This window comes from Pseudochaenichthys georgianus, unplaced genomic scaffold, assembly GCF_902827115.2.
Source record: "Pseudochaenichthys georgianus unplaced genomic scaffold, fPseGeo1.2 scaffold_167_arrow_ctg1, whole genome shotgun sequence".
NCBI classification, from domain to species: domain Eukaryota; kingdom Metazoa; phylum Chordata; class Actinopteri; order Perciformes; family Channichthyidae; genus Pseudochaenichthys; species Pseudochaenichthys georgianus.
This window is the reverse complement of record NW_027262480.1, coordinates 1,311,004-1,371,003: the sequence shown is the minus strand read 5'-3', so window position 1 is coordinate 1,371,003 and position 60,000 is coordinate 1,311,004. Positions and strand designations below refer to the sequence as shown.

At 41.5% G+C, this 60,000-nt stretch overlaps 2 protein-coding genes across 2 annotated transcripts; both read right to left on the bottom strand.

Moving 5' to 3' along the window:
* Nucleotides 1-26,626: 26,626 nt before the first annotated feature.
* On the bottom strand, nt 26,627-31,529 carry gtf2a2 (general transcription factor IIA, 2). Its single transcript, XM_034077509.1, is given in 8 exon segments — nt 26,627-26,891; nt 27,517-27,674; nt 28,675-28,766; nt 28,769-28,778; nt 29,703-29,744; nt 29,746-29,763; nt 30,977-31,025; nt 31,480-31,529. Coding segments are annotated over 8 exon segments (420 nt in total). The 3' UTR covers nt 26,627-26,890.
* A 5,396-nt stretch (nt 31,530-36,925) lies between these two features.
* znf395a (zinc finger protein 395a) lies at nt 36,926-53,897 on the bottom strand. The gene is given in 14 exon segments (XM_034077521.2): nt 36,926-38,008; nt 38,823-38,887; nt 39,901-39,960; nt 40,277-40,336; nt 41,352-41,411; nt 41,766-41,892; nt 41,894-41,974; nt 42,968-42,999; nt 43,001-43,069; nt 44,337-44,533; nt 45,751-45,848; nt 50,381-50,523; nt 50,641-50,789; nt 53,766-53,897. Coding segments are annotated over 13 exon segments (1,245 nt in total). The 5' UTR covers nt 50,782-50,789; nt 53,766-53,897; the 3' UTR covers nt 36,926-37,896.
* Nucleotides 53,898-60,000: the final 6,103 nt, after the last annotated feature.

Here is a 60,000-nt window from a genome sequence, read left to right as displayed (position 1 = left end):
CTGTCTATGTTTTTAAGACGACCCCACCTATAAACTGATAGTTATGTTTTACATGTTGACATACTAGATCAGGGGTGTCAAACTCAAGGCCCGGGGGCCACATTCGGCCCGCGACTTCATTTTATGTGGCCCCACAAGAGCTTGCAAAGAATATAATATGTTTATTATACGGTTACATTCTACAGAAGCACGTTGCCCAAAAACTACATGTCCCACAATGCATCTCAAATATGACTTTTTTCTCAGAATTTGCCTTTTTTTCTTCAAAATATGCATTTTTTCATAGAATTCCTTTTTCTCAGAATTAGATTTTTATTTCAAAATGTCACTTCTATTTCTTTCTTCTCCAGAATTTGGCTTTTCTTTTTAAATCATTTTGGGACATACGCACTGCAGAGACTTGCAATTATTTGCCTTAGACTTTCAGACGTAGTTAATTATGAAGTTATTACCCTATCCGATGATAATCCAATGCAGAGGCAATGATGTAATATAATACATTATTTTATATATATGATATATTTATATATGTATTTTTATATAGTCTTAAAGTTACAACCGGCCCTTTGAGTGCAACCATAATGCTGATGTGGCCCGCGAAGAAATTGAGTTTGACACCCCTGTACTAGATTTTGGACCCAATATCGCAAAAAATGTAAAAACAGATTTTGAAAATGATATTATTTGTACTATGGACAACACGAACATGAAAGCTGGACATATGCCTGGATGTCACGAAGTGAATGTACAAGTTAGCCTGAGGTAACATGAACCTACACACCACTAACGAGTGAAAAGGACCATTAGGAAAGATTCACAGAGATGCAAAATGATAAGAGACGACCTCAATGACCACAACGACGTTATACCCGAAAGAAACTGGACACAAAATAACTTAAATATCAATATTCAGCAAAAAGAATCATGATTTTGGTTTTTGTCATAATCACACAGACAAGGAAAAACAGACTGAACACAACTCGTAGAAAATGGATGCAACTGTCAGAAAATGACCTTAAAGAAGAAATGACTAGAAAGAGACTTGAGATGCTAGAGAGCAACAATCACAACATGCCCCAAAGAGGGAGAAGGAATGGTGAGGAAATATAAAAGCACTTCCAAATGATCCCAAAATGACACAAAACAAAAAGCCTATTAAGGCAGTGTGCGAAATGAAATGCAAAACTAAATCAAAGAGAGACAAAGCTACTTCAAGTAGAACATGGTGGCAAATGATCACAAAGAAACCACACATGATGCAAAACCCTGACCAAGAAGAGTCCCTACAAACACTTGGCACACTAGGACTACAAATAGATGCAAACACGACAACAAGGAAACACAATCAGTCGGACAGAGCAATCAGGATGTTGGTTTCTGTCATAATCAAACAAACAAGGATATTCAAAAGGTCTCGTAAAAACAAGTCACCAAGGAGCTGAACGAGGTACAAGGACTAGAGAAAGATATAGCAAAACAATCACCACATGACCAAAGAGGGGAGGAAGGACGGCGAGGACACAGGAAAGCACTTGATGCGTCCGAATACGGTCACACAATGATTTAAGAAATCTACCAACATGACCTCAAAGAGAGACAGAGTTAGAACAAAAGAAACCGCCTCTGCAGAAAGGATCATAAAAGCACCTCTAACGAATACTTGCAAACGACACAAAATTACTTCAAGGAGACGGAAAGCTACTAGACAAGGATGCTCGAGAGCAAAATGATCAACATGACTAAAGAAACATGAAAGCACTTAACAATGCAAAGTGACATCAGAGAGAGACAGAGATACTGCACGTAGAAAAGAAGACCACCTGAGGGGTCATCCAGACAGGGGCGGACTGGCCATTGGGCCCTTCGGGGACGATACTGAAGTGCACCCCCCCTAGCACCCCCCCCCCCCCATTGACAATTTTCTAGCGGTATTTACATGCGGCACCGAGGCGGGCCGGCTGCACCGAGGTAGGCCGGCGGCACCGAGGTGGGCCGGCGGTACCGAGGCGGCCGGTCGAGAGTCCCGGGCTGATTTGTAGTCCCAGTCTGCCCCTGCATACAGAGGTTCAAAGTGCCTACACACGACCGAAAGGACTACAAGGAGACAACAAGCTACTAGACAAGGATGTTAGAGAGCATCCAAATCAAAGAGGAGAAAAATGATCACAATTAACGTTAAATGACCGAAACCATGACCAGAAAGAGGCTGAAAGCGCCTCCCGACGACACAAAGGACTACAAGGAGACACAAGGTGAGCGTCAGTCCGACTCCGGGACGGACCGGACTCAGATTGGGATTAACGAGAAACAGGAACTCCTACAGTCTGAATCTCAGTGAAGGGATGAAGAGCAGAGTCTGATATCATAATGTAATAATATAATATAATAAGCACTTAGCGCTGCTTGTGTTCGGCCACTTTAAAGGATGTCAGACAGAAGCGTTCCCAGCGACTCCATGAATATTTAATTAATAATTAGTAATTCCTCCTCAGGACGTATGATCCCTCTCCGCGGCGTGTGAATCTAATTATTAGCAGCTTTTTGTTTCCACGCGCCCTCATTACTGTCACGATGGATGTCACACAAACTTCATTAAAAATTCAAGTGGGACTCTTTAATTACGGAGGCCAGAATTAGCCAAGTCAGTGAAGTGCAAATGAGAGCATTATTTAAGGAAGAAGAGATTCCAATCCTGCGGGTTCACAGCGGAGGATTCATTAAACTCGCTATGCAAATGTGATGTAGCCGCCTTAGTGATGCCTTGTTAATTTATTCAGATTTATCGAGGAAGACTTGTAAAAAAGAACCCATTTAATTAGCCGTCTCCGCGGTGAGCGTGGAGCTGAAGGAGGAGACGTGTCGGAGGGGAGAAAACATCAGAGTCGTGTTTTACAATTCAGGGTTTAAAGAGAGAGAGAAATCACTTAGTCTGCGGCTCTGATGGTGAAACGACACCAGACCCCCCCCTTATTTCACTTAGAGGATGGAGTGTGAGGCATGTGGAGACGAAGAAGACAAAAGCCTCCTGGTCGCAGGCCTTTAAACTAACAGGACGTCGGACATTTTTTAAGGTAGCGGGACATTATAGCATAATTTTTACGCATTTTAAACGGGATGTTTACGGAGGCCGACAGGTGCAAATACGATGGGACACTAAAGAGTGACGCACACAGCTGGACACCGAGGGACACTAAAGAGTGATGCGCACAGCTGGGAGACCAGGGGACACTAAAGAGTGACGCACACAGCTGGGACACCGGGGGACACTAAAGAGACCAGGGGACACTAAAGAGTGACGCACACAGCTGGGAGACCAGGGGACACTAAAGAGTGATGCACACAGCTGGGACACCGGGGGACACTAAAGAGTGACGCACACAGCTAGGACACCGGGGGACACTAAAGAGTGACGCACACAGCTGGAGACCAGAGGACATTAAAGAGTGACGCACACAGCTGGGACACCGGGGAACACTAAAGAGTCACGCACACAGCTGGGACGCCGAGGGACACTAAAGAGTGATGCACACAGCTGGGAGATCAGGGGACACTAAAGAGTGACGCACACAGCTGGAGACCGGGGGACACTAAAGAGTGACGCACACAGCTGGAGACCAGGGGACACTAAAGAGTGACGCACACAACTGGAGACCAGGGGACACTAAAGAGCGACGCACACAGCTAGAGACCAAGGGACACTAAAGAGTGACGCACACAGCTGGGACACCGGGGGACACTAAAGAGTGATGCGCACAGCTGGGAGATCAGGGGACACTAAAGAGTGACGCACACAGCTGGAGACCGGGGGACACTAAAGAGTGACGCACACAGCTGGAGACCAGGGGACACTAAAGAGTGACGCACACAACTGGAGACCAGGGGACACTAAAGAGCGACGCACACAGCTAGAGACCAAGGGACACTAAAGAGTGACGCACACAGCTGGGACACCGGGGGACACTAAAGAGTGATGCGCACAGCTGGGAGACCAGGGGACACTAAAGAGTGACGCACACAGCTGGAGACCAGGGGACAATAAAGAGTGACGCACACAGCTGGGACACCGGGGGACACTAAAGAGACCAGGGGACACTAAAGAGTGACGCACACAGCTAGGAGACCAGGGGACACTAAAGAGTGACGCACACAGCTGGGACACCGGGGGACACTAAAGAGTGATGCACACAGCTGGAGACCAGGGGACACTAAAGAGTGACGCACACAGCTGGAGACCAGGGGACACTAAAGAGTGACGCACACAGCTGGGAGACCAGGGGACACTAAAGAGTGACACACACAGCTGGAACACCGGGGGACACTAAAGAGACAAGGGGACACTAAAGAGTGACGTACACAGCTGGGAGACCAGGTGACTCTAAAGAGTGACGCACACAGCTGGGACGCCGGCGGACACTAAAGAGTGACGCACACAGCTGGGAGACCAGGGGACTCTAAAGAGTGACGCACACAGCTGGGACGCCGGCGGACACTAAAGAGTGACGCACACAGCTGGGACACCGGGGGACACTAAAGAGTGACGCACACAGCTGGGACACCGGGGGACACTAAAGAGTGATGCACACAGCTGGAGACCAGGGGACACTAAAGAGTGACGCACACAGCTGGGAGACCAGGGGACACTAAAGAGTGACGCACATAGCTGGGACACCAGGGGACACTAAAGAGTGACGCACACAGCTGGGACACCGGGGGACACTAAAGAGTCACGCACACAGCTGGGACGCCGGCGGACACTAAAGAGTGACGCACACAGCTGGGACACCTGGGGACACTAAAGAGTGACGCACACAGCTGGAGACCAGAGGACACTAAAGAGTGACGCACACAGCTGGAGACCAGGGAACACTAAAGAGCGACGCACATAGCTAGAGACCAAGGGACACTAAAGAGTGACGCACACCTGGGAGACCAGGGGACACTAAAGAGTGACGCACATAGCTGGGACACCAGGGGACACTAAAGAGTGACGCACACAGCTGGGACACCGGGGGACACTAAGGAGTGACGCACACAGCTGGGAGACCAGGGGACACTAAAGAGTGACGCACACATCTGGAGACCAGGGGACACTAAAGAGTGAAGCACATAGCTGGGAGACCAGGGGACACTAAAGAGTGACGCACATAGCTGGGACACCAGGGGACACTAAAGAGTGACTCACACAGCTGGGACACCGGGGGACACTAAAGAGTGACGCACACAGCTGGGACACCGGGGGACACTAAAGAGTGACGCACACAGCTGGAGACCAGGGGACACTAAAGAGTGACGCACATAGCTGGGAGACCAGGGGACACTAAAGAGTGACGCACCTAGCTGGGAGACCAGGGGACACTACAAAGTGACAAACACAGCTGGAGACCAGGGGACACTAAAGAGTGTCGCACATAGCTGGGAGACCAGGGGACACTAAAGATTGACGCACACAGCTGGGAGACCAGGGGACACTAAAGAGTGACGCACACAGCTGGGAGACCAGGGGACACAAAAGAGTGACGCACACAGCTGGAGATCAGGGGGACACTAAAGAGTGACGCACATAGCTGAGACACCGGGGGACACTAAAGAGTGACGCACACAGCTGGGACACCGGGGGACACTAAAGAGTGATGCACACAGCTGGAGATCAGGGGACGCTAAAGAGTGACGCACACAGCTGGGAGACCAGGGGGCACTAAAGAGTGACGCACACAGCTGGAGATCAGGGGACACTAAAGAGTGACGCACACAGCCTCACATGTGAGAGAATAGACATGACAATCCAACTCTCTCTGAAATTAATTGCTTTCATATTCGTTGGGCTCTTCACGGAAACAACCAACAGTGCCCTTTAGCTAAAGTCCTACATGTTAGTGTTGCAGTTCTGAAAGTACTTTGAACATACAAAGCTGATCTGTGTTCCTGTCTCTTCTTGTAATGGGAATAGAGCCCTCTGCAGGTTGATCTGATCCACGTCTGCAGGTTGATCTGATCCACGTCTGCAGGTTGATCTGATCCACGTCTGCAGGTTGATCTGATCCACGTCTGCAGGTTGATCTGATCCACGTCTGCAGGTTGATCTGATCCACGTCTGCAGGTTGATCTGATCCACGTCTGCAGGTTGATCTGATCCACGTCTGCAGGTTGATCTGATCCACGTCTGCAGGTTGATCTGATCCACGTCTGCAGGTTGATCTGATCCACGTATGCAGGTTGATCTGATCCACGTCTGCAGGTTGATCTGATCCACGTCTGCAGGTTGATCTGATCCATGTATGCAGGTTGATCTGATCCACGTCTGCAGGTTGATCTGATCCACGTCTGCAGGTTGATCTGATCCACGTCTGACGGGAGAGCGGATCCACGTCTGACGGGAGAGCAGATCCACGTCTGACGGGAGAGCGGATCCACGTCTGATGGGAGAGCAGATCCACGTCTGACGGGAGAGCGGATCCACGTCTGATGGGAGAGCAGATCCACGTCTGACGGGAGAGCAGATCCACGTCTGACGGGAGAGCGGATCCACGTCTGACGGGAGAGCGGATCCACGTCTGAACAATGGCTTCAAGGCTTCTGGAAGGTGGAGATGTTCTTCTTCTTCGCTAACAGGGCTCTTCCATTAATTACTCAGATTTGACTGAAAGTGAACTTTTTACCCTTTTATCGTACGTGCTTTCGACCAAGACACCAACGCAAAGGACGAAATCGAGCATCAGCTTCAACAGAAAGTGAAAACTGTGATCGAGTCTTCTGTGTTGTCGTGGCAGCTCTTCCTGAACCTAAAGGAAACCCTCAGAACTCTCGGAGCACGTCGATGTTCCTGTTGGAGCGAAGCCCCCCCCCCCCCCTCTGATGCGTTCGGCAGCAGACCTCAGGAGTGTTGACTCCGAGACTCAGGGTCTTTGTCTCCTATCAGGAAACAGATTGCAGATCAGAGTTAAACCCACAGATTTCCTGCAGCACTTACTGGGAACGTCTGGAAGAGAAATGGACTGACGGCTTCTTTAAGGTCAAGATTAGCTGCGGGGGGTTCGGGGGGGCTCGGGGCGGGGGGGGGTGCGGCTCAGAGACAAATTGCTTTGCTCTCTGCAGTCGATGGCAATTTTTGTCCGAGGAGCGTCGAGGGTCCTCGAAAAGCCGCCTCTTTTTCAGCGAGCGAATCACATTACAGCGTTAAGCTGTAGACGTTGGAACAGCAAACGGCCTTCAAATGTTTAGTACATAAAAAAACTATCTTTTTAATATTTTCATTTCATTTATTTCGAACGTGTAAAACAATAATAATAGGAGAACATAATAATGATAATGAAATGAAACATGAGAATTATGACACTGTACAAACTTAAAGGTCTTCTATTCTGTTTTCATCAATATACCACAGGTCTCAGGTATATCCAGAGCCTGTCTCATGAAGAGGGGACACATGTTGATGAGAGACATGAAGAAGAGGGGACACATGTTGATGTAGAAGAGACATGGAGAAGAGGGGACACATGTTGATGTAGAAGAGACATGAAGAAGAGGGGACACATGTTGATGTAGAAGAGACATGAAGAAGAGGGGACACATGTTGATGTAGAAGAGACATGAAGAAGAGGGGACACATGTTGATGAGAGACATGAGGAAGAGGGGACACATGTTGATGTAGAGGAGACATGAAGAAGAGGGGAGACATGTTGATGAGAGACATGAAGAAGAGGGGACACATGTTGATGTAGAAGAGACATGGAGAAGAGGGGACACATGTTGATGTAGAAGAGACATGAAGAAGAGGGGACACATGTTGATTTAGAAGAGACATGAAGAAGAGGGGACACATGTTGATGTAGAAGAGACATGAAGAAGAGGGGACACATGTTGATGTAAAGAGACATGAAGAAGAGGGGACACATGTTGATGTAGAAGAGACATGAAGGAGAGGGGACACATGTTGATGTAGAAGAGACATGAAGAAGAGGGGACACATGTTGATGTAGAAGAGACGTGAAGAAGAGGCGACACATGTTGATGTAGAAGAGACATGTAGAAGAGGGGACACATGTTGATGTAGAAGAGACATGAAGAAGAGGGGACACATGTTGATGTAAAGTGACATGGAGAAGAGGGGACACATGTTGATGTAAAGAGACATGAAGAAGAGGGGACACATGTTGATGTAGAAGAGACATGAAGGAGAGGGGACACATGTTGATGTAGAAGAGACATGAAGGAGAGGGGACACATGTTGATGTAGAAGAGACATGAAGAAGAGGGGACACATGTTGATGTAGAATAGACATGAAGAAGAGGGGACACATGTTGATGTAAAGAGACATGAAGAAGAGGGGACACATGTTGATGTAGAAGAGACATGAAGAAGAGGGGACACATGTTGATGAAGAAGAGACATGAGGAAGAGGGGACACATGTTGATGTAGAAGAGACATGAGGAAGAGGGGACACATGTTGATGTAGAAGAGACATGAAGAAGAAGGGACACATGTTGATGAAGAGGAGACATGAGGAAGAGGGGACACATGTTGATGTAGAAGAGACATGAAAGCTGCTCTACAGATAAAGTGTGTTATTATTATCACAGCGTTAATGTCCCCGATGTCTTTCTGTCTTCCTCCAGTTGTTGTTCGGTCTTGGCACATTAAGCCCAACATGGCGGCCGACAGGAAGTGATCAGAGGACGAAGCTGTCGTATTTAGTCCTCTGTTACGCAGTAATAAAGACGGAGAGGGGGGGGGGGGAGGGTTGCTTAAGACTTCCGGTCCGACACAGAGATGGAAGCATAGAGCAACACGCTCCCGACCGAAAATATCTAAAAACACTGTCCGAACAACGCAATCCAACTCTCTGAGAGCATTTAAATCAACGGGGAAATATCGGACTGACGAAAAATGTCCAGAAAGGGAAAGAAAATCAATACCCAAAGTGAAAAGCACGACGAGGAAGAAATCGATCAGCTGTCTCAAGCAAGCAACAGCATGGATGATGACAAGCAGCCAGATGACGCAGATCACAGCGGGGAGGCTAATATGAGTTTAATTCTAAAAGAGCTGCGAGACTTTAGAAAAGACTCCTGCCAACAACTCAATGGAATAAAGGATGACATCAATAAAATTAACAAAAGAATGGAGGAAGCAGAGGAACGAATTGACGTAGCGGAGACCAGGATCCAGTCATGGGAAGAGGTGGTGACAGGCCTAGTGAAGCTCCAGGTACAGACCGAGGCTAAACTGACGGACCTGGAGGGACGAACACGGCGCGAGAACATAAGGATCTACGGAGTAGAGGAAGGTGCAGAAGCCATGTCGACATCTGTGATCGCTTTTGTGGAAGAGCTACTAGTTAAAGGCCTGGAACTGACCCCCTCTACGCTACAGATCGAGAGGGCGCACCGTGCGCTCGGCCCCAAACCTCCGGCAGAGGCCTCACCAAGATCACTGGTGGTGAAATTCTCAAGTTTTAAAATGAAAGAAGACGTAATCAAAAAAGCCTGGCAGAAAAAGGGTTTTTATTTCAAAGAAAAAAAGGTCAACGTGGACCACGATTACGCACCTGAATTGCAGAGAAGGAGAAGGCAGTATGCGGAAGCCAAAGCAGCACTTAAGGAAAGAAACATAAGATTCCAGAGCCCATTCCCGGCCAGATTAAAAGTGTTCTATGAGGACAATCCAGTGGTCTACAACTCGGCTGAGGAGGCAACAGCAGACATGGTGAAGAGAGGGATACCAGTGCCTGTCCTGCAGAACCCAAGCTCGTTAATAGGCCAGATTAACCGGCTGACCTGGGAACCCAGCAGAAAGCTAGGAGATCAACTGCACCCGAGCTCCAAGTTACACTTCAAGGAACGGCTTCGAAGCTTTCGACATCGGGATACCTGATAAGTAGCACTGAGACTATTTTCTTTTTTCTTCCTTCCTCCTTGCCTTTACTATCATTATTTTCCTCTCTACCCAAAGGTTGAGAGCAAACTGAATAGAACGCTTATACCACGGACACATGTGGGCACATTTCGGGTCGGTTTGCTACCCTCTGTATTTTATGGACCTATGTATCAGCTTAAGGGCTGAAGAGGGCCCCCTTCCATCAATAAGAGGAAGAGACTTTCCCTCCACATTCCAACACTCCAAGGCACAATATGTGGCCTTCAATCTGGAAGTCAATGTCATTTATGTTTGTGGATATTATTTTGTTACATTTTTTTTGGTTATAGTTTTGTATTTTATTAATGTTATATATACAACAGGGGATGTTGGAAATGATTTAAATGTAGGAACTCAGGGATTTAAAATAAAGGCAAATAATCAGCATGCAGAGTAAAGGGTCAATTAAAGTAATTACATACAATGTGAACGGTCTGGGAAACCCAATTAAAAGGAATAAAGTCATGTCAAAATTAAAAAGAGATGGAGTTGAAATAGCCCTCCTTCAGGAGACTCATCTAACAGAACAGGAACACCAAAAACTTAAAAAGTGGAACTTCAGTTCATATTCATCCTCATACAGAAAGGGATCCAGGAGGGGCGTAACAGTCTTAATCTCCAGTAAATTAAACTTTGAATGCACATATGAAAAAAAGGACAAAGATGGGAGATATGTACTGATTCGGGGAAATTTGGAGGGCACTTTAGTTACCCTCCTGAATGTATATGCCCCCCCGGGATCTGAATGGTCATTTTACAAACACATTTTTGAAATAATAACATTGGAGGCCCAAGGAATTCTAATTTGTGGGGGAGATTTCAATGTTAGACTTAACCCAACTTTAGATACTTCAAAACCCCTTCCCTCAGGAGGGAAACAAATCACCAAGAACATTACATTGATCTTGGGAGACCTAGGGCTCTCAGATATATGGCGAGACCTAAATCCGTCTACGAAAGATTTTACCTTTTACTCACACCCACACTCAGTATACTCAAGGCTCGATTATCTGTTTATGCATCAGAAAGATTTTTACAGGGTCCAAAATTGCAGTATAGGGACCATGGACTTATCAGACCATGCACTCCATGGCACTAAATCTAGGACTAGAAAGGAAAAGCACAATCTGGAGATTGAACACAGGAATTCTTAACCAAATTAGGCCTCAAATCAGGACCCATATAAAAGATTATCTGAACGACAATGACAATGGAGAAGTGTCCCCAATAATCTTGTGGGATGCATGCAAAGCTGTCCTAAGAGGAAAAATAATTGGCTATTCCTCAAACATAAATAAGCAAAGAAAAGAGAAAACAAATCAGCTTCAAACAGAACTAAAACATCTAGAAAATATACATAAGAAAACCCTAAACACAAAAACTAAAATGGAAATAGATAAAAAAAAGAACGAACTCCATGAAATCCTCTCTAACGACATAAAAAATAAAATGATCTTTCTAAAACAAAGTTACTATGAGGTAGGAGGTAAATCAGCAAAACTATTGGCTTACAAACTAAAAAAACAACAGATAGAAAACACAATTTACAAAATAAAAGACCCTGAAACAAGTATTACACATAGTAATCTAAAAGACATACAACAAACGTTTGTCTGTTTCTATAAAAACCTATACACACAGCCTAAAATAGATAAAACCAACATCAGGAGTTTCCTTGACTTGATCACTTTCCCTAAAGTGAGGGATGAGCAAAATCACAATTTAATTAGAGAAATTACGGGAAAAGAAATAGAAAAGGCAATCGCTGATTTAAAACCCAATAAAGCCCCAGGCCCAGATGGTTTCCCTTCTGAATGGTACAGGGAAATGATGGATCTACTGATCCCAACAATGAGGGATGCCTTTAACCACGTGCGTCAGACAGGTATAGCTCCCCCCTCATGGAAGGGAAAGACAAATGTGACTGTGGAAGCTATCGTCCAATAAGTGTGCTAAATCAAGACTATAAGATCTTTACCCACATTTTGGCAAAAAGACTCGAAGAAATCCTCCCTCGGATAATAAATCTAGATCAGACAGGATTTATCAAACAACGGCAAACTCAAGATAATATCCGCAGAACTCTACACATAGTTGAACATATATCCAAAAACAAACTCCAGGCAGTACTTTTGAGCCTTGATGCAGAAAAAGCCTTCGATCGAGTTAATTGGAATTTCCTATACCAAGTTCTTGAAAAGTTTGGCTTTCACAAGACTTTTATTAATACTGTTCAAGCATTGTACGACAACCCTTATGCAAGAATAAAAATAAATGGAGCCATATCAAATTCTTTCAACCTTGAGAGAGGGACACGACAGGGATGTCCAATTAGCCCTCTGTTATTCGCAATTTATATCGAAGCTCTGAGTTTGGGGGTTACTCAAAATAACAATATTACCGGCATAAAAGTATATGGCCAGGAACATAAATTATCATTATTTGCTGATGATATATTAATATACCTGTCAAACCCAGATGAATGAGTTTACTGACCTTTTTGGATACTTATAGTTCTGTCTCAGGGTACAAACTCAATATAACAAAAACCCAAATACTGAGCTTTAATTACAAGCCAAGCCAACATATAAACTCGACCATTGTTCTTAATTGGGATCTGGACCACTTAAAATATCTGGGAGTAAACATCTCTAAAGATTCAGAGGACTTGTATACACTAAATTGTAACCCTCTAAATCAGAAAATAAAAGAAGACATAAATAGATGGAACTTGATCCCAGTGCTGAGCTTTGAATCTCGAATAGAATCAGTGAAAATGAACATCCTACCTAGACTTTTATACCTTTTCCAGAATCTACCAATTGAAATCACAGACAAGCAGTTTAACGAATGGGATAAAACCATATCAAGGTACATTTGGCAAGGGAAGAAACCAAGGATTAGATTCTGTACTCTTCAACTAGCAAAAAACAAGGGAGGAGTAGCGCTCCCCTGCTTGAAGGACTACTATATATCAGCCCAATTAAGAAGCTTGTTCTGCTGGTGCAAGCCAGACTACAGAGCTAGATGGAAAGAAATTGAGAATAATGTATCAGGAGAAGTACCAATCGAGGCAAGGTTAGGGGATAAAAAACATATTAAAAACTTACTGGAAAAAGATAACCGCTGGATCAACCTCTCTTTAAAACTATGGCTGAGGGCCATCACCAGGAGTGACTTGCTGGAGGAAATGAAGATATTAAGATGGTGCTCACATGATCTTGATTTCACCCCAAGCAAGCTAGATACAACATTTAAAGGCTGGGCCAAACATGGCCTTACTTCATATTGCACATTTTTCAGCAAAGGAACCATGTATGATTTTCAAACATTAAAAAATCGATATGGGTTGAATAACGGTGATTTTTTTAGATTTCTACAGGTACGCCATTACTTATATAGTTCCCTGTCAGACAGCCAGAAGGCCCTTGAAAACCCTTTATTAATAGTTGTCACCAGTGCATACACATCAGACACAGGGATGAAAGTAATCTCCAATCTTTACCAAGCTCTTCAAGATATTAAAAAGGAAAATACTTTCTATATAAAACACAAATGGGAAAACGAAACAAAAAAAACCATCCCTGACGAAGTTTGGACAAGCTACTGTACTTTTCAATGGAAGATCTCGAGCTCAGGCACCTACAGAATGTTTAGTTGGAAGATGCTGAGCAGGTATTTTTTCAGCCCTGCTCAGTCATCACATCAGCTAGGGCCCCCCAGCTGCTGGAGGAAATGTGGTTCTCAGTTAGCACATCACTACCATTTGTTTTGGACTTGCCCTTTAATAGTAACTTTTGGGCAAAAGATCCATGTAGAAATTGAAATAATACTACATGAAAAAATCCCTTTAAACTGGGACGAATTTCTATTTGGGCTCGTACATTCAATCCCCTCAAATTTAAAAACAAAACAATTATTTGGAATTCTTACTGTTGCAGCAAAAAAAGCAATAACTAGAAAATGGCTCAAAGCAGACATCCCCTCTCTCGACAACTGGTACGACAAAATCCATGAAATCTATATCATGGAAAGAATCACATTCTCAATGAGGCTACAGGAAAACACATTTGAGGAAATATGGAAAAAGTGGAGAATTTACATATCCCAAAGACGACCATCCCTTGTTTGACTGTTCCTATACACCGATTGAATGTATATAGATGTGTATGTATGGACACATGTATGTGTGGGTGTATTGTATGCATATATGTATGTTGATATGAATGCATATGTACATGTGTAGACATTTGCTATTTCAAACAACCCCTGTGTACTTTTTCGTTTTTATTTTATTTTGACTAATTTTGTTTGCTATTTCATTTGTCACTGTCGGGTCTCTAAAAATAGATGATTTGAAAAACTGTACTTGTATTATAATGTGACTCCAAATAAATAAAGAATTAAAAAAAAAAAAAAGACGGAGAGGGACAAAGGAGCGGAACCTTCACACAGCAGGGGGGACTTCTCCAGTCTGCTCATGCTCAATGTGCAATGCCCTGTCTTTGTATCAAGATGCAGCGCAAACATTTCCCAAATGGGGATCGATAAAGTACTTCTTATCTTATCTCAACTTATCTTATCTTAACTTAACTTATCTTATCTTAACTCAACTTATCTTATCTTATCTTATCTCAACTTATCTTATCTTAACTCAACTTATCTTATCTTATCTTATCTTAACTTAACTTATCTTATCTTAACTCAACTTATCTTATCTTATCTTAACTCAACTTATCTTATCTTAACTCAACTTATCTTATCTTAACTTAACTCAACTCAACTTATCTTATCTTCTTATCTTAACTTATCTTAACTCAACGTATCTTATCTTAACTTATCTTAACTTAACTCAACTTATCTTAACTTATCTTAACTCAACTTATCTTATCTTATGTTAACTTAACTCAACTTATCTTATCTTCTTATCTTAACTTATCTTAACTTATCTTACCTTAACTTATCTTAACTCAACTTATCTTATCTTCTTATCTTAACCCAACTTATCTTATCTTCTCATCTTAACTTAACTCAACTTATCTTATCTTATCATCTTATCTCAACTCAACTTATCTTATCTTAACTTATCTTAACTCAACTTATCTTATCTTCTTATCTTAACCCAACTTATCTTATCTTCTCATCTTAACTTAACTCAACTTATCTTATCTTATCATCTTATCTCAACTCAACTTATCTTATCTTAACTTATCTTAACTCAACTTATCTTATCTTAACTTATCTTATCTTATCTTCTTATCTTAACTTATCTTAACTCAACTTATCTTATCTTCTTATCTTAACTTAACTCAACTCAACTTATGTTATCTTAACTTATCTTATCTCAACTTATCTTATCTTCTTATCTTAACTTAACTCAACTCAACTTATGTTATCTTAATTTATCTTAACTCAACTTATCTTATCTTCTTATCTTAACTTAACTCAACTCAACTTATCTTATATTCTTATCTTATCTTATCTCAACTCAACTTATCTTATCTTAACTTATCTTAACTCAACTTATCTTATCTTAACTTATCTTATCTTCTTATCTTAACTTAACTCAACTTATGTTATCTTAACTTATCTTAACTCAACTTATCTTATCTTCTTATCTTAACTTAACTCAACTCAACTTATCTTATCTTCTTATCTTATCTTATCTTAACTCAACTTATCTTATCTTAACTTATCTTATCTTTTTATCTTATCTTATCTCAACTCAACTTGTGTTTTCTTATCTTATCTTTACTCAACTTATGTTATCTTATCTTAACTCAATTTATCTTATCTTAACTTATCTCATCTTATCTTAACTTAACTTATCTTATCTTATCTTAACTTATCTTGTCTTATATTCACCCGTTTACACATGTTTAAAATAATGCAAAACGGGCATGTTTTCACTTTAATAAATGCATTTACAAACTGATGCAGGAGACGTCTGGTCTGTTTGCAAAGTCATCAAACTGATTGTATTTATACATATCTCACACTGATGGATAAAGCAGGCTCACTTTAACTGTAATCATTACAACAAGTAACCCTAACCCTAACCCTAACCCTATCATTACAATAACTAACCCTAATCTGGGGATCATTATATAAGTAACCTGATTACTTGCCACTTATTTGTACTTTTTTGACTTCCTGTGCTTTAACACATATTATTTTACAAGATGTTTACATCTTGTGTTTAAACAATTTTTATAGAATTTGTATTTCTTTATTTTGTTACTTTTTATAGAATATTTTTGCTTTAATTTATTGTGTTAATATTTCAAATGTTTAACTATTTTATTTTATTTCATTTTAACTTTCTCTGCCGGTTTTTAACTTTTTATAAATATATTGTTTTCTTTTGTTCCGGGCATATTAGCGACACAACTTTCTTCCCCTCGGTGTCGACTAGACAAATGAAGCCTCCTAATAAACGAGGATTTAATTACGGTGAGATTAGCGTGTGATTTTGTTTTGATATTAACTTTGAGTTAAAAGCAGCGCCGCTCCGTGATAATTAAATCAAAATCCTCTTCAAACATCCGGAGCCTCGGCGTCTGATTGGAGGAAACTCCGTGTGTTTTTTTAGAGCTTAACTTTCAATTAATTCACGGGAACTTGAAGGAAAGTGCGCCAGGAAACAAACTGAGCCTCTAATCCGTCCATCACGGAGGAAAACCCCGTTTCTTTTGCAGACCCTGAATGCAGCACGAATCACAGCTTAACGTCTCTTTCGCTCTGATTAAAAGTTTCAGAAATATGTCTTCAGTTTCTCTTCAGGATCTCAGAGGAAAAGACCGCTCGATCGGATCAGAGTTTACACTTTCAACATTTCTCCTTTTGCGTGTGGAACTAAAACACGTGGGATAAATGTTGAAACGCTTTGGGCTTTTGGTCGCAGAGATTCCAGGAAACTGGGAATTGCACAAAACAAAGTATATCATGAATGGTTTGAAACGCTCTGAGTCTGCAGGGAGAAAAGCTGCAGCAGACGGATCTAACTTTATGGTTTTAAAGATCCTGAGCCATTTCACTGAGAGATATCTGAGCGTATGATACTCAGATATCCTGTAAATCACACCAGATAAGATAAGAGGTACTTTATTGATCACCAATTGTGAAATGTTTGCGTTGCAGCAGCAAAGAAACAACACAACAAAACAAGGCATGCACATGAGTGGAAATTAAAGAGTAGAAATAAACAATATTAGAATTGATCTCAAAATAGAATTAAAGCAGCAACTAAAAGCAAGTAAACGCATTACATCCCCACACTGCAGACAACTGAACCATCTTGAGTTGAAAGAGGCCAGTCTGCTCCCTCTAGTGTGTTCTATAGGCTTTAGTGCATGTAAATGGTCTGCTGAGGCTAAAATCCCTGCGTTCCCTATCTCTCATAGTGACATCACTACCTAACACCCACTTCTATTGGCTCGCGCTTCAACACATTGTACGTGATAGGCTAAGGGAAGGACATCTTTAAGCGGTTGACCAATCACAACAGACCTGGCCAGCTGACCAATCAGAGCAGCTCTGGTTTCAGACAGAGGGTGAAAAGAGGTGAGGACTCTTTAAACATCCTGCTCGAGAAATGGACGAGATATACAGGTGTGATAACAGTATGTGTGTCTGTGTGTGTGTGTGGTCTAGCATTACTATACTTGTGGGGACCTACATCTGTTTACATAGTCACGTGTGGGGACTCGCCTCCCTTATGGGGACACATTGAAGGTCCCCATAAGGGATCATTAATTTTAGGGTGAAGACTTGGTTAGGGTTAGGGTTAGGCATGTGTTGGTTAAGGTTAGGATAAGTCTCCAGGAAAATGCATGTAGCACTTTGAGTTTTGTTTACGCAAATGAAAAGTGCGCTTATAAATAAAATATATTATTATTATTATTATTATGTAAGTCAATGTAATGTCCCCTGAAGTGATGTATACATGGTGTGTGTGTGTGTGTGTGTGTGTGTGTGTGTGTGTGTGTGTGTGTGTGTGTGTGTGTGTGTGTGTGTGTGTGTGTGTGTGTGTGTGTGTGTGTGTGTGTGTGTGTGTGTGTGTGTGTGTGTGTTAAACAGCTGATTAATACAGGCTGTTATTCTAATGAGCTCATTATGAAATATGTTTGGAATAGTTGCAGATTGTTTTTTTTACTAACTGGTTGTTGTGCTGTACGAAGTGAGGAGGCACGGAGGAGGGAATGGTTTTTATACATACTGGGTTCGATTAGGGCTTTTTGATATGACCAAACCTTTCTATAGTTTTACAGCGAGATACAGATATTGTTCGATAACTAAGTCAATGGTTTAAAAGCTTCAAAAACTCAAAACAGTGAAACTTTACCAATATGTAAAAACACAAGCTGTCGGGTTCCTGAGAGGAACGAGTGAACCTAAAGAGAGTTCACCCAACTGTCCATGTCGAGTTTCAGAAAGGATCAGAAAGCTGCGGGTAACCATGACAACGTGAGAATCTGCTGCTCTGTATCTCTGATTGAGTGTTTATCTTACAGGGGAAGGTGTTTGATTTAACTCCAGACGATCGGTCCATCAGCAGCTCGTGTTTATCGTGCAGAATAAAGAGTGAAACGACACTTTTATCTCCATCACTCTCTGATCCTGCACTTCGTTCCACTTACAGAGCCAGAGAGAGAGGAAGCTGAAGATGAATGCAGAGCGCCAACGCTTTATCTCAACTCGTGTCTTATGATTTCTTATCATTACGTCCCTGACAGTGATGGAGCAGCCCCCCCCCCCCGTATAAAAGTAACCTTCTTTCCATAATAATGGCCATTCGTCACTTCTTTAACTGTCACAGCATTCTGTGATTCCAACATTACTGCCGTGATGCGTTCAGGGACCGAGGGACCAGACGGACCCTGTGGTTGTTAAATGAGAAGGAAGATCTCCATTATCCTGCAGAGACACGACGAAGAGGAGGAGACACACAACTTCACTCAAAGTCCAAGATCTGTGCTAACGCTACTTGCAATATTTCTATTCTCACAATTCAATAATTGTAACATTTGTAAAAACAAACGTAAGTCTTCAAATCTCTTGCTGTGTGTAAAATATTCAGATGCAGTCTGTGAAAAGAAAAGCATCAAGTTCTCACAACGCAGAATCTGGAGCCGGCTCATGAAGACCTTTGAGACGTCTGAGTGTTACCGTAAGGCTCGTACACTCGTACACTCGGCAGGTCATTCATTCTCTGCATTATCTCATAATGAATGGAATATCTTTGAGCAGCAAAACAACAACAACAACGAATCAACAAAGCACTGTTTTTACACTTAGCTCAATTTAAAGTTACAATCCTTCTATTCTCATTCATTCTAGTTTTGAGAAATAGGTTAAAATACCTTTTAAATATCTCGTTTTTATCCATAAATATTCAAGTTTATTTTCCAAGTGACAAAGAAAAATATCGAATTCTCAATTTTCAAAAGATATATATAATAAAATATAGATAACACTGTTTGCAGAGATGGATCAGCTTCATAGTGTGTGTGTGTGTGTGTGTGTGTGTGTGTGTGTGTGTGTGTGTGTGTGTGTGTGTGTGTGTGTGTGTGTGTGTGTGTGTGTGTGTGTGTGTGTGTGTGTGTGTGTTTAATGAAGGCCTCTGTGTGGATGACATTTGGTCGATACAGTATTGGCGTTCCAGTTAAGCCGACAAACGAGCAGATTATTGTTTGTCCTCTTGTCTGTGAATGCATCGCTTAGAGCCGTCCATCACGCACATGCACGCACGCACACACACACACACACACACGCACACACACACACACACACACACATACACACACACACACTTTATTGTAAGGGTAACGTAGTGGCCGACTGTCTACTGCAACACAACTGTAAGAGAAACAATCAATTAATTCTTCAAAATAATCCCAGATCTTATTTCAGTATAATAACCAAAAACACATTTAGAAAACCATTGACTTCCAGCAGGAAACAGGAAGTGTGTGTTTGGACTTTGCAATTTTGATGAAGTGGATTAATCGGGAAACCTTAAATGAGCTCGTTTACACAAGTGATCACGATTCACGGTATCATTTCTGAGACATTTTGACGACGTGTTTTTCAGATCCACAACGACATCTTCTGTTTCTTTCAGTTTGTTTCTGCAGGTAACGCTGCGTCTCTTTTACCAATCAGACGCTTCCTGTCCCTCGTGTCTCGGAGGGTGTTTGTGTCCCAGATAAAGACGGATGTTGTGCTTCTGGTGTTGTGTTTAAAGCAGAACACAGTTCAATGAAAGCATCATTCATCATCAGAGCCGGACAGGTGTGACGGAGGCTGAACTCCCACCTGAGTGCCACCTCAAGATTCAAAGGTGTTATGGTCATACGCACATCATTTGTTGTTACTGTGAATGTGTGTTACTGTACATTTTTAATTCAACATGTATATATTTTACTTTCTTTTTTGAATGCTATTTTATTGCTTAAATTAGCATGTTGTTTATTTAGTAATCAAGCATTTAGCACCTTAGTAAACAGGATTATTAGCAGGCCCTTTGTCATCTTAGTTAGCAGGTTGTGTGTTAGCTTAGTTAGCAGTTTATTTAGCATCTGAGTTAGCAGGTACATTAGCAGTTTATTTAGCATCTCAGTTAGCAGGTACATTAGCAGGTTATTTAGCATCTCAGTTAGCAGGTACATTAGCAGGTTATTTAGCATCTCAGTTAGCAGGTACATTAGCAGTTTATTTAGCATCTCAGTTAGCAGGTTATTTAGCATCTCAGTTAGCAGGTACATTAGCAGGTTATTTAGCATCTCAGTTAGCAGGTACATTAGCAGTTTATTTAGCATCTCAGTTAGCAGGTACATTAGCAGGTTATTTAGCATCTCAGTTAGCAGGTACATTAGCAGGTTATTTAGCATCTCAGTTAGCAGGTACATTAGCAGGTTATTTAGCATCTCAGTTAGCAGGTACATTAGCAGGTTATTTAGCATCTCAGTTAGCAGGTACATTAGCAGGTTATTTAGCATCTCAGTTAGCAGGTACATTAGCAGGTTATTTAGCATCTCAGTTAGCAGGTACATTAGCAGGTTATTTTGCATCTCAGTTAGCAGGTACATTAGCAGGTTATTTAGCATCTCAGTTAGCAGGTACATTAGCAGGTTATTTAGCATCTCAGTTAGCAGGTACATTAGCAGGTTATTTAGCATCTCAGTTAGCAGGTACATTAGCAGGTTATTTAGCATCTCAGTTAGCAGGTATTAGCAGGTTATTTAGCATCTCAGTTAGCACGTACATTAGCAGGTTATTTAGCATCTCAGTTAGCAGGTACATTAGCAGGTTATTTAGCATCTCAGTTAGCAGGTTGTTTATCAGGTTAGTTAGCAGTAGGCTATGTTCATCTTTTTGGATTGGTGAAGAGGTCATGTTAGCGGGTTATTAAGAGTTGTTGATTAGCTTAGTGAGTAGGTCATTTAGCATCTCAGTTAACAGGATTCTTAGCAGGCCTTTTAGCATCTCATAAGCAGTTACCAGGTTGTTTATTAGCTTAGTTAGCAGTTTATTTAGTATCTCAGTTAGCAGGTACATTAGCAGGTTATTCAGCTTAGTTAGCAGGTTGTTTATGAGGTGAGTTAGCGGTCTGTTAATTTGTTTGGGTTGGTGAAGAGGACATTTCAACCCAGTCTCACGGCATTTCGTGTTATTGTCACAAAATTAATTCCCCATTGTTTTCGTGTCACACAGAACGATTTAAAAAGCAATGTAAATAATAACAAATTCGAAGGAAAAAGAGATTAAAAAAATACCGATTTCAGTATTCTGACACAGAACGATTTTAGAAGCAATGCATTTCTATTGGTTGTATGTTTCGTGCCTGCACCAAATAATAACAAATTAGAAGGAAAACAAGATTTAAGAAATACAGATGTCAGTATTCTGAGGCTCTGCGCCCCATTTCTTTTCCTCACGGATGGCAACAAAAAATTCAAAAATCGTGTTATTGAACACGAATCAATAGATTAAATGAATTCCGTGACTAAAACACGAAATGCTGTGAGACCGGGTTGGACATTTAGCTTCTCAGTTAGCAGGTTATTTATCAGGTAAGTTAGCAGTTTATTTAGCATGCAGTTAGCATGTACATTAGCAGGTTATTTGGCAGCTTAGTTAGCAGTCATTGTTGTATGATGTCCTTTATTGTTTTATGTTGTTGTATGTTTCATGTGGAACCTATTTGCTGCAGGTCTCCCTTGAAAAAGAGATATATGATCTCAAGGGACCAATCTGGTTAAATAAAGGTTTGAAATTAAATTAAGTGAGTCTGTTGATTTTTTGGTGAACGGGTCAGCATCTCCGTTAGCAGGTTACTAACAAGTTAGCAGGTTGTTCATTAGCTTAGTGAGCAGGTCAGTTAGCATCTCAGTTAGCAGAAGGTTAGTTAGCTTAGTTAGCAGTGTTTTTAGCATCTCAGTTAGCAGAAGGTTAGTTAGGTTAGTTATCAGTGTTTTTAGCATCTCAGTTAGCAGAAGGTTAGTTAGCTTAGTTAGCAGTGGTTTTAGCATCTCAGTTAGCAGAAGGTTAGTTAGCTTAGTTAGCAGTGTTTTTAGCATCTCAGTTAGCAGAAGGTTAGTTAGCTTAGTTAGCAGTGTTTTTAGCATCTCAGTTAGCAGGTATTCAGTTAGCAGGTCATTAAGGAGCTCTGTTAGCAGGTTAATACATTATTTCCTTTCTTCAGTTGACTTTATTTTGAAGGTGAGTTGATTAACTTCATTATACCTGCAGTTCTTCATCATTTCATTAAACATTTCTCCTTGTTAAAATGGTCAGACACTTTTTTCTCCCTGCCTCCTAACTCTTCTGAAAGTTAAAAATGTGATTTAATTTGAGCTGAATAATGATTTCAGTGACGGAGGAGATTAATTCCTCCGCTGCTCGTTCATTAGTCTTCAGGACGTTTAACTTTAACTCGGAGGATTAACACTCGCTGTGATGGATGCTCAGGGTTATTTTATATAAAGTACTCTGAGAGGAGGTTACTCGTGTCCTTTATGATGAGATGACAAAAGCATAGCTGTGGGTGAAGTCAATGTGTAATTTGCTGCGATGTGTTGGCGGACTGCAGTGAGTGTGCTTTAGATCTGAGAGGACACACTTTCATCCTGTCAGACTCGTAAAACCCATGATATGTTAAATAATGGACAGGAAACTGATGCAGGACTGTGTTAAAACACAAAACATGGCTCAATGCCCATTTGTGCACGTTTCTTGATTGATATTAAGCTGTCTTTGAGTCTTTACTGGCTGTAATGTACATTTCCCCTGTGGGACGAATTAATTCTGATTCTCATTTATCTCTTTCTTAAAACAACCGAGCTGTTAATACAACATGAACATATGAAACCCTGCAACAGGAAGTTATAAACCCTTGTAAAAATGTAAAAAACTTGAAACTGTATTTTGATTTTTTTTTATGTGTGTGTGTGTGTGTGTCCTCCATCCATCATGTTTTAAGTTTGAACTTCTTCAAGGTCGCCCTGTCGCAGATTTAATTATCTCTCTTATTAACCGGTATATTTAAAAAAAGAAGAAGCAGGATTTGATCATTAATTATTCTTTTGGACAGTGTTTGATATTTAATGTCGTCTCAGATCGGTGAAGCGAAAATAATTCATATCTGTCAGGAAATGCAAACAACAGAACGACAATATTGACATGAGTACGTCTCGTGTTCTACTTGTATTCATTTCCTCCCCGAGAGTTAATGGAAACACACAGTAACATGTCTGCTGGATGTTTAACTTCACGTTACGGGGATAATTAATAAAGTATAATAATGAGATCCAGTGTTTGCAGAGAGAGATCAGAGAGCCGCGGGATTAAAGGACTAATCCACCAAGAAGACACACGCCGTCTGTCTTCTTCTTCTTCTGAGGAAATATTTAAACTTTGTCCTCGGTAAACACACGGTCGCAACGAAAACATCCAGCCTCACACACTCAGAAATATTCAGATGTATAGAAGCTGCTTTGCTATTGCAGAAGAAAACCTGAAAACATCTGGATCGTGTCTTTAAAAAAACGAGGGAATTTACAATCTGTTTATTTCCAGCAAAAGGTGTGTGTGTGTATCTGCAGCAGGACTGGATTACATAATGGGATTAACACACACACACACACACACATCATGTGACTCAGACACTTTGTAAATTAAATCCACAAACAGATAATTACTCGAGTCAACGAGAACAATTAATAAGGAGCGGCCTCCGAGGACTGATCTGCATATTTAATGAGATCATTAGCATAACAGAGAGCAGCCTGTATCAATCAGCTGTTTGGCCCAAACACACACACACTCTCACACACACACACACACACACACACACACACACACACACACACACACACACACACACTCACACACACACACTCACACACACACCATTAATCACACCTGTATATTTTGGCCTCTCCTGCTGATGTTCAGGTGTATATCAGTATGTAGTGTCTCTACTTTAAAGAGTCCTCTCCTGCTGATGTTCAGGTGTATATCAGTATGTAGTGTCTCTACTTTAAAGAGTCCTCTCCTGCTGATGTTCAGGTGTATATCAGTATGTAGTGTCTCTACTTTAAAGAGTCCTCTCCTGCTGATGTTCAGGTGTATATCAGTATGTAGTGTCTCTACTTTAAAGAGTCCTCTCCTGCTGATGTTCAGGTGTATATCAGTATGTAGTGTCTCTACTTTAAAGAGTCCTCTCCTGCTGATGTTCAGGTGTATATCAGTATGTAGTGTCTCTACTTTAAAGAGTCCTCTCCTGCTGATGTTCAGGTGTATATCAGTATGTAGTGTCTCTACTTTAAAGAGTCCTCTCCTGCTGATGTTCAGGTGTATATCAGTATGTAGTGTCTGTCCTTTAAAGAGTCCTCTCCTGCTGATGTTCAGGTGTATATCAGTATGTAGTGTCTCTACTTTAAAGAGTCCTCTCCTGCTGATGTTCAGGTGTATATCAGTATGTAGTGTCTCTACTTTAAAGAGTCCTCTCCTGCTGATGTTCAGGTGTATATCAGTATGTAGTGTCTCTACTTTAAAGAGTCCTCTCCTGCTGATGTTCAGGTGTATATCAGTATGTAGTGTCTGTCCTTTAAAGAGTCCTCTCCTGCTGATGTTCAGGTGTATATCAGTATGTAGTGTCTCTACTTTAAAGAGTCCTCTCCTGCTGATGTTCAGGTGTATATCAGTATGTAGTGTCTCTACTTTAAAGAGTCCTCTCCTGCTGATGTTCAGGTGTATATCAGTATGTAGTGTCTCTACTTTAAAGAGTCCTCTCCTGCTGATGTTCAGGTGTATATCAGTATGTAGTGTCTCTACTTTAAAGAGTCCTCTCCTGCTGATGTTCAGGTGTATATCAGTATGTAGTGTCTCTACTTTAAAGAGTTCTCTCCTGCTGATGTTCAGGTGTATATCAGTATGTAGTGTCTCTACTTTAAAGAGTCCTCTCCTGCTGATGTTCAGGTGTATATCAGTATGTAGTGTCTCTACTTTAAAGAGTCCTCTCCTGCTGATGTTCAGGTGTGTATCAGTATGTAGTGTCTCTACTTTAAAGAGTCCTCTCCTGCTGATGTTCAGGTGTATATCAGTATGTAGTGTCTCTACTTTAAAGAGTCCTCTCCTGCTGATGTTCAGGTGTATATCAGTATGTAGTGTCTCTACTTTAAAGAGTCCTCTCCTGCTGATGTTCAGGTGTATCTTTCATCTCACCTCGTCTTTTTTATTCTTTGTAGAAATGTAGGAAGTTTGTAATAATAATTTGTGGGAGAAACACCTGCAGTGTTTGTGTGTTTGAATGGTGACAATAAAGTTATTGAATCTTAAATGTATTTGAACAGAAGTTCCTGCTTTTACACCTAAAGCTAGGAGCAGAAGAAGAAACGGCTGAGGAGGTAGATTGTAATCGTAATGTGTTGCTGCCATCTACTGGACTCTGAATGAACTACAGGTGGATCTTTATCAACCCCTGAGGGGACATTATACACGGGCAGTTTAAGCAGCAGCAGAGTGAGTTCTGATTCACTGAAGAATAAAGATACAACTAAAATGATATACAGGTAAGTAACTGTTAAAACAAGTTAATAAAATAAACATATTTGAGTCTGGATTGTTCGATATATCAAAGGACTGCGGGTAGAGCATTAAACTAATAGATATCACCATGAAGCTTCCCCACCTCCTTGCTGACATTAACACCATATCTTTTTAATCACACTTTATTTCAGAAAATCTCAGTAATATCACTTTTTCCTGAAAATGCAGTTGTTTTGACATTTTTCTGAAAATCTCAAATTCTGATATTTTCTGAAAATTTCAAATGTTTTATTTTTTCAGTGAATTCTGACTTTTTTCACCAAATTTGAACTTTTTTTTCAGAAAAACCCAAATTCTTACATTTGTTAAAATCGCAAAATGTTGACTTTTTCTGAAATCTCCAGATTTAAATATCTATTTATCTTCTTAAAATATATATTTGGGTTTATTTGTATTTCTTTAACTGAATCAAAGAGAAAATAAATCTGATGTAATCCTGACTTTAGAAAAGCTGTAATTGTATGGTTTTTTTTGTTGAAACATTAATCCTCAAATCCCCGTATATTCAATTTCTACTTTATTTTTTGTTATGGATTTATTTATTTAAATGTATATCTATTTGATTCTTATTTCACAGCTGAGGAACAGACGACAGACCTTTGTGTTTCAAATACAGTTTTATTAAAGATGATCCAGCTCAATAATAACAGCAAACTGAAAACTAAATCCTGTTAACTCATAATTAAAAAAAAATGCTGCAGGTAGTGACTGGTCCGCTCAAACACACACTTTCTCTCTCTCTCTCTCTCACACACACACTCACACAAACACACACACACACACACACACACACTGTGACTGTTGTAATAAATTATATGTACAGTCCAGGTCCGTCTGCAGCTCCGTCGACACAGAGAGAAATTCTGCAGAAAAACACAAAATCAAAGTTAATTACGGGAAAAACAGGCAGAGACTAAATAGGACATTATATTATCGAACATACATACGTTCATATTTAGGCAATATACAAACACATTTAGATGTTTTTAAGGAGGGTTTAAAGGGTTAAAATGACAATGAAAACAGACGGGCAAAGACGAGCCTCTGATTAAATAAATTATTGCAAAGCTGGAATATTAAAATATTAAAAAGACAGTAAAACATAAAAGTAGGAACAATTATAAAACATTTGTTTTAAAGGAATAAATATTCTATGATAAATAAAATGCATGATAATTAAAAACACCTGCAAACAATTCCATATTAATTATAATTAAAGGAATACTTAAAAAAAGAAAAAAAAAGCATAATAATTATTACACATTAGTGTTTATTTTATTTCTGCACGTATTTTATTCCATTGTCTATATTTTTTAATGTTATTCTAGTTTTCTTAATATAGTTCTGTGTGTTTTTAATTCTTGATCTACTTTTCTGTCTGCACCGCGACATCAGGTCAAACTCCTCGTGCGTGTGCGACGAGCCTCTGGCTAGAGACGCCACGTGCTTCAAAGACAACATGTGAGTTACAGAGACGTGTTCGCTCACCATTTGTCGCTCTTGTTCTGCGTCGACTCGCTCTTTCCGTCACAGGCGACGATCTTCACTTTGTCGACTTTCACCAAATCCGTCACCTCCCGAAACTCCACGTCGTTCAGAACAAACGTCCACACGTTGTCGCAGAACCGGTACGTGTTCAGAGAACCCTGAGAGAGGAACACAGAACCTTATAAGTCCTTAGAGAACCACACAGAACATCAGGGAACCACACAGAACCGGTACGTGTTCAGAGAACCCTGAGAGAGGAACACAGAACCTTATAAGTCCTTAGAGAACCACACAGAACATCAGGGAACCACACAGAACCGGTACGTGTTCAGAGAACCCTGAGAGAGGAACACAGAACCTTATAAGTCCTTAGAGAACCACACAGAACATCAGGGAACCACACAGAACCGGTACGTGTTCAGAGAACCCTGAGAGGGGAACACAGAACATTATAAGTCCTTAGAGAACCACACAGAACATCAGGGAACCACACAGAACCGGTACGTGTTCAGGGAACCCTGAGAGAGGAACACAGAACCTTATAAGTCCTTAGAGAACCACACAGAACATCAGGGAACCACACAGAACCGGTACGTGTTCAGAGAACCCTGAGAGGGGAACACAGAACATTATAAGTCCTTAGAGAACCACAACAGAACATCAGGGAACCACACAGAAACCGGTACGTGTTCAGAGAACCCTGAGAGAGGAACACAGAACCTTATAAGTCCTTAGAGAACCACACAGAACATCAGGGAACCACACAGAACCGGTACGTGTTCAGAGAACCCTGAGAGGTGGAAACCACAGAACCTTATAAGTCCTTAGAGAACCACACAGAACATCAGGGAACCACACAGAACCGGTACGTGTTCAGAGAACCCTGAGAGGGGAAACACAGAACATTATAAGTTCCTTAGAGAAACCACACAGAACATTCAGGGAACCACACAGAACCGGTACGTGTTCAGAGAACCCTGAGAGGGGAACACAGAACCTCACAGAACATTATAAGTCCTTAGAGAACCACACAGAACATCAGACATACTCAGAGAATATCACAGAAACTCTCAGAAAACCCTTGGAGAGGAACATATCATTATTAACCTCAATGAGTTGTGTATAGAGAGGTCAGAGGTCACAGGAAGTGGACTCAACCCTGAAGTTCACTCTGTTTCGGACGCGGTGGCGAGCGCCCGTGTTGATCGCTTTATCAAACTGAAGGAGAACCTGGAGAGCGAGCTGAGGGTGATCTGTTGAGTCTACACACACACACCACACACTTTGATAAGATTAAGATATCAAAATTCTTCCATTTCTTCTGGAGAGAAAAAAATCGCAACTTTCTGACTTCTTTCAGAAATGTCATAATTCCGGACTTTTTTTTTAAATAACTAAGAATTTAGCTTGTTTTTTCAGAAAATCTCAAGTATAGACTTTCTGCAAACATCTTTCTCCTTTCTGACGAGAAAACTTTGTTTTCACATTCGGAGCCTTTTCTGAAAACCTCTAATTCTGACCCGCTTTGAGGTTTCATTATAAAGGATCAAACTCAGATGGTTGGGTCGCTCAGTAGGAGTTAAATAAAACAGGTAAATGCTGCAAAAGGCTAATGTCTTCTTATTTCTGCTGGTAATATTTAACATTGCCTGTAATAGATCAACTATATTATTATTGTATATATACAGTCAACAACACACTGTGGACCATAACCTAGCATACTTTCACTTGACAAAGTGACATTTGTGTATGAACTATTTTGCTAAAATAATCCCCACATCATTAATTACAAATTCTGCGGTGTTGTGTGTTTCCAAATGTAAGCCTTGAATTGTATATATCCTCTGTTAACACCGACATGTGCTGCTCATTGTAACCATCACCAAATACTGGAAAAGCATCCCAAAATGTTTGCTAAACTACAGTCAAGAAAATAAAAGATATTCTAGTTAAATATCCGATTTCACAAAAGGAGCATTTATTTAACCCTAAACTGAATATGAGATCAAGACTGGGTTCCCTTAAACTCTGGAACTGGAAATGAGGTTATTATCTTTATTATAATACTTTTGAATGATAAGTTCATTTTCAGCTGCGAAGGAAAGCTGTTTGTGATCGATCGTCATGCTAACTGAGGCTAGCTGCTGCGAGCTAACAGTCGTGCTAATAAACGTTGTTCTTCTCACCTGAATGAGCTCGTCCAGACTCTCCTGGAGACTGTTTCCCAGAGGTGGTGTTTCTGTACAGCTGGTTACGGCCATGATGGGAGATGATATATGACGAGAAAACTTCCGTAAACTCTCTCTCAACACACCGAGCTAAAGGGAGCTAACAATGCTAACAGCTTCCCTCCACAACAAGCGAACGGGGAGGCGACTTCCGGTACTTTCAAAATATAAGCGCATCGAGGTTTGGATGCTTCTGTCACTACCCGATCTGTCACCCTTGCCCGATCGGTTCTGCGCATGTGCGAGAGGGTCCGCCATGTTGGACAACCCGGACGGCAACACCAGATGGACATTTTGACACAGTGGCTTTTAGCAAAGCTCAAAAAGAAAAAACCGAGAGAGATGAGTTATTGTTATTAGCAACGTGACTTCACTATTATTTAACAACTCTTTTTATTGGGTTCTTTTATTTGGGGTTAAGTACATTCAGAATAAGTGAGGAATGAATTTAACTTCTGTTAGACAGCCATATGCCATACATGTTTGCATACATTCACAGTAAATATGTATTCAGTATGATAGCTGTCTAACAGAAGTTAAATCTATTTCTCACTTATTCTGACAATGTACTGAACCCCAAATAAAAGAACCCAATAAAAAGAGTTGTTAAATAATAGTGAAGTCACGTTGTAATAACAATAACTCATCTCTCTCGGTTTTTCTTTTTGAGCTTTGCTAAAAGCCACTGTGTCAAGTGTCCATCTGGTGTTGCCATCCGGAGTTGTCCAACATGGCGGACCCTCTCGCACATGCGCAGAACCGATCGGGCAGGGTGACGGATCGGGTAGTCACAACTTCTTCTAATGAATATCAGGTGGAGCAGTACATATATAGTCGTACTTTTGAGTTGAATACGATTAGATAACATTATATTACATGTGCTGCTCCCAAAGTGGGAAACAGTTTGGTTACAGCAGCATTACAAAAACTAAGAAATACAAATAAACCTAAACAGTGACAATTAAAAATGTAATAGTTCAAATTAAAAAGGATCCTGTACTTTACTGAACGACGTTTATATCAAACTCATGTTATGGTTATTATTGTTTATTGTGGTAATACAGAATTCCCTTAATGGAACTGGAAAGAGAGGTTATTATCTTTATTATAATACTTTTAAGTAGTTTATTTTCAGCTGCGAAGGAAAGATTTTTGTGATCGATCGTCATGCTAACTGAGGCTAGCCTGCTGCGAGCTAACAGTCGTGCTAATAAAACGTTGTTTCTTCTCACCTGAATGAGCTCGTCAGACTCTCCTAGAGACTGTTTCCCTGAGTGGTTTCTGGTATTTTTACACTTAAAAGGGCATTTTCAGAATGTTGATATCTTAATCTTATCAAAGTGTGTGCGTGTGTGTGGTGGTGTGTTTGTGGGTGTGTGTGGTTGTGTGTGTGGTGTGTGTGTGTGTGTGTGTGGTGTGTGTGTGTGTGGTGTGGGTGTGCGTGTGTGTGTGTGCGTGCGTGTCTGTTCTCTCTCTGCGCGTGTGTGGGTGTGTGTGTGTGGCCTACTATACTTGTGGGGACCTACATCTGTTTACACAGTCATGATTTGGAGGTCCCCATAAGGGCAATCATTAATTTTAGGGTGAAGACTTGGTTAGGGTTAGGCATGTGTTGGTTATGGTTAAGGTCAGGATAGTCTCCAGGAAATGCATGTAAGTCAATGTAATGTCCCCTGAAGTGATGTATATATGGTATGTAAACCACTAAACCACTACAGGCCCATCTCCAACCTACCCTTCATTTCCAAGATTGAGAGGGTGGTTGCCGCACAGCTTCAGTCCCATCTTGACACAAACAACCTCCATGAACCCTTCCAATCTGGTTTCCGCCAAAAACACAGTACTGAAACAGCCCTGGTTAAAATCACCAACGACCTCCTCCGTGCAGCTGACTCCGGACTTCTCACCATCCTCATCCTCCTTGACCTCAGCGCTGCATTCGATACCATCTCTCACCCACTACTCCTGGACCGCCTGGCTGGCATTGGGATCACTGGTGTTGCACTCCTGGTTCTCATCATACCTCACTGACAGACAACAGTTTGTACAACTCGGTAATCACAAGTCACAAGAAAGTGCTATTTCACTGGGTGTCCCCCAGGGGTCAGTACTGGGTCCACTCCTATTCATCATATATCTCCTCCCCCTGGGCAAAATCCTCCGTCACCATGAGGTTAATTTTCACTGCTACGCCGATGACACACAGGTCTACATTTCCTCCAAACCCACCACTGCCCTCCCCCCAACCTCCCTCACCTCCTGCCTTGAGCACATCAGGAGCTGGATGAGCAGGAACCTCCTGAAGCTTAACGGTAGCAAAACTGAGGCCCTGCTCATCGGCTCCAAATCCACCCTCACCAATTCACATATCACCCCAGCATCAAACATCATCATCGACGGCTTCCCCATACCATTCGCTGCCCAAGTGAAAAGCCTCGGTGTCATTCTGGACGGCTCCCTCTCATTCGCACCACACATAAAAAACATCACCCGCACCGCCTTCTTTCATCTTCGGAACATCTCCAGACTCCGCTCATCTCTGTCCCAACCCAGCACTGAAATCCTGGTCCACTCATTCGTCACATCCCGAATTGATTACTGCAATGCACTTCTGACTGGCCTTCCCATCAAGCTCCTCAATAGACTGCAAATAATCCAGAACTATGCTGCCCACCAACTCATCCGACCACATCACCCCCATTCTCACTCAGCTACACTGGCTTCCTGTACGCTACCGTATTGACTACAAAAACATTCTACTCATATACAAAGCTGTCCATAACCTTGCCCCCATCTACATCACTGACCTCCTTCAGGAGTACACCCCCTCCCGCACCCTCCGCTCTTCGTCCGTAGGACTTCTCACCGTCCCAAGCTATCGCCTAAAAACCATGGGTGCTCGAGCTTTCAGCTGCTCGGCTCCCAGACTCTGGCACCCTGCCACCACATCCGACAGTCTGATTCCATAACAACATTCAAAACCCAACTCAAAACCCACCTGTTCAAACTGGCATTTTCTCTATAATCTGTACCCTGTGTCCTTCTGTGTCCTTTTGTAGTCAATTTCCTGTTTGTCTTACCCCGGCTGATACTTCACTAAATCCACTGTTTTAATTTGGTAATGTAAATTGTAAATCTGTAACCCTGTAAGGTGTCCTTGGGTGTTTTGAAAGGCGCCCCCCAAAATAAATGTATTATGTGTGTGTGGGTGTGTGTGTGTGGTGTGTGGTGTGTGTGTGTGGTGGTGTGTGTGTGTGTGGTGTGTGGTGTGTGGTGTGGACTCAACAGATCACTCTTCAGCTCGCTCTCCAGGTTCTCCTTCAGTTTTACATTTAAAGCGCCCTTTTTTATACACATTTTTTAGTCAATTTTCAGGTTGTATTTTCCTGAAGCTAATACTAGCATCCAATATTAAAGACAAAATTAGTCAGAATCAGCTTTTTGTTTTTATTATAACATCAGGATTCAACATCATGTATAAAAGAGTGCATCTTTAAAAACGTTAAGATAACAATGATCAACCTTTCATAAACAACAGGACATATAGAGAATATAAATAGAGAAGAAGAGCATTGTCTCAGTTTAACCTCTGGAAGAGTCTGGTAGATATGGTAACATATATCGTTCAGTGTAAAACAGTGTGTTTAAGTATCTGTAATTAAACATGGACTTCAATACTTGTTTTTTCAAAGAGACGAGAGGAAATGGCTTCTCTTTCAAACAAAAAAAATCTGAAAAATGCTGATATTTTCAGTGAAAAATGTATAAATTTCCCTCGTTTTGACATCTTAAAATGATGGTATTAACAGAAACACTGCAGAAGTCCGTGGTAAAAGGCAAGACCCACGGAGAACAATCAAGTGTTGACCAAAGATAACCGGTGTTGACGTTGCACTTGAACGCACCACAAGTCTATAGTGTTTAGTGCCTCAAAGCAGCATACAAACATTGAATAAACGGTTTATAAAACACTATGATGTAGATGTTAGTAGAGCTGCAACAGCTGGGCAATGTACAGAAAATACTGATGAAGTTTTTTCATATTTAATTCATCGTTAAAGTATTTTTTCATGCAAAAAAGGTCCGAATATGCTGTTTTTTAGCACACAAAATGGACTTAAAAGTGATTATCTTTGGACATTTCAAATTGTTTTAGTCATCTAAGACTCATAGTAACACTGCGTTTTAATTTAAAACATAATACTTTGATTATGAGGGACCAGGACGGACCTTTTTCAATATTTTCTGAAATTTTTAACGCACTTTTCAAACACGTTTAGCGACATTTTTCCACATGAGTCGACTCGACGATTATTCTATGAACACCAACCATTTGGACATTTAACACACCTCGTGTTTTAGGATCTGGGATGCACATTTCTCCATATTTACAAAAGTTACAAAATAACTTGCATATTAATCGATAAATGAAATATGTCGTTAGTGGCAGCTCTACTTGTTAGCAGATATAAAGACATTTGAAGTAAACAGCATTAACTTGTCAGGAAGCAGAGAAATACTGTCAGAACTACAGTCAGAACTACAGTCGGAACTACAGTCAGAAATACAGTCAGAAACTACAGTCAGAATACAGTCAGAAATACCAGTCAGAACTACAGTCAGCACTACAGTCGGAACTACAGTAGGACCTACAGTCGGAACTACAGTCAGAAATACAGTCAGAACTACAGTCGGCACTTACAGTCAGCACTACAGTCGGAACTACAGTCGGAACTACAGTCGGAACTACGTCGGAACTACAGTAGGACCTACAGTCGGAACTACAGTCAGAAATACAGTCAGAACTACAGTCGGCACTACAGTCAGCACTTACAGTCGGAACTACGTAGGACTACAGTCAGAACTACAGTCAGCACTACAGTCAGAAACTACAGTCAGAACTACAGTCATAACTACAGTCGGAACTCCTACAGTCAGCACTACAGTCAGAACTAACAGTCGGAACTACAGTCGGAACTACAGTCAGAAATACAGTCAGAACTACAGTCGGCACTACAGTCAGCACTACAGTCGGAACTACAGTCGGAACTACAGTCAGAACTACAGTCAGCACTACAGTCAGAACTACAGTCAGAACTACAGTCATAACTACAGTCGGAACTACAGTCGGAACTACTGTCAGCACTACAGTCGGAACTACAGTCGGAACTACAGTCGGAAATACAGTCGGAACTACAGTCGGAACTACAGTCGGAATACAGTCGGAACTACAGTCGAACTACAGTCGGAAATACAGTCGGAACTACAGTCGGAACTACAGTCGGAACTACAGTCGGAAACTACAGTCAGAACTACAGTCAGCACTACAGTCAGAACTACAGTCAGAACTTACAGTCATAACTACAGTCGGAATACTACAGTACGGAACTACTGTCAGGCACTACAGTCAGAACCTACGAGTCGGAACTACAGTCGGAAATACAGTCGGAACTACAGTCGGAACTACAGTCGGAAATACAGTCGGAAATACAGTCGGAACTACAGTCGGAACTACAGTCGGAACTACAGTCGGAAATACAGTCGGAAATACAGTCGGAACTACAGTCGGAACTACAGTCGGAACTACAGTTCAGGAACTACTGTCAGCGACTACAGTCGGAACTACAGTCGGAACTACAGTCGGAAATACAGTCGGAAACTACAGTCGGAACTACAGTCGGAACTACAGTTCTGGAACTACTGTCAGCACTACAGTCGGAACTACAGTCAGCAACTACAGTCGGAAACTACAGTCGGAACTACTGTCAGCACTACAGTCGGAACTACAGTCGGAACTACAGTCGGAACTACAGTAGGAACTATAGTAGGAACTACAGTCAGAACTACTGTCAGAACTACAGACGGAACTACAGTCAGAACTACAGTCAGAAATACAGTCGGAACTACAGTCGGAAATACAGTCGGAACTACAGTCGGAACTACAGTCAGAACTACAGTTGGAACTACTGTCAGCACTACAGTCGGAACTACAGTCAGCACTACAGTCGGAACTACAGTCGGAACTACTGTCAGCACTACAGTCGGAACTACAGTCGGAACTACAGTCGGAACTACAGTCGGAACTACAGTAGGAACTATAGTAGGAACTACAGTCAGAACTACTGTCAGAACTACAGACGGAACTACAGTCAGAACTACAGTCAGAAATACAGTCGGAACTACAGTCGGAACTACAGTCGGAAATACAGTCGGAACTACAGTCGGAACTACAGTTGGAACTACTGTCAGCACTACAGTCGGAACTACAGTCAGCACTACAGTCGGAACTACAGTCGGAACTACTGTCGGAACTACAGTCGGAACTACAGTCGGAACTACAGTCGGAACTATAGTAGGAACTACAGTCAGAACTACTGTCAGAACTACTGTCAGAACTACAGACGGAACTACAGTCAGAACTACAGTCAGAAATACAGTCGGAACTACAGTCGGAACTACAGTCGGAAATACAGTCGGAACTACAGTCGGAACTACAGTCGGAAATACAGTCGGAACTACAGTCGAAACTACAGTCGGAAATACAGTCGGAACTACAGTCGGAACTACAGTCGGAACTAAGTCGAAATACAGTCGGAACTACAGTCGGAACTACAGTCGGAAATACAGTCGGAACTACAGTCGGAACTACAGTCGGAACTACAGTCGGAAATGTAAATTAGCATTATATTTCATTGTTCATTTGGCAACTAGTCTTTTTTCTATGTCTAGGGATAATGTTAATTACTTTGCTATTTTTATTTTTAAATTAAGATATTCAATCCTGAAAAAACTGAAACGTTGCCGTTAATTAAATGTACTTTGTCGACAGTAACTTAATATTATCGCTTTAAGCTAACCTAATACAGTATCTGTTGACTTCATATGTTTAATTAAAGGTCCGCTATTATGCAAAATCCTCTTCTTCATGTCTCTTCTACATCAACATGTGTCCCCTCTTCTCCATGTCTCTTCTACATCAACATGTGTCCCCTCTTCTTCATGTCTCTTCTACATCAACATGTGTCCCCTCTTCCTCATGTATCTTCTACATAAACATGTGTCCCCTCTTCTTCATGTCTCTTCTACATCAACATGTGTCCCCTCTTCTTCATGTCTCTTCTACATCAACATGTGTCCCCCTCTTCCTCATGTCTCTTCTACATCAACATGTGTCCCCCTCTTCTTCATGTCTCTTCTACATCAACATGTGTCCCCTCTTCTTCATGTCTCTTCTACATCAACATGTGTCCCCTCTTCTTCATGTCTCTTCTACATCAACATGTGTCCCCTCTGTGGAAAGAGACTCTGAAAGTTTCAGGAACAAAGATCCTCTCTCTTTTGTCCTGATCCATTTATATAAAAACCTGTCTGAAAATGAGCTGATCAGATTTTGGTGACTTTGTGATGTCATAACGAACCTTATCACCTGTTCTATATATATCTGAGACGTGTCATATATTGATGATAAACAGTATAATTGGGGACCTTTAAAGTCAACGTTTCTGTTTTTTAATGTTTTTGTGAATAATCTCGATAAACAGCAGTATTTATATATTTATAACTCGGCCCATTCGGCTGCTTCAAATCTCATAATTCAAGAGTTCCAAGGGTTCAAAGGTCACATCATAGCTCCCAAACGTGTGCATCATGAAAACAGGACGTCTACAAAATACATTCAAAGATAAAAAAAGGACACTTGTATAGAAAGAGTATAAAAATGAGAAATGAAAATATTTATATATTCAGATACCACAAGACGTCCCTCTGGTTCAGTCTGTCTTCTCTCAGTATTTCCTCCTCCTCTTCCTCGTCTTCCTCTTCTTCCTCTTCAGTCGAGGAAGAATAATGCTCTCAGGGGAAGCCCGAAAGTATGTTTGTTTGATAAAGCCAGGTTCAAATTCCTTGTTTCATGTTGTTGGGATATAAGAGTCATTATCAGAACATAATCTCAACTGAAAAACAAAAATCTGTTTTCTTTTGAAATAATTCTGTATAAATGTCTGTTGAGGTCAGAGGACAGAAAAACGCATTTTGAGAATGTTGGGGGTAAAGACGAATCCTTTAGGCGTGAAACGTCGTAATAACTGGAAACAATGCCAGTACATTTTTCAATGTATTCTCCTCTTCCTCTTCTTCCTCTTCACCTTCCTCTTTAGTCGAGGAACCGTTGGCAGGCTTTCTTCCAGCGACAGGCCGTGCACCACTGGTCTCTGTGTTCGATGCCGTAAACTTTACGACATTTCTTCGCCTCGCCACGAATCCTCCTGACCGAGAAACACAGAAATATATACACCTGAATATCAGCAGGAGAGGACTCTTTAAAGTAGAGACACTACACACTGATATACACCTGAATATCAGCAGGAGAGGACTCTTTAAAGTAGAGACACTACACACTGATATACACCTGAACATCAGCGGGAGAGGACTCTTTAAAGTAGAGACACTACATACTGATATACACCTGAACATCAGCAGGAGAGGACTCTTTAAAGTAGAGACACTACATACTGATATACACCTGAACATCAGCAGGAGGGGACTCTTTAAAGTAGAGACACTACATACTGATATACACCTGAACATCAGCAGGAGAGGACTCTTTAAAGTAGAGACACTACATACTGATATACACCTGAACATCAGCAGGAGAGGACTCTTTAAAGTAGAGACACTACATACTGATATACACCTGAACATCAGCAGGAGAGGACTCTTTAAAGTGGAGACACTACATACTGATATACACCTGAACATCAGCAGGAGAGGACTCTTTAAAGTAGAGACACTACATACTGATATACACCTGAACATCAGCAGGAGAGGACTCTTTAAAGTAGAGACACTACATACTGATATACACCTGAACATCAGCAGGAGAGGACTCTTTAAAGTAGAGACACTACATACTGATATACACCTGAACATCAGCAGGAGAGGACTCTTTAAAGTAGAGACACTACATACTGATATACACCTGAACATCAGCGGGAGAGGACTCTTTAAAGTAGAGACACTACATACTGATATACACCTGAACATCAGCAGGAGAGGACTCTTTAAAGTGGAGACACTGACCTGCAGGGGCCGCTCTGCAGCCATTGTTCTCCAACACTCACCGAACGCACCCGAAACGCCAAACCCTGAAGAAGAAAAATGTCATAATGAAACATTTTGAGAAAATGTCCATTATTCACCAACTTGCGTGTTAGCCTCTTATTCAAAAATATGTTATCCTATTTGCTTTATGTTTGTCTTTCATCAAATCAGCTCCTCTGCCTCCTCTCTGTTCATGTCCTTTGTGTCTCCTCTGGTGTAAAAACATCCTGCAGTTCCCTCTCTCAGCCTGCAGGGGGCGGCAATACATTATGGGAAATGTGACCACAAAGAGGATTTTCCTGCCACACACACACACACACACACACACACACACACACACACACACACACACACACACACACACACACACACACACACACACACACACACACACACACACACACACACACACACACACACACACACACACACACACACACACACACACACACACACTCTCTCTCTCCGCCCCTCTCCTGTGTAAAACCAGTTTTAACAGGCTTCACTGGCTGCTGCAAGAAATAAACAACAGGCTGCTGTGTGTGTGTGTGTGTGTGTGTGTGTGTGTGTGTGTGTGTGTGTGTGTGTGTGTGTGTGTGTGTGTGTGTGTGTGTGTGTGTGTGTGTGTGCGTGTGCGTGTGCGTGTGTGTGTGTGTGTGTGTGTTAAATCTAACTTTATGCTCACAGGGGAAGTCCGAAACCGATGGCTGTTTCATGTTGTTGAAATATAAGAGTCTAAGGTTTCTACAGAGGGAAATCTCTCTATATCATATAACACACATCAGAATAAGTTCTGAGCACAACAACAACCTATTTTCTTTGAAATTAATTATGGATGCATTTCTGTTGAGAGCAGAGGAGAGATAAACTCATTTTGAGCATTTTGGAGGTAAAGAAATGTAAAGTCGAATATTTTAGACATGAAAAGTCGTAATAACTGGAAGAAGTTGTAATATTTACACACTAGTTTAAATCTGCAAACGAGGCATTACATATCTCTACTCTCTGGGTTTGTTACTGCGACCTTTCCCATGCATGTTCACCATCAAAGTCTCACCTGTTGGAGGCAGCTGGTGGGCGGAGCCACTGATGACGTCACATGACTGACAGGTGGAGCCTAAAAACATGTACAACATATTTAGGTGATTCATAAAAGTGTCCAAATTATATAAGAAAAAATAAATGTAGTGACGTTTATTGAGCTTGAAATATTATCAGGTAAGAAAATATCTTATAAAACATATTTGAATAATTTGTCGTCAATATTAAGTATGAAATGTGGTTAAAGCAGACTGAAAACGATAAATAAAAAAAGAGAGATAATTAATATGGTGTATAATTACAAAACTGCGATAAGCCCCGCCCCCTACCTGGTAGGAGTGATCTGATTGGATATGTAAATATATATAGATTTGAACTCTTTAAAGTCTCACCTGTCGGAGGCAGCTGGTGGGCGGAGCCACTGATGACGTCACATGACTGACAGGTGGAGCCTAAAAACATGTCCAACATATTTAGGTGATTCATAAAATCATATTATAAAAGTGTTCAAATGATATTTACATTTAGTTCAGTTTATTGAGAGTATTATCAGGAAAATATGTTTGTCTTATAAAACATATTTTAATAATTTGTCGTCAATATTAAAGTGGACCTATCATGCTATTTTTAGGCAATAGCACAGGTCTCAGATACAAATATCAAAAACATGTCGATGAAGTGTTTTGCTCAAAACACCAAACAGATCATTCTAGCCATGCCTCATATCCCTCTGTTTCACTTCCTGTTTCTAAAGTGCTGATTTGGGGATAAAGCTTTAAAGAGGAGGGGTCTGAGCTCATGCGGGACCCGGCAGCTACCGTCTAAACTAAATGCTGCCGTGATGCAACGCCATATCATGGATTATCAAGGCTCTGAAACAGTCTGGAGCTCAAAGGCTTTCTCTCTTATTCCACAAGGTGAGTTCCTTTCTACTTCCTGCTTCTTCACACACATGCTCTCCAGTACAGGTTAGCTCTGAGTGTTAGCCATGCTAATGTAAACACCGACCATATTACGTCCAAAACAGTCGGGCATTGTTTCTGATAGCAACGTTTCTGATTGGCCCGTGGGTCCACATTTCAGATGTTACGTCATATCGGACGCAAATCTGGATCAGCTCCGTTGTTCCCCGTTTTTAGAGATTTGGGTACGGAGGAAAAGAGAGGGTTTTATTTTCTGACGCTGCGTGAGTTCCCCGACGCACCGGGGACACATGGTGATGTAGAGAAGACATCAGAAAGTGCATTTTGCATGATAGGTCCCCTTCAAGTATAAAATAAGTAGACCACATTTAAAGCAGACTGAGACCGATAGATAAAAAAATAAACTATAATTGATCTAAAGAGATAATTAAAATGGTGTTGTTTGTATAATAAAAAACTGTGATAAGCCCGCCCCCTACCTGGTAGGAGTGATCTGATTGGACCTATTTATATAAATATAGATTTGAACTCTTTAGAATCTCACCTGTCGGAGGCAGCTGGTGGGCGGAGCCACTGATGACGTCACATGACTGACAGGTGGAGCCTAAAAACAAATATAATAATAGAATCAGGTAAATATAATAAAAGTGTCCAAATGATATATGAAAAATATAGAACACAGAGTTTAAAACAGACTGAAAACTATAAATAAACAAATAAAATAGCAAATGATCTAAAAATATTATTTGTATGTATTCATTTATTTAACAGGGACAGTGCACATTAATCAACATTTCTGTAAATGTGCCAGAGTCAGCCGAGAGGCCATTTTCATCGGTAGTCCCTGATCTTGTACGTTTTTTTTAAACAAGTAAATACAAATAAAAACATGCAACATACAGTACTGGACATGAATATGCCATGTCACAAATATGGCAGTTATAAGTCCCGCCCCTACCTGATAGGAGTGATCTGATTGGACCTTCATGAATCCGGAGGAGGAGGGGGCGGAGCGACTGAGAGGAGTGGGGGAGGAAGGGGAGGGAGGTGGGGGTGGGGGGGGAGGAGGAGGAGGAGGGGGAGGGGTGAGGAGGCTCCTGATTGGTCACCTCGCTGTAGTAGAAATCCTCTTCGCTGCGGGAGCAACGCTCGTGATCACTGCCGCGGCTGAGAGGGGTCAGAGTTCAGGGGTTAGGGTCAATTAAGTCTTTAAAAATATATATGTCATCATGGTGCAGGTTTTAGAAGAAGCTACTTGTCAAAATCATAACATATTACATTAAATATACATATTACATTGTGTGCAATATGTGCAATATATATATAACCTGGCTGCCATTTTTTAAAATCTTGAATACCCTCTATTCGCTTCTTAGGTCACATGAAGCTGTCTTCGGCTCTTTTCTGCTGTACCAATGTACTTGTCCCCTCTGTGGGACGAATTAAGGTATTCTGATTCTGATGGGTACTGTAACTTATTATTTCCACATGTATATTTTTTACTTTTTTAATGCTATTTTATTTCTATTTGAGATGTTTACATTTTGGATTGTTTATTTCTAGTCTTTTGATTTCTCTAATGTGCAATGCCTTGTCCCAGACAGGGATGAATAAAGTCCCTCTTCCCTTATGGTGCAGGCTTTAGAAGGAAGCTATGGATGAAGCTATGTTACTCAATATGGCGTCATAATCTGGTTAAATATGCGTATTATAATTTTAAATATGACTATTATCTCTTAATTAAATAGAAGAGAATAACATACAAAACCACAAGTATTCAGATATTAATATAATTGTTCTAAACTTTGTAATTATGTTTTTATATTTCATCATGGTGCAGGTTTTAGAAGAAGCTATAGATGAAGAAGTGGTAGTTATATATTTTAATAATCAATATTATCACAACATTAAATAAGCCTATTATAATTTTAAATAAGAAACTAAGGACTCACCTTGTTATCTCTTCATTAAATAGTAGAGAATAACATACAACACCAAAAGTATTCAGATATTAATATCATTTCTTAAACTTTTCCACCAGCTGTCATTTTGATAAAAGTGAATGGAAGCATTTTCATGCCAGAAAAACAACAACAACACATTTATTATCCTACATTTATTTTGTATTTTCCTGTAGTATAAAACCCAGGTGAGTCTTACCTCAGGTGAGTGGTCCTGATGTGGCGTTTGATTTCCCACCACAGACGTCAGCACCTTCCCACAGCTGGGCCACAGACAGCGGTACGCCACCTTCACTGAGTTCTGCACACAGAAAACACTTTTCACCGTCTGTGTTGTTTTAACCTGTTGTTACCTATGTATCTAACGAGCTAGCTAGCTAACATTAGCACACTTTTCAGAAGTAACATCTGTGTTGTTTTAACCTGTTGTTACCTATGTATCTAACGAGCTAGCTAGCTAACATTAGCACACTTTTCAGAAGTAACATCTGTGTTGTTTTAACCTGTTGTTACCTATGTATCTAACGAGCTAGCTAGCTAACATTAGCACACTTTCAGAAGTAACATCTGTGTTGTTTTAACCTGTTGTTACCTATGTATCTAACGAGCTAGCTAGCTAACATTAGCACACTTTTCAGAAGTAACATCTGTGTTGTTTTAACCTGTTGTTACCTATGTATCTAACGAGCTAGCTAGCTAACATTAGCACACTTTTCAGAAGTAACATCTGTGTTGTTTTAACCTGTTGTTTTTCCACCCATTTCCACGAAAGAGAACATTGGCTATTTACCCAACAGTAACGCTAACTATGTATCTAACGAGCTAGCTAGCTAACATTAGCACACTTTTCAGAAGGACTCCATAAAACAACAAATGTCAATAATGTTTTTTTCCTAACTCTCATTGACAGAGAGTGTAGACAAAGGTCTGCTAACATTACGTGTCGCTTTTATCCAAAGCGACTTACATACTCAATACTGTGGGCAATCCCCACAGGAGCACTTTGGGGTGAAGTGTCTCAGGGACACAACGACATGCTGACTGCAGTGGGGTTTGAACCTGTGCCCCCCTGACCCCATCACCAACGCACAACCCACTGCGCCACACCCCCCCCTTAGAAAGTTGACATTAATTAATGATATTTGTATCCGTAGAGCACAAACTAAATTAACCTGTTTGTGTTCTAAATAGCTAGGTAGCCAACATTAGCTATTTATCTAATGTTAGCTTTTGATCTAAAACATTAGCTTGCTCTCGGCCGTTTGGTAGTTCTAAAAACTAAACATTGTTGACATGTTATTGTGTGTTATTTGTTTTAATGTCCAAACATATATATTATTTGGATAAACTAATACATATTGGCTACCTTTAATTTATTATTGTTCTCATCTGACGATAATAAATATCAATAAATAAAACTTAAAAACTGAAAATAAAGGTTAATAAAGATGGCGATGCTAATCCCAGTAATCACACTTTAGCTTTAAAACGGGGGAGAGCAAAACAATTCATTTCTGAATCGCCCTATTTCAGAATAAGGTGAATTATCTCGTTTAAACTTCGCTCACCTTGCGTTTCCGTGGCGCCGGCTCGTCGAACAGCACCGTCTCCCGCTCCATGTCCAGACCCTCGTCAGGGGGCGGGGCCTGGCCGGCGTCGGGCCCTGTGATTGGAGGAGAGGGTGTCGGGCTGCCATTGGTCAGGCCGACGCTCCAGTATCCGCTGCTGCTGTCGGAGAGATCTCCGCCACAGTCCATCTGAAGAGCTGAGGTACACAGAACATAAGGATATTAAACATGAAGAATATTCAACTACTGAAGATTTAACATCAACCCCAACACTATGTGGCTAATGCTAATGCTAACTCGACAAACAATACTACTGCCCCATCACTACTACTGTAACTACGGTAACTCTTGTATTTACCTACCTGGGGCAATCATAACCACAGTATTCTTTTTCATTTCTTTAAAAATAAATTCAATTTATTTTTCTCCAAATGTTTCCCATTCCATTCCATTGTGTCCCATTTAACTTTATTAAACAAACATATTTGTATTAATGATCTGTTTAGATTTTGAAAGTGGAGCTTCTATACAGTATAGTTAGCTTGACATTTCACCTTGTTGTTACTGTGATCTCTTTCATAGTTGTTTGTTGTAGCTGTTGGTTATTGTTGTTGTTTATATTGTCGTAGTTTATTGTTGTAGTTTTCTTGTGTTTTTGTTGTTGCTGTAGTTGTTTGTTGTAGATTGTTGTTTTAATTGTGTGTTATTGCAGTCTGTTTACATTATTTGTTTTCGTTGTAATTGTTGATTGTTATTTTGTTGTTTTCTTGTGCAGTTGTTAAATCTGGTTGTAGTTTGTTGTTTTCGTCGTGCGTATTTGTTGTGGTTTGACAGCTGTTTAATTGTTTGTTTGTTTTGTTGCTGTTGTTTTCTGTTCTGCTTGTAGTTTTTGTTTATTCCTGTAGTTGCTTTTTGTTTTGTTGTTTATTGTTTTGTTGTAGTTTATAGCTGTTGTTGTAGTTATTTTGGTTTTTGTAATTGCTGTTCTTTTTTGTTGTCGTTTTTTGTTTGTTGTTGTTGTTGTTGTTTGTTGTTGTTGTAGTTTGTAGCTGTTGTTGTAGTTATTTTGGTTTTTGTAATTGCTGTTCTTTTTTGTTGTCGTTTTTTGTTTGTTGTTGTTGTTGTTGTTTGTTGTTGTTGTAGTTTGTAGCTGTTGTTGTAGTTATTTTGGTTTTTGTAATTGCTGTTCTTTTTTGTTGTCGTTTTTTGTTTGTTCCTGTTGTTTGTTGTTGTTGTAGTTTGTAGCTGTTGCCATAGTTTTTGGTTATTATTGTAGATGTTTGTATTTGCTGTAGTTGTTTATATGTTGGTTATTATTGTAGATGTTTTTAGTTTTGTTGCCAATATTTATGTTGTTATTTTTTTGTTCCTGTAGTTGTCTGTTGATTGTTGTTTGTTGTTGTTGTTGCAGTACCTTCAGGCTCGGGGGGGCTGTTCATGCTGCAGGACAGGCTGCTGAGCACCATGGCTGCCATCAGCTCATCAACGTCCACCTGCTTCGGACTCCTCTGACTGAAGAAAGTCAACGATATGTATCAGTAAACATTACATTACATGTTGCTTGTTAGACGCTTTTATCGACTTACAGACTCAATACTGTGTTCAATCCCCACAGGAGCACTTTGGGGTGAAGAGTCTCAGGGACACAACGACATGCTGACTGAGGTGGGGTTTCCAAAGTGCTGATTCTCTGTCTGTTACTTTAGATGAAAATAAGGAGCCCCTATAAGGTTGCTGATTGGCTAATGGTTACACAAGACAACACATCGTTATGACATCGTAAAGTGGCCAAAATCTGATCAGCTCATTTTCAGACAGGTTTTTATAGAAATGGATCAAAAAGAGAGAGAATCTTTGTTCCTGAAACTTTCAGAGTCTCTTTCCACAGAGGGGACACATGCTGATGTAGAAGAGACACGAAGAAGAGGGGACACATGTTGATGTAGAAGAGACATGAAGAAGAGGGGACACATGTTGATGTAGAAGAGACATGAAGAAGAGGGGACACGTGTTGATGGAGAAGAGACATGAAGAAGAGGGGACACATGTTGATGTAGAAGAGACATGAAGAAGAGGGGACACATGTTGATGTAGAAGAGACATGAAGAAGAGGGGACACGTGTTGATGTAGAAGAGACATGAAGAAGAGGGGACACGTGTTGATGGAGAAGAGACATGGAGAAGAGGGGACACATGTTGATGTAGAAGAGGGGACACATGTTGATGTAGAAGAGACATGAAGAAGAGGGGACACATGTTGATGAAGAAGAGACATGAAGAAGAGGGGACACATGTTGATGGAGAAGAGACATGGAGAAGAGGGGACACGTGTTGATGGAGAAGAGACATGGAGAAGAGGGGACACATGTTGATGTAGAAGAGACATGGAGAAGAGGGGACACGTGTTGATGTAGAAGAGACATGAAGAAGAGGGGACACGTGTTGATGTAGAAGAGACATGGAGAAGAGGGGACACATGGTGATGTAGAAGAGACATGAAGAAGAGGGGACACATGTTGATGTAGAAGAGACATGAAGAAGAGGGGACACGTGTTGATGGAGAAGAGACATGAAGAAGAGGGGACACATGTTGATGTAGAAGAGACATGGAGAAGAGGGGACACATGTTGATGAAGAAGAGACATGAAGAAGAGGGGACACGTGTTGATGGAGAAGAGACATGAAGAAGAGGGGACACATGTTGATGTAGAAGAGACATGAAGAAGAGGGGACACATGTTGATGTAGAAGAGACATGAAGAAGAGGGGACACGTGTTGATGTAGAAGAGACATGAAGAAGAGGGGACACGTGTTGATGGAGAAGAGACATGGAGAAGAGGGGACACATGTTGATGTAGAAGAGACATGAAGAAGAGGGGACACATGTTGATGAAGAAGAGACATGAAGAAGAGGGGACACATGTTGATGTAGAAGAGACATGAAGAAGAGGGGACACATGTTGATGTAGAAGAGACATGGAGAAGAGGGGACACATGTTGATGTAGGAGAGACATGAAGAAGAGGGGACACATGTTGATGTAGAAGAGACATGAAGAAGAGGGGACACATGTTGATGTAGGAGAGACATGAAGAAGAGGGGACACATGTTGATGTAGGAGAGACATGAGGAAGAGGGGACACATGTTGATGTAGAAGAGACATAAAGAAGAGGTGACACATGTTGATGTAGAAGAGACATGAAGAAGAGGGGACACATGTTGATGTAGAAGAGCCATGAAGAAGAGGGGACACATGTTGATGTAGAAGAGACATGAAGAAGAGGGGACACATGTTGGTGTAGAAGAGCCATGAAGAAGAGGGGACACATGTTGATGTAGAAGAGACATGAAGAAGAGGGGACACATGGTGATGTAGAAGAGACATGTAGAAGAGGGGACACATGTTGATGTAGAAGAGACATGAAGAAGAGGGGACACATGTTGATGTAGAAGAGACATGGAGAAGAGGGGACACATGTTGATGTAGAAGAGACATGAAGAAGAGGGGACACATGTTGATGTAGAAGAGACATGGAGAAGAGGGGACACATGTTGATGTAGAAGAGCCATGAAGAAGAGGGGACACATGTTGATGTAGAAGAGACATGGAGAAGAGGGGACACATGTTGATGTAGAAGAGACGTGAAGAAGAGGGGACACGTGTTGATGTAGAAGAGACATGGAGAAGAGGGGACACGTGTTGATGTAGAAGAGACATGGAGAAGAGGGGACACATGTTGATGTAGAAGAGACGTGAAGAAGAGGGGACACGTGTTGATGTAGAAGAGACGTGAAGAAGAGGGGACACGTGTTGATGTAGAAGAGACATGTAGAAGAGGGGACACATGTTGATGTAGAAGAGACATGAAGAAGAGGGGACACATGTTGATGTAGAAGAGACATGGAGAAGAGGGGACACATGTTGATGTAGAAGAGCCATGAAGAAGAGGGGACACATGTTGATGTAGAAGAGACATGAAGAAGAGGGGACACGTGTTGATGTAGAAGAGACGTGAAGAAGAGGGGACACGTGTTGATGTAGAAGAGACATGGAGAAGAGGGGACACATGTTGATGTAGAAGAGACATGAAGAAGAGGGGACACATGTTGATGTAGAAGAGACATGAAGTCTCCTATTAAAGGTAATGTCTCTCTCCTCCCGTTCCTGTCTAAAACACTTGAACGCGCTGTCTTTAAACAACTCTCCTGCTCTCTCCATCAGAACAACCTTCTGGATCCGCACCAGTCTGGTTTCAAGGCAGGTCACTCCACAGAAACTGCCCTCCTTGCTGTCACTGAGGAACTGCACACGGCCAAAGCAGCCTCCCTCTCCTCTGGCATCATCCTGTTGGACCTGTCTGCTGCATTCGACACGGTGAACCATCAGATCCTCCTTCGCACTCTCCAAGAACTTGGAGTTTCAGGCTCTGCACTTTCCCTCCTCACCTCATACCTCAAAGACCGCACCTACAGGGTCACTTGGAGAGGGTCTGAGTCTGACCCTTGTCAATTAACTACAGGGGTCCCTCAGGGCTCTGTTCTTGGTCCTCTCCTCTTCTCCCTGTACACAAACTCGCTCGGATCTGTCATTAGCCCGCATGGTTTTTCATACCACTGCTACGCTGACGACACCCAATTAATTCTGTCCTTTCCCCGCTCAGAGACCCAGGTCGTTGCACGCATCTCTGCTCGTCTAGCTGACATCTCTCAGTGGATGTCTGATCATCACCTCAAGCTCAACCTTGACAAGACTGAAGTGCTTTTCCTTCCGGGAAAAGATTGTCCCTCTCTTGACCTGACTATCAACATCGGCACCTCTGTTGTTTCCCCGACTCAGACTGCAAGGAATCTGGGAGTGACCCTAGATAACAACCTGTCCTTCACTGCAAACATCGCTGCTACAACCCGCTGCTGCAGATACACGCTCTACAGCATCAGGAGGACGCGTCCCCAGCTGACCCAGAAAGCGACGCAGGTTCTGGTCCAGGCTCTCGTCACCTCACTAGACTACTGCAGCTCCCTCCTGCTGGTCTACCTGCATGTGCCATCCGACCTCTGCAGCTCACCCAGAATGCAGCGGCTCGTCTGGTCTTCAACCTTCCTGAATGTTCCCACACCACGCCGCTCCTCCGCTCCCTCCACTGGCTTCCGGTAACTGCTAGAATCCACTTCAAGACACTGGTACTTGCGTACCATGCTGCGAATGGATCTGGCCCTTCCTACATCCAGGACACGGTTAAACCGTACACCCCAGCACGTGCTCTACGCTCTGCATCAACCAAACGGCTCGCTGCTCCCTCGCTGCGAGGGGGACCCAAGTTCCCATCAGCAAAAACACGTGGGTTTGCTATCCTGGCTCCAAAATGGTGGAATGAGCTCCCATTGACATCAGGACAGCAGAAAGCTTACACACCTTCCAGACTGAAACTCACCTCTTTCGACTCCACCTCGAGCGATAGAATGACTAACAAATAACTGCTAACAGAGCACTTATATACTAATAAAGGACTGGCTTATCTAAAGCCAGTTGAGTAGCACTTGAAATGCTTGTCTCTATGAAACCTGATGTTCTTATATGATTCTGTTTTCTTCAAGGTTGTGTCTTCCTGGTCGAACGCACTTATTGTAAGTCGCTTTGGATAAAAGCGTCAGCTAAATGCAATGTAATGTAATGAAGAAGAGGGGACACATGTTGATGGAGAAGATACATGAAGAAGAGGGGACACATGTTGATGGAGAAGAGACATGAAGAAGAGGGGACACATGTTGATGTAGAAGAGGGGACACATGTTGATGGAGAAGAGACATGAAGAAGAGGGGACACATGTTGATGGAGGAGAGACATAAAGAAGAGGGGACACATGTTGATGTAGAAGAGACATGGAGAAGAGGGGACACATGTTGATGTAGAAGAGACATGGAGAAGAGGGGACACATGTTGATGAAGAAGAGACATGGAGAAGAGGGGACACATGTTGATGAAGAAGAGGGTTTCCTTTAAGGAATACACAAACAACAAAAACGAGGCATAGAAACTGTCGGACCTTCTGGGAACGTCGATGCACGAGGAGACGGATCTTCTGCAGGACGGAGGAACTGAAGAGGGATGAGAAGAGACTTCATTCTGCAGGAAGTCCAGAGGATCCACACCTGAGAAGGACTCCCCTCCCCCACACTGGAAATACACCTGAGAGACAAACAACAACAACAACAAAGTGAAGAGTCCGGGCCTTCAGAGAAACCTCCACACGTTCACAGTGTTTCTTGATTTCTCTCAAGGTTCCTGAAAGCTCTGTAATCTCACCTTGAGCCCTGGGTGACCTTTGACCCTGCCGACGGCCGGGTGCTCCGTTGCCACGGTGACGCCGGGGTCACCTGTGATGCAGGTGGCGTTCAGGAGCGCTCCGAGAGGAGAGCGCTTGCCCAGGCGAGTCTTAGGTAACATGTCTGAATCTGAAACACAGAAAGACGAGGAGTATGTAGAATAATATGGGATGAAACGTTCACTTTTAGAGCCGTCATGCAGAACACATGGAAATATACCTCCGCAAAGAAGGTGGAGTTGTATATTATATTATATGTAGTTTTATTAACAAAGTTATTATTATTATAAAATGCCCTCCGGGCGAACAAATACAAAAGTAGCAAATTCAAGAAGGAGAACTGCAAATGTCGTCTATGTACATGAGTCCTGCCTACAATACCCATAATGCAACAGGACCAGCCAACATTTATTGGTATTGCATTTTAACAATGGCCTTTTTCTTTCATGTCATCCTTGAAATTAAATGTGTGTGTGTGTGTGTGTGTGTGTGTGTGTGTGTGTGTGTGTGTGTGTGTGTGTGTGTGTGTGTGTGTGTGTGTGTGTGTGTGTGTGTGTGTGTGTGTGTGTGTGTGTGTGTGTGTGTGTGTGTGTGTGTGTGTGTGTGTGTGTGTGTGTGTGTGTGTGTGTGTGTGGCCGAGCATTACTATACTATACTACTATACTTGTGGGGACCTAAATCTGTTTACACAGTCATGTGTGGGGACTCGCCTCCCTTATGGGGACAAATTGGAGGTCCCCATAAGGGAAATCATTAATTTTAGGGTGAAGACTTGGTTAAGGTTAGGGTAAGTCTCCAAGAAATGCATTTAAGTCAATGTAATGTCCCCTGAAGTGATGTATACATGGAATGTGTGTGTGTGTGTGTGTGTGCGCGTGTGTGCGTGTGTGCGTGCATGCAACAGATGGTTGGTGAATGTCTCTGTTAACACCTATAATTATAACAACAACACATTTGTTTCTAAACTGTGTCACTGCTGCAACATGGTGAAACACACACACACACACACACACACACACACACACACACACACACACACATCCCTTCCCGTTAATCAGTGACTCAGAGTGACTGAAATAATTTACAGTCAAATAAATGACTCGTCCAGTCCTGACCTCTAATGTAGGAACGCAACTAATACGAATATTTGCTGTTCATTTGTTTTAGTTTTAACCAGTTATTTTTTTGTCAATAAGATTATTTTTCTCCTTATTTTTTTGTAATTGCAACTTTTCTCAATCTGTTGGGACAAGTTCGTTTAAAATATATATAAATAAATATCTATTTTTTCTGATTTATGCAACTTTTATGGTGAATTGAAGATGCAACTAATTCTGATTTCCATTAGGGACATTTTTAAATGTCCAAAGATATTCACTTACAAATTAAAATTACGTTAATCCGGGGACCTTTTTGGAGGACCGCCACCCTCAGGTTGAGAACCGCTGGATTAGCTAATCAAAAAGCACACTCTTTATTTTAAATGAAGCTGAATGCTTTTACTATCTTAATCTAATTAATTAATTATTTTAAATGCTTAAATACAACTTAATAACTTGTACTTGTGTATTATTAGCAGCGGTGGACTGTTACTACTTTTACTGTACAACACTTTAGTAGTTAGATTTTAAAGAACTTTTAAATATGATGTTTTTCTGTAAATCAAACTATCTTTAAATGTTTTTAATGTTTCATATTTTGTATTTCCATCAGTCATTTACTTTCCAGATTACTAAAATAGACTGTCACTAAAAAGGATATTATATTTTCATAATCAAGTAGACCTGGTTTACCGTGAACTCATTGGAAAAACACTCGATATTTGATCATTAAATTAAATTATTTAGATTTAATAATTTTCTTAAGGACGACCTTTCCCCTCCAGACCTTCGAACATTCATTCTGCTATGTTTGACTTCTTTTCATGACTTTGTTAAATAACTTTCTTCAAAACACTGACTTTATAAAATATCTAAAGTCATCCGCCTGTCTTTAATCTGTTGCTGTTACAATGTGCATCATCTGCACGTGTCGATATCTAACAGTGTTTTAAATACAATTAATACTATATTTAAAGGTGGGGTAGGTACATTTGAGAAACAGGCTCGAGATCGCGAGAATTTGAAAATACACAACCGGAGAAAATCTGCCACTTCCTCACAGAGCCCCTCCCCCAACACACAGGAACGCGCACATGACCAATGAGGGCACGAGATATGTGTGTGCCCCGATGGAAGGCTGACAGGCAGGGAGGTTGTACTTCTTACAGTATTACGGCTTCTACAGATGACATTTCTTTATGGATTTGTTGTCAAAGCACTTCAGATATTCATTGCTATCGGGATGTTAAGAGCATTCCATGGAATATAACAAAAAGTGTATCTCGAGCCGGTTTCTGAAACTTACCTACCCCACCTTTAAATATCACATGCATTTATATTTTTTTAGCATAAAAAACATCAAGATTGAGTCATTTAAAAAAAAAAATAAACTCTAAAGATGATCGCATCTAAATTACACTGTGCATACTTTCGTTTGTCTGAATAACCGAAGAGAGTTCAGATTAAACACACACACACACACACACACACACACACACACACACACACACACACACACACACACACACACACGCGCGCGTTAAACACGTGTAAGCATGCATGCACATTTACAGTTCACACACCCCTCTGTGTGTGCAGCTCAGCCAATCAGAGGCGAGCTCACACCTCCACAATAAGAGTCCTCTGAGCAAAACAACTCGCCACAAAATCCAAAGCATTTCTGAGCCATTTAAAAATCCAAAATGTCAAAAATCAACACGAAATCTGGATTATTTTTGAACCCAAACTCTTTACAAGACGTTTATCCAGAAAAACAACACAACAAAAGTCAGGTCACGCGCAGAGAAAACATCAAGTCCACAGTTTTGACTGCAGAGAAACCTCAACATGATGCGTTTAGTGACAGCAATGTAGAAAGAGAGCAGCTGCAGACACAGAGCTCTCTTTGTGAACTTCAGATCTGTACATGCAGGACAACACGAGGCAGCGTGCACGCACAGAGGAACATTACAGATACATTAACGCGTGCACGAGCGGTCACATACCTGCAGAATCACAACAACAGCAGCAACAACGACAACAACAGACTTCAGGCAGAGGCCGCAGCTTCCATGTGAGAGTGTGTGAGCGCGTGTGAGAGTGTGTGAGGAGAGTGAGAATGTGTGAGCGCGTGTGAGCGCGTGTTCATGCTGCTGCAGTCTCAACAGCTTCAGAGGAGAGTCAGAAACCCTGGTCTGGATCCCTGGAGGAGGAGGAGTGTGTCCTCGTGGAGGTGCAGGAGTGCAGGCCCGGTTCCAGAACAAAATGACTAAGGGTGCATCTGAGATTAGAGAGGGTACAGTGGTAAAGTGCTATTTTTATAAGTGGGGAGTGTACCTAACACCCTCTATGGGGGTCCTCACCTCCTCTGGGGGGTCCGGGGGCATGCTCCCCCGGGAAGATTTTTTTTAAATATTGAAGTTAAAAGCATCAATCTGGTTACTTTGAGAGCAACATGAAGAGATCTATGGATCTATGTGCTCTTTGCCTGATTATGGCTTCCCAGTCCCTTATCACGTACGAGAGCATGGCGCCAGTTGTTGTAGCCAGTTGTGGTGAAGGCATCTGACTTACTTGAACCGAAATGTCTACATGCATAGCAGAAGATGGCATCTTTTTACATGAATATTCAGCCAATCTCTGTTTTGAAACCATGAGCTGCTAAATGAGCGCCTCACCCCACTGTTCAGACGAGTTGGGTACTTTTTTAAATATACCTGGGCAGGCTCTGTTTTGCAGAGGTCCTCTGGCACTTGCGGGCCGCTGAGGGGTGGCGGTGTTTGGGGCAACGAAGACGGCTGTGGCTGCTCCGCCTCTGTGGGCGAGGCGGGCAAAGCCGGCGAGTCGGGCAGGAGGACGTTAGTGTCCACGACAGTAACGTCATGTCCCCATGATCTGAACTGTTATTACCTGCAGTAGATGCAGTGTGTGCTGGCGATAAGGGCTGGTTGTTTTAACCATGTTCTGATCCATCACTGACTGCTGTGTCAGCACCTTGTCCTCGGAGCGGCACAGGTCACGCACACCTGACATAATAACGTTACTTACCGTTTAAATTGATCAAATAAATGCAGCAGACAATGCTGTTCAACCACAATTACAATTTATTTTATTTCAACTATATTCTATATATATATATTTTTTCATTTTTCAAATGAGGGTGCAATGCACCCTTATGCACCCCCGTAGAACCGGGCCTGCAGGAGTGTGTCCTCGTGGAGGTTCACATGAGGATGAAGGTAGTATGATCCCAGGGTGAGACATTATACAGGATGAATACAAATCAAATAAATAAACACACACACATTAAATGAATAAATAATGCAGCATTTAGTGCACTGGTATCAACAACATCATGTTTCACCCAACGTCTCAAATGGACAGTTCCTCATAGAGTCAGAACCAGAACCAGGTGGGTTCAAACGTTCGAGGAATTATAAAGTATGAAATGTGTGAGTAAGCAATGTGAACATTGTGTGCATTAATGTGTGAGGCAAGTGTCAGTGGGGGGGCGGCCCGTCCACACAGCGGCGTGCGTTCAAGCTTCAACGCTTCTGCCCATTCACTTTGAATGGGGCGACGTCACGTTTCGCCGAACTGCATTGTGGGAGCGAAGCGTAGATTTGCTCGCGACGAAAGTTGAGCATAGCTTCGGCGGAAGCGTCAGCCAATCGAATCATCAGCCAGTACAAGCTCTAGCCAATCAAACCGCGTGCTTGTGTGTCTGGGGCGGGAGATTCATGTGATTGGTTGTTGGTCGAGTTTCACCCCCCCCCCTCTCTTTAAAGTAGAGACACTACACACTGATATACACCTGAACATCAGCAGGAGAGAACTCTTTAAAGTAGAGACACTACACACTGATATACACCTGAACATCAGCAGGAGAGAACTCTTTAAAGTAGAGACACTACATACTGATATACTCCTGAACATCAGCAGGAGAGGACTCTTTAAAGTAGAGACACTACATACTGATATACACCTGAACATCAGCAGGAGAGGACTCTTTAAAGTAGATACACTACATACTGATATACACCTGAACATCAGCAGGAAAGGACTCTTTAAAGTAGATACACTACATACTGATATACACCTGAACATCAGCAGGAAAGGACTCTTTAAAGTAGAGACACTACATACTGATATACACTTGAACATCAGCAGGAGAGGACTCTTTAAAGTAGAGACACTATACTGATATACACTTGAACATCAGCAGGAGAGGACTCTTTAAAGTAGAGACACTATACTGATATACACTTGAACATCAGCAGGAGAGAACTCTTTAAAGTAGAGACACTACACACTGATATACACCTGAACATCAGCAGGAGAGAACTCTTTAAAGTAGAGACACTACATACTGATATACTCCTGAACATCAGCAGGAGAGGACTCTTTAAAGTAGAGACACTACATACTGATATACACCTGAACATCAGCAGGAGAGGACTCTTTAAAGTAGATACACTACATACTGATATACACCTGAACATCAGCAGGAAAGGACTCTTTAAAGTAGATACACTACATACTGATATACACCTGAACATCAGCAGGAAAGGACTCTTTAAAGTAGAGACACTACATACTGATATACACTTGAACATCAGCAGGAGAGGACTCTTTAAAGTAGAGACACTATACTGATATACACTTGAACATCAGCAGGAGAGGACTCTTTAAAGTAGAGACGCTACATACTGATATACACCTGAACATCAGCAGGAGAGGACTCTTTAAAGTAGAGAAATTACATACTGATATACACCTGAACATCAGCAGGAGAGGACTCTTTAAAGTAGAGACACTACATACTGATATACACCTGAACATCAGCAGGAGAGAACTCTTTAAAGTAGAGACACTACATACTGATATACACCTGAACATCAGCAGGAGAGGACTCTTTAAAGTAGAGACACTACATACTGATATACACCTGAACATCAGCAGGAGAGGACTCTTTAAAGTAGAGACACTACATACTGATATACACCTGAACATCAGCAGGAGAGGACTCTTTAAAGTAGAGACACTACATACTGATATACACCTGAACATCAGCAGGAAAGGACTCTTTAAAGTAGAGACACTACATACTGATATACACTTGAACATCAGCAGGAGAGGACTCTTTAAAGTAGAGACACTATACTGATATACACTTGAACATCAGCAGGAGAGGACTTTTTAAAGTAGAGACGCTACATACTGATATACACCTGAACATCAGCAGGAGAGGACTCTTTAAAGTAGAGACACTACATACTGATATACACCTGAACATCAGCAGGAGAGGACTCTTTAAAGTAGAGACACGACATACTGATATACACCTGAACATCAGCAGGAGAGAACTCTTTAAAGTAGAGACACTACATACTGATATACACCTGAACATCAGCAGGAGAGGACTCTTTAAAGTAGAGACACTACATACTGATATACACCTGAACATCAGCAGGAGAGGACTCTTTAAAGTAGAGACACTACATACTGATATACACCTGACCATCAGCAGGAGAGGACTCTTTAAAGTAGAGACACTACATACTGATATACACCTGAACATCAGCAGGAGAGGACTCTTTAAAGTAGAGACACTACATACTGATATACTCCTGAACATCAGCAGGAGAGGACTCTTTAAAGTAGAGACACTACATACTGATATACACCTGAACATCAGCAGGAGAGGACTCTTTAAAGTAGAGACACTATACTGATATACACTTGAACAACAGCAGGAGAGGACTCTTTAAAGTAGAGACACTATACTGATATACACCTGAACATCAGCAGGAGAGGACTCTTTAAAGTAGAGACGCTACATACTGATATACACCTGAACATCAGCAGGAGAGGACTCTTTAAAGTAGAGACACTACATACTGATATACTCCTGAACATCAGCAGGAGAGGACTCTTTAAAGTAGAGACACTACATACTGATATACACCTGAACATCAGCAGGAGAGAACTCTTTAAAGTAGAGGCACTACATACTGATATACACCTGAACATCAGCAGGAGAGGACTCTTTAAAGTAGAGACACTACATACTGATATACACCTGAACATCAGCAGGAGAGGACTCTTTAAAGTAGAGGCACTACATACTGATATACACCTGAACATCAGCAGGAGAGGACTCTTTAAAGTAGAGACACTACATACTGATATACTCCTGAACATCAGCAGGAGAGGACTCTTTAAAGTAGAGACACTACATACTGATATACACCTGAACATCAGCAGGAAAGGACTCTTTAAAGTAGAGACACTACATACTGATATACACCTGAACATCAGCAGGAGAGGACTCTTTAAAGTAGAGACACTACATACTGATATACACCTGAACATCAGCAGGAGAGAACTCTTTAAAGTAGAGGCACTACATACTGATATACACCTGAACATCAGCAGGAGAGGACTCTTTAAAGTAGAGACACTACATACTGATATACACCTGAACATCAGCAGGAGAGGACTCTTTAAAGTAGAGACACTACATACTGATATACACCTGAACATCAGCAGGAGAGGACTCTTTAAAGTAGAGACACTACATACTGATATACACCTGAACATCAGCAGGAGAGGACTCTTTAAAGTAGAGACACTACATACTGATATACACCTGAACATCAGCACGTCCCCTTCAGAGAGTGAGACAGGAAGTGAGTAATGTTTCATGACCTCAAGAGAAAGTGCATCATGATGACGGAAACAGGTTCAAAATAAGTTCCAGCATTTAGAAATATCTGGTGAGTCAGTGTCAGATGCTACCTACGTGTTACTGTGTGTGTGTGTGTGTGTGTGCGTGCGTGCGTGAGTGCGTGAGTGCGTGCGTGTGTGTGTGTGTGTGTGTGTGTGTGTGTGTGTGTGTGTGTGTGTGTGTGGTGTGTGTGTGTGTGTGCGTGTGTGCGTGTGCGTGTGTGTGTGTGTGCGATGCGGCGGACAGACAGGTCTCAGTTGGTTTGGTCTCCTACTTTTAATACTTGTAAATACAACTTTAAAAAAAGGTAAATGAATCAAAGTAAATATATAAGTCATCATGAACACATCTGTCCATCAGACAGAGGGCTGCTGTGCCGCCTGTCATCATTAATGGACGTCTCTTTAAAATGACCGCTCAGAGGAGAGTCTGCCTCCAGGTGGGAGATGGGTCCATCTCCCACCTGGAGGCAGACTCTCCCCAGCAGAGACCGATGAGCGAGGTGTCGTCTGAACGTCAGGAGCTGGACAGACTGGTGCAGCCTGGAGGTGTATCTAATGCACTTCAATGAAGTCAGGGGAATCAAATATGTAATTGTTCTAATGTTTATATAAATATTGTTATTTTATTTAGTTACATTTTATTTGCACATCTTTACTTTTTTGTTCATAGAAATATCTTTATGTTTTTTAAGTATTTTTTTGTTTAACTTTTTGCTTTTATTAATATATGTTCTGAACATTTGTACTTGTTGTAAATCTATTTCATTAAACACATATATTCACATCTATTGAATATTTTACTTTATCTTCTCCTATTTATAAAAACATATTTTAGCTTTTATTGCACATGTTTACTTCAAATCATTTGTATGGAGCATCTGTCATCTCTGTCAGACTACATTTCCCACAATGCACCTTGATAATATCCTACAAACCTTGTACTTAATCTCACAGTTTCAGACTGTAATGCAGCATTATTCATTAACACACACACGCACGCACGCACGCACGCACGCACACACACACACACACACACACACACACACACACACACACACACACACACACACACACACACACACACACACACACACACACACACACACACACATACTGATCCTCTCTGCATGGATCCGCTCCCGGGATTTCCCAGCAGCCCCCGCGGTCGCTCTCAGCTTCGTAGTAAACAAGCAGACCACGAGTGGTGGGATCTGCACGCTGATTGGTGGAGAGCAGCGGAGCAGGAACACACCCCACTGAGGGCTGTTGTTTACACAGTCTTTACACAAGTATTTATACACTTCTGAGTCTGCAGGAGGAGGCACAAAGTACACACAGTACTACATATAGTACTCTTAAAACATGACAGTATTCAGTTTCAGCAAATACTTCTGTAGTATTTCTAAAGTTGCAAATCCTCACAAAGTATCTGCAGGAACATTTCTGGTAGGCTACATGAAGGCATTTATTAATGCAACTGTTGTGATACTTAGGTGCACGAATACACAG